Source organism: Rissa tridactyla, chromosome 1 (assembly GCF_028500815.1).
Source record: "Rissa tridactyla isolate bRisTri1 chromosome 1, bRisTri1.patW.cur.20221130, whole genome shotgun sequence".
Lineage (NCBI taxonomy): Eukaryota > Metazoa > Chordata > Aves > Charadriiformes > Laridae > Rissa > Rissa tridactyla.
This window is the reverse complement of record NC_071466.1, coordinates 9,757,020-9,824,278: the sequence shown is the minus strand read 5'-3', so window position 1 is coordinate 9,824,278 and position 67,259 is coordinate 9,757,020. Positions and strand designations below refer to the sequence as shown.

At 57.1% G+C, this 67,259-nt stretch overlaps 6 protein-coding genes and 3 pseudogenes across 6 annotated transcripts; all 9 read left to right on the top strand.

Annotated features, from left to right (window-relative positions):
• Positions 1-2,845: 2,845 nt before the first annotated feature.
• On the top strand, positions 2,846-6,422 carry LOC128900606 (F-box only protein 39-like; annotated as a pseudogene).
• A 3,569-nt stretch (positions 6,423-9,991) lies between these two features.
• Positions 9,992-13,672, top strand: LOC128900563 (neuronal acetylcholine receptor subunit alpha-10-like). The gene is made up of 4 exons (XM_054181843.1): positions 9,992-10,022; positions 10,180-10,385; positions 10,419-10,643; positions 13,664-13,672. The coding sequence occupies exons 1-4, from the start codon at positions 9,992-9,994 to the stop codon at positions 13,670-13,672; spliced, it is 471 nt and encodes a 156-aa protein (XP_054037818.1).
• A 3,551-nt stretch (positions 13,673-17,223) lies between these two features.
• LOC128904042 (F-box only protein 39-like) lies at positions 17,224-20,836 on the top strand (annotated as a pseudogene).
• A 3,666-nt stretch (positions 20,837-24,502) lies between these two features.
• LOC128900522 (neuronal acetylcholine receptor subunit alpha-10-like) lies at positions 24,503-28,182 on the top strand. Its single transcript, XM_054181758.1, has 4 exons — positions 24,503-24,533; positions 24,691-24,896; positions 24,930-25,154; positions 28,174-28,182. Exons 1-4 carry the CDS (start codon positions 24,503-24,505, stop codon positions 28,180-28,182), a joined length of 471 nt encoding a protein of 156 aa, XP_054037733.1.
• A 3,519-nt stretch (positions 28,183-31,701) lies between these two features.
• Positions 31,702-35,278, top strand: LOC128900414 (F-box only protein 39-like; annotated as a pseudogene).
• Positions 35,279-38,847: 3,569 nt separating this feature from the next.
• Positions 38,848-42,526, top strand: LOC128900364 (neuronal acetylcholine receptor subunit alpha-10-like). Its single transcript, XM_054181434.1, has 4 exons — positions 38,848-38,878; positions 39,036-39,241; positions 39,275-39,499; positions 42,518-42,526. The coding sequence occupies exons 1-4, from the start codon at positions 38,848-38,850 to the stop codon at positions 42,524-42,526; spliced, it is 471 nt and encodes a 156-aa protein (XP_054037409.1).
• Positions 42,527-46,077: 3,551 nt separating this feature from the next.
• On the top strand, positions 46,078-49,690 carry LOC128904041 (F-box only protein 39-like; the record flags this gene model as incomplete). Its single annotated transcript, XM_054187850.1, is given in 5 exon segments — positions 46,078-46,281; positions 46,284-46,372; positions 47,487-47,664; positions 48,421-48,477; positions 49,619-49,690. Coding segments are annotated over 5 exon segments (600 nt in total), but the record flags the coding sequence as incomplete, so codon positions are not given.
• A 3,678-nt stretch (positions 49,691-53,368) lies between these two features.
• On the top strand, positions 53,369-57,036 carry LOC128900323 (neuronal acetylcholine receptor subunit alpha-10-like; the record flags this gene model as incomplete). The annotated part of the gene is made up of 3 exons (XM_054181344.1): positions 53,369-53,387; positions 53,545-54,008; positions 57,028-57,036. Coding segments are annotated over 3 exons (492 nt in total), but the record flags the coding sequence as incomplete, so codon positions are not given.
• Positions 57,037-60,587: 3,551 nt separating this feature from the next.
• On the top strand, positions 60,588-64,197 carry LOC128904040 (F-box only protein 39-like; the record flags this gene model as incomplete). The annotated part of the gene is given in 5 exon segments (XM_054187849.1): positions 60,588-60,791; positions 60,794-60,882; positions 61,997-62,174; positions 62,928-62,984; positions 64,126-64,197. Coding segments are annotated over 5 exon segments (600 nt in total), but the record flags the coding sequence as incomplete, so codon positions are not given.
• Positions 64,198-67,259: the final 3,062 nt, after the last annotated feature.

Here is a 67,259-nt window from a genome sequence, read left to right as displayed (position 1 = left end):
CCACAATTTCTTGTCCTTTAGACAACTACTCTCTCGCCCGATGACGCCTCCTCACCGGGGAAGGGGAATTGGGGAAAAAGAAGGAAACATGAGGGTTGCAATAGAAATAGATTTACTAGGATAAAACTAAAGAATTTACACTAATAATGCTAAAGAAGCAGTGTCAATCCCGATAACGATATAAAATACCCAAGGACTACACCCAGCCCCTTCCATCAGCAGGAAGCCGTGCACTCCCAGCAGGGGACAGCCAATGGGGGACACCGTGAGCGCTGCGGCTTTGGGAGGAAGGGAAGGGCTCAGGGTTCCGGCACCGCAGCAAGGAGTTCTCTGCACCGCCGCCATCAAGGGAGAGTTGAACTACACAGCAAACTTTATAATTTGTACTGAATGTGATGTTCGTGCTATGAAATAGTCCTGTTGTCAGCCTGGGGCAAGTGCCCTCCTTGTCTTGCTCTTCCTCATCCCCTGCTGCATGTCACCAAGGGGGGCTCTGACTGCCTGTGATGTCACAAAGGGGGGCTCTGACTGCCCCATTATGTCACAAAGGGGGGACGTGCCCCCCTGCCGCACTATAAAAGGGGGACGCGGTCCCCGCTGGAGCCGTCAGTGGATGCTGGGCACCGCAGTCTGGCATTGTCTGGGCAGACTGCAGCCTCGGCCTCTGACACCCCAGCAGTCTTGCGGGTCCCGTCACTGGGGACCCAGGAGGACACTGGGGAGCTACATCGCGGTTCTGTGCTGGTGACTCGGAGCACCGCAGCCACACCGGCGTTGGTGCCATGGGGCGCTCTGACGCCGTGTCTCCCCTGGGCCCTCTCCTCCTGATTGTGATGGGGCTCAGCGTATTCTCAGCTGTGCTGCAGAGCAAGCGGCTTCAGGTAGGTGACTGTTGCACCACACTGTGCTGCGGCGTGGGGTGGTGACGGATGGCATAGGGTGGTGTGGGGTGCCGTGGGGGGCTGTGGTGTGGGACTGGGAGGCGCTCCCGTCTCACCCAGCTCCTGGGGACCTTGCAGAAGTGGTGGAAGAAGAAGAGTAAGAAGAAGCGTCAGACAAGCAAGACAGGAGCCCGGCCAGAGAAGCAGAGCGGTGAGTGGCCCCAGCATGGAGCACCCTGCAAACAGCCGACACCCCACGGCAGCCCTGAGCCGGGGCTGTGCCGGGGGCTGCCGGCCGCTCAATCTGTCTCCTCCCGCTGCAGCTTCTCGGGCAGTGTATGGAGAAGTGGAGAAATCCCATTCGAAGCAGGAGAAGCGGTGAGTGTGGGGGAGACCCCAGATGCTGCCCCAGACCCTCACCCCGTGCCCTGCCCCTGCCTGCGCTGGGCAGCCCTGACCGCCAGCCAAGGAGGGGTGCTGCCTGCGGGTTCTTCTGGGGTCTGGGGTGCAGCGGGGTCTCTTTCTCCTCCTCTGCAGGGCGAGTGCGGAGGCCTTGAACAGGAAGCATCGCTCCCCACGGGCCCCGCTGGTCACCATGGACTCTGTGACTGACAGAGGCTCCTCTTCCCTCAACTCCCTCTACTCCTTCCCGGAGCCCCGGCCTAGTGCGATGGCGGAGCTGGCAGCACTCGACCGCTCAGGACCCCGCCATCCCCCCAGGGCTGTCAACGGGAGGGTGGAGGAGCCAGGGCCAGCCCTCTGCCAGGAGCCCCCACAGGAACTGCCTACAAGGACCAAGCAAGAGCCGGTCCCCAGGGAAAGCAGGGACAGGGCGCAGAGCCCTGTGGACACGCAGCCTTCACCCTGCAGCCCCCCAGCCATGGCCTCGGACCAAGGGGAGCTGGTCATGGAGCTCCTCCGCTGTTTCGAGTCCACCCAGGAGATGGCCAGGCAGTGCTGTGAGATGCTGAAGGTGCTGCAGGCCCGTTGGCAAGGGGCAGCGGGGGCCTGTGATCGGAACCTCCCCGGGGAGCCCTTCCATCCCCTGGGCAGGATGGAGGCGCAGCAGCAGCTGGGGGCCACAGTGAAGCCCCATCACCTGGGAGCGGAGCGGCCGTGGGTGGATGTAAACACGGATAAGGCTGAGGATGGGATCATGGAGAAGGAGGAGGACACAGGACCAGAGAGAAGTGTGAAGGAGAAGGAAAGGAGCAGCCCTGTGGAGCTCGGCAGGGGGAGCCTGGCAGAAGTGAAGAGAAACAGCAAGACGGGGCCGGGCAAGAACAACTCCATGGGGCCAAGCACCAGCAGCCCCCCAGGCTCAGGCAGGAGCACCCCCACGGATGCGGAAGGGAGGAGGGACAGGGCGCAGAGCCCCATGACTGTGCTTCCGCCGCCCAGCAGCCCCCCAGCCAAGGCCACGGACGACAAGTTGCTCTACTTGGAGCTCTTGGACACTGTCAAGACCTTGGAGGAGGAGAGGCAGCAGCACGGCGAGGTCATGGACAGGGAGTGTGACCAGGCGTCCCCAGGGCTGTGCCCGCTAGGACGGTGCCTGTGTCAGTGCTGCACCTGGCTCTGGTACCGCCTGAAGGACTGCTGGAGACGCTGCTGCCGGACGCGCCGTGTCTGCTTCAGCAATTTCCCCCAATGGGTGGGAAGGGTGGGGCCGGGAACCCCCTGGGGTGCCCCTCTTGTCAACCAATAAAAAAGTCAATATTTTCTCTATCCCTGTGACTGTCAGCAGATCAGTTTTGTCCCTTGACAGGAGCAGAGAATCAGTTTTGTGTAAGGACAACAGTATATGCTACAGTAATCCCAACTCTCCCATGGAGATCACAGAATCATAGAATCTTCATGGTTGGAAACGACATTTGAGATCATGGAGTCCAACCATTGTGCAGCAGGACAGCTATGACGTAGTCGCCATCACGGAAACTTGGTGGGCTGACTCGCACTCCCTGCGGGAGCACAGCGCTCATTCCCTGTGCACCTTGAATATCCAATGTCATATCCACGACCCTCATGGGCAAGTGGTCAGAGGAACGTCGTGGGCCAACTTGGCCAAGGGAGCCCCAAAACTGCGCGTGAACCTCTTCTTTGAAAGAGTCACGAAGCACGATCACCTAGCCAGGATCCTGCTAGCGGAGATGCCAGTCAGCAGCATAAGAGTCTGCGGAGCTACAGTTTCAGAGACCCAGGCTGGAGAATGAGACGCACCCTCACCAACCTCCTCCCAGCCTCCTGGCGTGTTCTGCAGGTACGGGAACCCAGAGGGACATCTCACCGCGGTATCACAAAGCTAAGCAAAGTGATCCTCCAGGCCTTCTGCATAGCAGCGCTCAGCAGGAGGAATTCCTGACCACTTCAGTGTTATGTCCCGAGGGTCATTTTCATAAGCGAGCCACTGCGGTGTTCCACTCTAGCCTGGTTGAGGTCGTTGTCCCTGTCCAGTTGCGATGCCCGTTATGCCAGTCTTCACTGTCAGGCCGACGTCAGGTTGCCCTCATAAAAAGCTAAAACACCCAAAATACTGGTGCTGGAATGTCAGCTGTGAGCACAAAGAGTTTTTCAGGCAGGAAAACCTCAGTTTTGTGAAACCGCTTTAGGCTTCTTCTAGTTAGACATGTTCACGTTTAGTAACTGGTAACTTGCTTATCCTTTCCGATGTTTCTGAACCCCACCCTTTTGCAGGGAAATCTGCGTATGAGGAGAAGAGTCTGTACACCCTGTTTGCTTGCGGAGCTGTAGCCTGCGTCAGCCTGCACTCGTGGTTCTGCTCCCTTTTGGCAACACACAAACGTCTACAGCAGATGTAAATTAACTGGTGCCCATGTCACAGGCCTTTGGTGTCACGCAGGATGTGCCACCAAAGGTGTGCGACAGCCTTGACCCGCGTCAAGGAGCATCAGGTCTTTGCACGCCTGAGGGAAGCACACGGCCTGATGGTTGCTGACAGCGCTCTTTAGGTTCTGTTGCGCTGCAGAGCTTCCAAGGAACAGCCGGGATCTGCAAAGCTTTCTAGAAATTGTCTTTGGATCTACTCTCGTACCTGGGATAATTTCCAATATGTCAAATAAGATCATGGCATGAGCTGAGGGTGCAGCATCTTCTAACGGTAACAGAAGTTGTCTATCCCTTAGGGTGGGGTGCAATGCACAAGGGCCCCCCCATCTCCACGGGAGAGTTGGGATTACCGTAGCATCTACCGTTGTCGTTACCCAAAACTGATTCTCTGCTCCTGTCAAGGGACAAAATTGATCTGCTGCCAGTCCCTTCTGTTGGTAGTATTGGGAAACTTGTTTATTGAATTCTAGTTACTGCGCTCACCAGTTCTGTTGAGTAGCCCTAACAACATTTGTTCTTTTTGGAAGGAATTAACACTTCAGTGGAACAATGACCATGAGCTGCTGGACAAGGAGCTGCTACAGCTCACCTTGTCATGCCACAGGCTGTTCTTTCTGGAAGTGTGGGCCTTTCTAAGTGTCACCCCTGTGGAGAGGCTGTTCCAAAACCGGGCAGAAAGGAAATGCAGTTTGGCTACTCTAAAGGTAAGACTTTGTGCTTCAAAACTCCCATTCCCTTCCTCTCTCCAATAGCCAGAGAAAGGTGAGGTCCCCAGGCCCAGAGAAAGGGCGCTTACGGAAATGCTAACATAACTACCTTCCCTAGGTTACGTTTTAGCATTGCAACGAGCCTGAGAACCACTCACAGAAACGGGGCTTTCCGACCTCCTCAGCCAGGTACAGAATGCTGCAGAGGCTGAACAACAAGCCCCAGCAGTTCCACGAGTCCTTCCTAGGCTGGGGTTCCCTCTGTCTCCTCTAGTTCAAGCTGGGGATTCTGAGTCACCTGCCAGCCCCGGCGCTTACGTCTACGCTTAAGTCGAGGCCGGGGGGTTGAATCCCACTAAACTGCAAAAAGATGGAAGCACATCTCCCTCTTTAGGGATGCTGTGTTGAACTGGGCCAGACCACGACTGTGGCTGGTGTACACCATGCTGTCATGCTGCTTTGCATGCCAGATGCTGAATTCAGTGGATCCTCCCCGATGTGTGCAGCTCCCAGGGGTGCCTCGCTTCTGGGGGTAAAAGGAACCTGGCTCTCCCCAGAGATTCTTCAGCAGGAGATGGTGTTTTCCGTCAGTTTGGAGTGAAAACAGTAACACCTCAAGATTTTACTCCAAGCCAAGGCATTTGGCTTCTCTGGGTTCCTCATTAGTCACAGAGGCTTCTTGTTGTCATGAAATTTAACGGGCTGAGCGTGCTCTGTGTATCTGAGAGACACGGCCGTCATTCCTTCGTACAGGTCGGGATTTACACAGCCCGACAAGAGCCTAGTGAAGAGGCCCACACAATCACAGAATGGTAGGGTTGGAAGGGACCTCTGGAGACCCTCCAGTCCAACCCCCTGCCAGAGCAGGGTCACCCAGAGCAGGTGGCACAGGAACGCGTTCAGGTGGGTTTGGAATGTCTCCAGAGACGGAGACTCCACCACCTCTCTGGGCAGCCTGTGCCAGGGCTCTGCCACCCTCACAGGAAAGAAGTTCCTCCTCGTGTTTAGGTGGAACTTCCTATGCTCAAGTTTGTGCCCGTTGCCTCTTGTCCTGTTGCTGGGCACCACTGAAAAGAGCCTGGCCCCATCCTCCTGACACCCACCCTTTCCGTATTTCTAAGCGTTGATAAGATCCCCCCTCAGCCGTCTTTTTTCCAGACCAAAGAGACACAAGTCCCTCAGCCTTTCTTCATCAGAGAGGTGTTGCAGTCCCCTCATCACCCTGGTAGCCCTTTGCTGTCCCCTCTCCAGCAGTTCCCTGTCCTTCTGGAACTGGGGAGCCCAGAACTGGACCCAGTACTCCAGACACAGCCTCCCCAGGGCCGAGCAGAGGGGGAGGGTGACCTCCCTCCACCTGCTGGCCACACTCTTCTTGATGCCCCCCCAAGATGCCATTGGCCTCCTTGGCCACAAGGGCACATTGCTGGCTCAAGGTCATCCTGTTGCTCTCCAGCAGGTCAGCCCCCAACCTGGACTGGTGCAGGGGGTTATTCCTCCCCAGGTGCTGCACCCTACGCTTGCCCTTATTGAATTTCATAAGGTTCCTCTCTGCCCAACTCTCCAACCTGTCCGGGTCTCTCTGTATGGCGGCACAGCCTTCTGGTGTGTCAGCCACCCGCCCCCCCAGCTTTGTGTCATCAGCAAACTTGCTGAGGGTGCACTCTATCCCTTCGTCCAGGTCATTGATGAATATATTGAAGAGGACTGGACCCAGTACTGACCCCTGGGGAACACCACTCGTCACTGACCTCCAACTAGACTCTTTGCCCCTAATCACGACCCTCTGAGCTCTGTCTTTTAACTAGTTATCTGTCCACCATATCTACGTCCATTCATTTAACCCACACCTCCTAAGCTTCCCTATAAGGATGCTGTGGGAGACCGTGTCGAACGCCTTGCTCAGCTCTTGCACGCTAGTTAGAGGAGGTTCAAATACCTGATTGACTCAGAGATTAATCATTTTGCTGTCGTCTACCCAAAGGCATAAACCAGAGGAAGGGAGAAGAACACCCGGTGCCATCTGCACGCAATGAATGCATCCTTTGGAGGGCTCTAGGAAGGGATTTGAATCTCGACAGCAGTGCCTCTGAACGAGAGAGACCTTTACAGCAAGACAGAGGCAAGGGACAAGGTTGCGCTCCACGCGTTAAAATGTTGGACTTGGGAACGGGCCCGCTACATCTCCAGCATCATTTCTTTTTACCCTTACTTTTTTTTCCTCGCCAGAACCAAAGGAAGCAGCGAGCCCTTTTCCACCCTTACGGGCATCTCTAGGAAAAATAAGGCCCCCTCTTTCTTCAGCACCTCTCATTGTAGAGCTTCAAACACCTTACCAATGAAGCCCAGCGCGCTGTTTCCAATTTACAAAGAGAGAAACCGAGACGTGGGGTGATGTCCTGGTTTAACTTGAGCCACCAACAAAGAAACAGGCGGCCGCTCACTCGCTTCCCCCCTGCCACGGGAGAGGGGTAGAATGGGAAGAGAAAGGCAAAACTCGTGGGTTGAGATCAAGGCAGTTTAACAGAACAGCGAAGGAAAGCGGAAAACCACAACAATAACGCTGTTAGAGGAATGTACAAAACACCATGAATGTACCGCTGCTCACTGACCGGATCCGGGAAGTACCTCTGTCCCGTGACAGCTCCTTGGGAAAACTGACCCTATTGCTGGCAGAACCGGGTGTTTTCCACCCTTTGTTCTATACCTTCAACATCATGCCCAGATCTTACACTTTCCAATGAATTACCACCGCTTTTCCCTGTCTTTGATATATACACACATCTATAGACATACAGCTATCATAGAACGGTCGAGGTTGGAAGGGACCTTTCAGATCATCAAGTCCAACCATCAACCCAACACTGACAAAAACCACCGCTAACCCACGTCCCTCAGCACCACGTCTGCCCGGCTTGTAAATCCCTCCAGGGATGGTGATTCCACCACTGCCCTGGGCAGCCTCTTCCAATGACAGCCCTGTTGGTGAAAACGTTTTTCCTAATATCCATCCTAAACCTCCCCTGGTGCAACTTGAGGCCGTTTCCTCTTGTCCTGTCGCCTGTTCCTTGAGAGAAGAGACCGACCCTTAGTCTCTGGGCCATCCCTCAACAATGTCCGTTGAGGTTGAGTTCATTTAACCCATGGCTTTGGGCTCCCTCTGTCAGAGCAGTCTCTCAGGGCAGGGGAGATGGTGTGTGGTGCTGGACTCCTGCATGCTGTATCCAGAGCTCGCCGCTGGTGTAGCTGGTGCGGACCCTGCCCAGGTTCCGCAGGTTGAAGATGTCAATCTTGAGGAAGTTGCTGGGCGCCAGTTGCTGAGGTCAGGTGTGATCCCATCACCACTGCGCTTTACTCACGTTCATCAAAGTCCATCTGCCATTGTTTTGGGTGATTCTTACTGCAGTCCCATTGGTATGGCTTCTAGCAATTCTAATAATGATGACACAGAGTGGCAGGGCTATTTAGCAATTGACATCACACAAATGGATTCATTGGCTTGTCTCACCCACAGTCAGATCCCCATGACCATGTGAGCCGCCTTCTGGATGCGGGGAAGGCTGTGGACATTGTCTCTCTGGACTTTGGTAAGGCCTTTGATACCGTCCCCCAGAGCGTTCTCCTGGAGAAGCTGGCGAATCGCGGCATAGACAAGTGTACTCTTTGCTGGGTAAAAAACCAGCTGGATGGCCGTGCCCAGAGAGTTGTGATTAGTGGGGTGAAATCTTCTTGGCGGCCGGTCACCAGTGGTGTCCCTCAGGGCTCAGTTTTGGGGCCAGTTTTGTTTAAAATCTTTATCAATGATCTGGATGAGGGGATTGAGTGCACCCTCAGTAAGACTGCAGACGACACCAAGCTAGGTGGGAGTGTTGATCTGCTTGAGGGAAGGAAGGCTCTCCAGAGGGCCCTGGACAGGCTGGAGGGATGGGCCAAGGCCAATTGCATGAGGTTTAATAAGGCCAAGGGCCGGGTCCTGCATTTTGGTCACAACAACCCCAAGCAACGCCAGGGGCTTGGGGAAGAGTGGCTGGAAAGCTGCCCCGCAGAAAAGGACGTGGGGGTGCTGGTGGCCGGCCAGCTTAACATGAGCCAGCAGCGTGCCCAGGTGGCCAAGAAGGCCAACAGCATTCTGGCTTGTATGAGGAATAGGGTGGCCAGCAGGAGTAGGGAAGTGATCGTGCCTCGTACTCGGCACTGGTGAGGCCTCACCTCGAGTGCTGTGTTCAGTTCTGGGCCCCTCTGTACAAGAGGGACCTTGAAGTGCTGCAGCGTGTCCAGAGGAGAGCTACCAAGCTGGTGAGGGGTCTGGAGACCAAGTCATATGAGGAGAGGCTGAGGGAGCTGGGCATGTTTAGCTTGGAGAAGAGGAGGCTGAGGGGAGACCTCATTGCCCTCCACAAGTCCCTGAAAGGAGGTTGGAGAGAGGTGGGTGTTGGCCTCTTCTCCCAGGTGAATAATGACAGGACCAGAGGAAATGGTCTGAAGCTGCGGCAGGGGAGGTTTAGATTAGATAGTAGGAAGAATTACTTCACTGAAAGAGTGGTCAGGCACTGGAACGGCCTGCCCAGGGAGGTGGTTGAGTCACCATCCCTAGAGGTGTTTAAGAAACGCCTAGATTTGGCACTTCAGGGCATGCTTTAGTGACAGAGATTGTAGGGGGTTTTTGTGTGTGTGTATGGTTGGACTCGATGATCTCAAAGGTCCCTTCCAACCATGAAGATTCTATGATTCTATGAGGTGCATATCAGAGCTCCCCATCCTTCTGCATCACCTGCCACGTGCCCCCAGGGCCTTAGAGAACCATAGAAGGTGTTGGGTTGGAAGGGACCTTTAAATGCCATCTAGTCCCACCCCCCTGCAGTAAGCAGGGACATCTTCAACTAGATCAGGTTGCTCCGAGCCTCATGAAGCCCGGCCTTGAATGTCTCCAGGGATGGGGCCTCCACCACCTCTCTGGGCAACCTGGGCCAGTGTCTCACCACCCTCGTTGTAAAGAACTTCTTCCTAATGCCTAATCTAAACCTGCCCTGCTCTAGTTCTCTCTTCCTTAAGTGAAAGCAATCCCACAGATGGGTTTGCCTTTGCCCGAGGCAGGACTAACCCAGACTGTCTTCCCTGACACACTCTTCATGTGCACTACGGGGACTTTATCCCCTTCTAGGGTACGTGGAAGTTCTGATTGGGCAGGACCAGCTCAATTATTAGATTCCCAGGTGTTAACTAGCCAGGTGGCCTTTGCTAACTGTGTATCCCATTGTTTTAAGGTCCCACCCCCCCATTGCTCTCAGGGTAGTTTTTTACAGCCCGTTGTATTGTTCGATCTTCCCAGAGGCGGGCGAATGGCAGGGGCCGTGATATACCCACTCAGTGCCACGCTCTTTGGCCCAGGGACCTGAGAGTGTTTTGGAAATGAGTCCCATTGTCCGACTCGGTTCTCTCTGGGGTGCCGTGTCACCACAGGACTTGCTTGTCAAGGCCCAGGACAGCGTTCCTTGGAGCGGCACGGGGCACAGGGTATGTTTCCAGTCATCCAGTGGTTGCTTCCACCACTGTGAGCACATGGTCCCCTCGGAGAGCATCCCGCTCATTGGTGAGCCTTGATGGCACTCAGGACCATCCCACGGGACCAGGGCATCTGCACCGGGGTGGTGGGCACCCCCCCATGACAGGGGGGGGTTTCGATGGGGGGAGGTGCGCACGGGTCTCTCCCCACCCCGCTGCGGCATCACCACCCATTACCCACGCAGGGAAGTACTACATCGCCACCATGACCATGATCACGGCCTCCACCGCGCTGACCATCTTCATCATGAACATCCACCACTGCAGACCGGGGACCTGGCCCGTGCCCCCCTGGGCCAGGTGGCTCATCCTCCACCACATGGCCCGGCTCTGCTGCGTCTACGAGGTAGGCGAGAGCTGCAAGAGCCCCCGGTGGGTGCCGCGCAGGCGGGTGGGGAGGGAGGACACTGGGGGGCCAGGGGAGAGCCCCATGGAGGGGGAGGTGGGTGCCGAGGCAGGGGGCTGTCCCTGGGACTGCTGCTTGTGCCACCACGATGACATGCTGAGGAATGTGGGCTACATCGCCGGCTGCTTCCGGCGCCACCGAGCCTCCCAGCACCGGACCGCTGAGTGGAAGAAGATGGCCAAGGTGATGGACCGCTTCTTCATGTGGGTCTTCTTCCTCATGGTCTTCCTCATGAGTGTGCTGGTCCTGGGCAATGCTGCCTGATGGCCCAGTGGACTCACTGTCCCCAGGGAAAGTGGTGGCCACGGGTGCTCCATGAGGGTGGCTCGTCCTGAGCACCCCTTGGCACTTCATGGACCTGCAGGGTGGAAGCTCCACCAGCACCAGGGAAGAGGAGCCTGACAGCGGGACCCTGACTCGGCCGGGGCTGCCCCAGCTGCAGGGTTGAGGGGTCACGGCCCCCCGAGCAGTTGTCTGGGTTGTGACGTATAGAAATATAGATGTGGAATCATAGAATCACAGAATGGTTTGGGTGGGAAGGGACCTTAAAGATCATCTCATTCCACCCCCCCGCCCTGGGCAGGGACACCTCCCACCAGCCCAGCTTGCTCCAAGCCCCGGCCAACCTGGCCTTGAACCCCTCCAGGGATGGGGCAGCCACAGCTTCTCTGGGCAACCTGGGCCAGGGGCTCACCGCCCTCACAGCCAAGAATTTCTGCCTGAGATCTCAGCTCAATCTCCCCTCTTGCAGTGGAAACCCTTCCCCCTCGTCCCATGGCTCCCCTCCCTCATCCAGAGTCCCTCCACAGCTTTCCTGGAGCTCCTTGAGGGACTGGAAGGGGCTCCAAGGTCTCAGTGGAGCTCTTCTTCAGGCTGAACCCCCCCAACTCTCTCAGCCCGTCCTCACAGCACAGGGCCTCCAGCCCTCCCAGCATCTCCAGGGCATCCTCTGGACCATATAGATATATGCATAGACACCTTCTGCTCCTCCTGTGTCCCCACCAGTGCCTGCCACCCTGCCTGGCCAGGGCTCGAGTCTGCTGCAGCCCCCCGAGACGCCACTCCAGTGTCCAGCAGCCCTGGTGAGGGTTCCAGGGGAGCAGGGCAGCCCCCACCCTGTCCCCTCCGGGTGCTGGCTGGGGCCAGGATGGTGCCCGGGAGGGACGGAGGGGTCTGGCCCTCGACACCTTCGGTGACAGAGCATGGACCTTTGTATCCCACCCAAACCCTGCGTGCGGTAAATAGCGGAGCATTTCCTGCCTATCCATCCTGGCTTACGGAATATCTCACCCCCCTGCATTTACTGATCCGTCCTCAATAAAATAACGACTCCATCAGCTCTGGCTGAGTGACCTCTGGCTCTTCTCCTGCGACAGCGACGGCGGCTGGTCCGCGCTCACCCTGCCCGACAGCCTGTGCCGGGGGGGGCTGGGCCCCTCGTCCCCATCCCTGCCCCACATCCCACAGAGTGGCTGGCGGAGTGTCCTTGTTCCGGCGGGGATAGGGTTAATTTTTCCTGGTATTCCATGCCATGTGAGCCATGCCCACCCTGAGCTGCCGGGGGAGGGGGCAGGAAGTCGCGCTTGGAGCGGGCTGGGGCGTCCCGGGTCCGGTCGGGGAGCGGCGGGGAGCGGCGGTCCCGTAATCGTGTGTGTATATGCCTCTATCCATGTTCTTGTTGTTGTTTGCTTGTTCCCTTTGCTGTTCTGTTAAACTGCCTTTGTCTCAACCCAAGAGTCTTGCCTTTTTTTTCTTCTGATTCTTCCTGTATCGGGAAGGCCCGACCGAGCGGCACGTGGTTCTTTGTTGCCGTCTGAGGCTAAACCACGACACGGAGGCATCGGGGCTCATGCCATCTTGTCACCGGTGGAGGGGACCGATCAGCTGGTGGGGAGGGGGAGAGTGGCCAAACCCGGGGGGACACCCGTGGGTGATGGGGGAACCTGGGGATGAGAGCCGGAGGCGCTGGGGCAGCCGGAACAGGGTGCGGGGGACACGGAGTGCCCTCGGGCTGGCTGGGATGGCGCACAGACGCTGGCAGCAGGGATGGCCGTAGCGAGGGGAGCGCGGGGGGGCAGCAGCACTGCCCCCGGCTGAGTGCAGGGACCCGGCTGGGGGGACATGGCGAGGGGAAGGAGCCGCTGTCCCCACGGGGAGCCCCGGGGCGAGGAGGGAGCCCGTCCAGGGCAGCCCCAGCGGCCGAGGAGGAAGGCAAAGGGGCCAGGCAGCATGGAAAGCGCAGGGCAGCGGGGACGGGGGTCCCACCGAGACCCCAGCCCTGCGCCGACTCCGCTCAGGGGGGTCCCAGCAGGGCCCCCAGGCACAGCCAGGTCCCGGCAGCGGCAGGGGGGTCCCCAGCCCCATCTCAGCCCCCGTCCGGCGGGGACGGGCTCAGCCACAGCTGGGGAGAGAGGGCGGGGGCTGCGGGGGCCACCAGGCAGTGCCGGGGGGGGGGGCGGCTCCCAGGTCTCTCCCGGGTAGCGGAGGGTAGAAGGGATGCCGGGTGCGTGAGGTGCGAGCAGGCGGCTGATCCGCTCGGCCTGGCGGCAGAGGTCAAAGAGGGAGCAGAAAGGCTGCGGAGCGTCAGGGAGAGGGCAGAGCAGCAGAGAGTTGGGGTTGTTCAGCCTGGAGAAGAGAAGGCTGCGGGGAGACCTTGTAGCGGCCTTGCAGTCCCTAAAGGGGGCCTCCAGGAGGGATTGGGAGGGACTGTGGCTGAGGGAGTGTAACAATAGGGCACGGGATAACGGGGAACCCAGTAGAGCTGAGAGGGAAGAGTCTTGGAGGTTTCTGGGGTGTGTGGGAATAAATTCCTGACACAGCTGGTGGGGGAACGCACTAGGGAAGGAGCCCTGCTGGACCTGCTGTGTGTGAACAGAGAAGGACTTGTGGGGGATGTGATGTTGGAGGCCGTCTTGGGCACAGTGACCATGAAATGGCAGAGTTTCTGATTCTTAGGGAAGCAAGGAAGGGCGTCAGCAGAACTGCCACCATGGACTTCCGGAGGGCGGACTTTGGTCTTTTCGGGAGCCTGCTGGAGAGAGTCTTCCTCTAGGTTTGCTCAACACCCAGAAGAGAAGTGAAAAACTGTCTTCTCAATGGAAGATGACAGCGAAGCTGAGCAGAATCGCTGGGCTCACCTACCTGATGTCTGTCTGAGACGTGTCTTCCATCGGTCAGACGACAGGGACAGATCTAACGCTGCCTTGGTCTGTAAAAAATGGAACTGGGCCCTGCACTCGGGATCCCTCCCTCCTCCATGAAAGATGAACTAGAATTTGGACTACCGGAGGAAACCCCGTCTTACCAAAAGAATACTAAATGGCTTTGGCTAGGCGGTTTTGTGATAAAACACATGGAGGGATGACAATTTTTAATCAGATTGAGAAAAGGTGGACAGCCCCCGGAAGACATGTGGCAGTAAAGGGGATTGTGAGTTCTTGGCCCACATGTTGGAAGTTTTCCGGTGCAAAGCCCAAGCAGGAGGCTGGAGGGCAACCATGGTCATACTTCCCATTCCAAAGGCTGCAGATGGGTTATGCTGACGTGCCTACTGTGAGAGGCGTTAAGAGAAGAGAAGGCTGCGGGGAGACCTTGGAGCCCCTTCCAGTCCCTCAAGGGGCTCCAGGAAAGCTGTGGAGGGACTCTGGATGAGGGAGGGGAGCCATGGGACGAGGGGGAAGGGTTTTCCACTGCAAGAGGGGAGATTGAGCTAAGATCTCGGGCAGAAATTCTTGGCTGTGAGGGCGGTGAGCCCCTGGCCCAGGTTGCCCAGAGAAGCTGTGGCTGCCCCATCCCTGAAGGGGTTCAAGGCCAGGTTGGCTGGGGCTTGGAGCAAGCTGGGCTGGTGGGAGGTGTCCCTGCCCAGGGCAGGGGGTGGCACTGGGTGGCCTTTAAGGTGCCTTCGCACCCAAACCATGCCCTGAAGGGGTGGGGCCCTTCTCCTTCTCCCTCCCTTCTTGTTATGGTTTGAGAAACCCACCACAATTTCTTGTCCTTTAGACAACTACTCTCTCGCCCGATGACCCCTCCTCACCGGGGAAGAGGAATTGGGGAAAAAGAAGGAAACATGAGGGTTGCAATAGAAATAGATTTACTAGGATAAAACTAAAGAATTTACACTAATAATGCTAAAGAAGCAGTGTCAATCCCGATAACGATATAAAATACCCAAGGACTACACCCAGCCCCTTCCATCAGCAGGAAGCCGTGCACTCCCAGCAGGGGACAGCCAATGGGGGACACCGTGAGCGCTGCGGCTTTGGGAGGAAGGGAAGGGCTCAGGGTTCCGGCACCGCAGCAAGGAGTTCTCTGCACCGCCGCCATCAAGGGAGAGTTGAACTACACAGCAAACTTTATAATTTGTACTGAATGTGATGTTCGTGCTATGAAATAGTCCTGTTGTCAGCCTGGGGCAAGTGCCCTCCTTGTCTTGCTCTTCCTCATCCCCTGCTGCATGTCACCAAGGGGGGCTCTGACTGCCTGTGATGTCACAAAGGGGGGCTCTGACTGCCCCACGATGTCACAAAGGGGGGACGTGTCCCCCTGCCGCACTATAAAAGGGGGACGCGGTCCCCACTGGAGCCGTCAGTGGATGCTGGGCACCGCAGTCTGGCATTGTCTGGGCAGACTGCAGCCTCGGCCTCTGACACCCCAGCAGTCTTGCGGGTCCCGTCACTGGGGACCCAGGAGGACACTGGGGAGCCGCATTGCGGTTCTGTGCTGGTGACTCAGAGCACCGCAGCCACACCGGCGTTGGTGCCATGGGGCGCTCTGACGCCGTGTCTCCCCTGGGCCCTCTCCTCCTGATTGTGATGGGGCTCAGCGTATTCTCAGCTGTGCTGCAGAGCAAGCGGCTTCAGGTAGGTGACTGTTGCACCACACTGTGCTGCGGCGTGGGGTGGTGACGGATGGCATAGGGTGGTGTGGGGTGCCGTGGGGGGCTGTGGTGTGGGACTGGGAGGCGCTCCCGTCTCACCCAGCTCCTGGGGACCTTGCAGAAGTGGTGGAAGAAGAAGAGTAAGAAGAAGCGTCAGACAAGCAAGACAGGAGCCCGGCCAGAGAAGCAGAGCGGTGAGTGGCCCCAGCATGGAGCACCCTGCAAACAGCCGACACCCCACGGCAGCCCTGAGCCGGGGCTGTGCCGGGGGCTGCCGGCCGCTCAATCTGTCTCCTCCCGCTGCAGCTTCTCGGGCAGTGTATGGAGAAGTGGAGAAATCCCATTCGAAGCAGGAGAAGCGGTGAGTGTGGGGGAGACCCCAGATGCTGCCCCAGACCCTCACCCCGTGCCCTGCCCCTGCCTGCGCTGGGCAGCCCTGACCGCCAGCCAAGGAGGGGTGCTGCCTGCGGGTTCTTCTGGGGTCTGGGGTGCAGCGGGGTCTCTTTCTCCTCCTCTGCAGGGCGAGTGCGGAGGCCTTGAACAGGAAGCATCGCTCCCCACGGGCCCCGCTGGTCACCATGGACTCTGTGACTGACAGAGGCTCCTCTTCCCTCAACTCCCTCTACTCCTTCCCGGAGCCCTGGCCTGGTGCGATGGCGGAGCTGGCAGCACTCGACCGCTCAGGACCCCGCCATCCCCCCAGGACTGTCAACGGGAGGGTGGAGGAGCCAGGGCCAGCCCTCTGCCAGGAGCCCCCACAGGAACTGCCTACAAGGACCAAGCAAGAGCCGGTCCCCAGGGAAAGCAGGGACAGGGCGCAGAGCCCTGTGGACACGCAGCCTTCACCCTGCAGCCCCCCAGCCATGGCCTCGGACCAAGGGGAGCTGGTCATGGAGCTCCTCCGCTGTTTCGAGTCCACCCAGGAGATGGCCAGGCAGTGCTGTGAGATGCTGAAGGTGCTGCAGGCCCGTTGGCAAGGGGCAGCGGGGGCCTGTGATCGGAACCTCCCCGGGGAGCCCTTCCATCCCCTGGGCAGGATGGAGGCGCAGCAGCAGCTGGGGGCCACAGTGAAGCCCCATCACCTGGGAGCGGAGCGGCCGTGGGTGGATGTAAACACGGATAAGGCTGAGGATGGGATCATGGAGAAGGAGGAGGACACAGGACCAGAGAGAAGTGTGAAGGAGAAGGAAAGGAGCAGCTCTGTGGAGCTCGGCAGGGGGAGCCTGGCGGAAGTGAAGAGAAACAGCAAGACGGGGCCGGGCAAGAACAACTCCATGGGGCCAAGCACCAGCAGCCCCCCAGGCTCAGGCAGGAGCACCCCCACGGATGCGGAAGGGAGGAGGGACAGGGCGCAGAGCCCCATGACTGTGCTTCCACCGCCCAGCAGCCCCCCAGCCAAGGCCACGGACGACAAGTTGCTCTACTTGGAGCTCTTGGACACTGTCAAGACCTTGGAGGAGGAGAGGCAGCAGCACGGCGAGGTCATGGACAGGGAGTGTGACCAGGCGTCCCCAGGGCTGTGCCCGCTAGGACAGTGCCTGTGTCAGTGCTGCACCTGGCTCTGGTACCGCCTGAAGGACTGCTGGAGACGCTGCTGCCGGACGCGCCGTGTCTGCTTCAGCAATTTCCCCCAATGGGTGGGAAGGGTGGGGCCGGGAACCCCCTGGGGTGCCCCTCTTGTCAACCAATAAAAAAGTCAATATTTTCTCTATCCCTGTGACTGTCAGCAGATCAGTTTTGTCCCTTGACAGGAGCAGAGAATCAGTTTTGTGTAAGGACAACAGTATATGCTACAGTAATCCCAACTCTCCCATGGAGATCATAGAATCATAGAATCTTCATGGTTGGAAACGACATTTGAGATCATGGAGTCCAACCATTGTGCAGCAGGACAGCTATGACGTAGTCGCCATCACGGAAACTTGGTGGGCTGACTCGCACTCCCTGCGGGAGCACAGCGCTCATTCCCTGTGCACCTTGAATATCCAATGTCATATCCACGACCCTCATGGGCAAGTGGTCAGAGGAACGTCGTGGGCCAACTTGGCCAAGGGAGCCCCAAAACTGCGCGTGAACCTCTTCTTTGAAAGAGTCACGAAGCACGATCACCTAGCCAGGATCCTGCTAGCGGAGATGCCAGTCAGCAGCATAAGAGTCTGCGGAGCTACAGTTTCAGAGACCCAGGCTGGAGAATGAGACGCACCCTCACCAACCTCCTCCCAGCCTCCTGGCGTGTTCTGCAGGTACGGGAACCCAGAGGGACATCTCACCGCGGTATCACAAAGCTAAGCAAAGTGATCCTCCAGGCCTTCTGCATAGCAGCGCTCAGCAGGAGGAATTCCTGACCACTTCAGTGTTATGTCCCGAGGGTCATTTTCATAAGCGAGCCACTGCGGTGTTCCACTCTAGCCTGGTTGAGGTCGTTGTCCCTGTCCAGTTGCGATGCCCGTTATGCCAGTCTTCACTGTCAGGCCGACGTCAGGTTGCCCTCATAAAAAGCTAAAACACCCAAAATACTGGTGCTGGAATGTCAGGTGTGAGCACAAAGAGTTTTTCAGGCAGGAAAACCTCAGTTTTGTGAAACCGCTTTAGGCTTCTTCTAGTTAGACATGTTCATGTTTAGTAACTGGTAACTTGCTTATCCTTTCCGATGTTTCTGAACCCCACCCTTTTGCAGGGAAATCTGCGTATGAGGAGAAGAGTCTGTACACCCTGTTTGCTTGCGGAGCTGTAGCCTGCATCAGCCTGCACTCGTGGTTCTGCTCCCTTTTGGCAACACACAAACGTCTACAGCAGATGTAAATTAACTGGTGCCCATGTCACAGGCCTTTGGTGTCACGCAGGATGTGCCACCAAAGGTGTGCGACAGCCTTGACCCGCGTCAAGGAGCATCAGGTCTTTGCACGCCTGAGGGAAGCACACGGCCTGATGGTTGCTGACAGCGCTCTTTAGGTTCTGTTGCGCTGCAGAGCTTCCAAGGAACAGCCGGGATCTGCAAAGCTTTCTAGAAATTGTCTTTGGATCTACTCTCGTACCTGGGATAATTTCCAATATGTCAAATAAGATCATGGCATGAGCTGAGGGTGCAGCATCTTCTAACGGTAACAGAAGTTGTCTATCCCTTAGGGTGGGGTGCAATGCACAAGGGCCCCCCCATCTCCACGGGAGAGTTGGGATTACCGTAGCATCTACCGTTGTCGTTACCCAAAACTGATTCTCTGCTCCTGTCAAGGGACAAAATTGATCTGCTGCCAGTCCCTTCTGTTGGTAGTATTGGGAAACTTGTTTATTGAATTCTAGTTACTGCGCTCACCAGTTCTGTTGAGTAGCCCTAACAACATTTGTTCTTTTTGGACGGAATTAACACTTCAGTGGAACAATGACCATGAGCTGCTGGACAAGGAGCTGCTACAGCTCACCTTGTCATGCCACAGGCTGTTCTTTCTGGAAGTGTGGGCCTTTCTAAGTGTCACCCCTGTGGAGAGGCTGTTCCAAAACCAGGCAGAAAGGAAATGCAGTTTGGCTACTCTAAAGGTAAGACTTTGTGCTTCAAAACTCCCATTCCCTTCCTCTCTCCAATAGCCAGAGAAAGGTGAGGTCCCCAGGCCCAGAGAAAGGGCGCTTACGGAAATGCTAACATAACTACCTTCCCTAGATTACGTTTTAGCATTGTAACGAGCCTGAGAACCACTCGCAGAAACGGGGCTTTCCGACCTCCTCAGCCAGGTACAGAATGCTGCAGAGGCTGAACAACAAGCCCCAGCAGTTCCACGAGTCCTTCCTAGGCTGGGGGTCCCTCTGTCTCCTCTAGTTCAAGCTGGGGATTCTGAGTCACCTGCCAGCCCCGGCGCTTACGTCTACGCTTAAGTCGAGGCCGGGGGGTTGAATCCCACTAAACTGCAAAAAGATGGAAGCACATCTCCCTCTTTAGGGATGCTGTGTTGAACTGGGCCAGACCACGACTGTGGCTGGTGTACACCATGCTGTCATGCTGCTTTGCATGCCAGATGCTGAATTCAGTGGATCCTCCCCGATGTGTGCAGCTCCCAGGGGTGCCTCGCTTCTGGGGGTAAAAGGAACCTGGCTCTCCCGAGAGATTCTTCAGCAGGAGATGGTGTTTTCCGTCAGTTTGGAGTGAAAACAGTAACACCTCAAGATTTTACTCCAAGCCAAGGCATTTGGCTTCTCTGGGTTCCTCATTAGTCACAGAGGCTTCTTGTTGTCATGAAATTTAACGGGCTGAGCGTGCTCTGTGTATCTGAGAGACACGGCCGTCATTCCTTCGTACAGGTCGGGATTTACACAGCCCGACAAGAGCCTAGTGAAGAGGCCCACACAATCACAGAATGGTAGGGTTGGAAGGGACCTCTGGAGACCCTCCAGTCCAACCCCCTGCCAGAGCAGGGTCACCCAGAGCAGGTGGCACAGGAACGCGTTCAGGTGGGTTTGGAATGTCTCCAGAGACGGAGACTCCACCACCTCTCTGGGCAGCCTGTGCCAGGGCTCTGCCACCCTCACAGGAAAGAAGTTCCTCCTCGTGTTTAGGTGGAAATTCCTATGCTCAAGTTTGTGCCCGTTGCCTCTTGTCCTGTTGCTGGGCACCACTGAAAAGAGCCTGGCCCCATCCTCCTGACACCCACCCTTTCCGTATTTCTAAGCGTTGATAAGATCCCCCCTCAGCCGTCTTTTTTCCAGACCAAAGAGACACAAGTCCCTCAGCCTTTCTTCATCAGAGAGGTGTTGCAGTCCCCTCATCACCCTGGTAGCCCTTTGCTGTCCCCTCTCCAGCAGTTCCCTGTCCTTCTGGAACTGGGGAGCCCAGAACTGGACCCAGTACTCCAGACACAGCCTCCCCAGGGCCGAGCAGAGGGGGAGGGTGACCTCCCTCCACCTGCTGGCCACACTCTTCTTGATGCCCCCCCAAGATGCCATTGGCCTCCTTGGCCACAAGGGCACATTGCTGGCTCATGGTCATCCTGTTGCCCACCAGGACTCCCAGGTCTCTTTCCACAGAGTTGCTCTCCAGCAGGTCAGCCCCCAACCTGGACTGGTGCAGGGGGTTATTCCTCCCCAGGTGCCGCACCCTACGCTTGCCCTTATTGAATTTCATAAGGTTCCTCTCTGCCCAACTCTCCAGCCTGTCCGGGTCTCTCTGTATGGCGGCACAGCCTTCTGGTGTGTCAGCCACCCGCCCCCCCAGCTTTGTGTCATCAGCAAACTTGCTGAGGGTGCACTCTATCCCTTCGTCCAGGTCATTGATGAATATATTGAAGAGGACTGGACCCAGTACTGACCCCTGGGGAACACCACTCGTCACTGACCTCCAACTAGACTCTTTGCCCCTAATCACGACCCTCTGAGCTCTGTCTTTTAACCAGTTATCTGTCCACCTTATCTATGTCCATTCATTTAACCCACACCTCCTAAGCTTCCCTATGAGGATGCTGTGGGAGACCGTGTCGAACGCCTTGCTCAGCTCTTGCACGCTAGTTAGAGGAGGTTCAAATACCTGATTGACTCAGAGATTAATTATTTTGCTGTCGTCTACCCAATGGTATAAACCAGAGGAAGGGAGAAGAACACCCGGTGCCATCTGCACGCAATGAATGCATCCTTTGGAGGGCTCTAGGAAGGGATTTGAATCTCGACAGCAGTGCCTCTGAACGAGAGAGACCTTTACAGCAAGACAGAGGCAAGGGACAAGGTTGCGCTCCACACGTTAAAATGTTGGACTTGGGAACGGGCCCGCTACATCTCCAGCATCATTTCTTCTTGCCCTTGCTTTGTTTTTCCTCGCCAGAACCAAAGGAAGCAGCGAGCCCTTTTCCACCCTTACGGGCATCTCTAGGAAAAATAAGGCCCCCACTTTCTTCAGCACCTCTCATTGTAGAGCTTCAAACACCTTACCAATGAAGCCCATCGTGCTGTTTCCATTTTACAAAGAGGGAAACCGAGACGTGGGGTGATGTCCTGGTTTAACTTCAGCCAGCAACAAAGAAACAGGCGGCTGCTCGCTCGCTTCCCCCCCGCCATGGGAGAGGGGTAGAATGGGAAGAAAAAGGCAAAACTCGTGGGTTGAGATCAAGGCAGTTTAACAGAACAGTGAAGGAAAGCGGAAAACCACAACAATAATGCTGTTAGAGGAATGTACAAAACACCATTAATGTACCGCTGCTCACCGACCAGACCCAGGAAGCCCCCAGCCCAGTCCCCAGCGGGGATTTCCTGCTCCCTTTTCCAGCCAGCTCCCGGCTATAGACTGGGCATGGCTCACATGGTGATGGTATGGAATACCTGTGTGCCGTGCCAGCTCCTTGGGAAAATTGACCCTATTCCTGCCAGAACCGGGTGTTATCCACCCTTTGTTCTATACCTTCAACGTCATGCCCAGATCTTACACTTTCCAATGAATTACCACCGCTTTTCCCTGTCTTTGATATATACACACATCTATAGACATACAGCTATCATAGAACGGTCGAGGTTGGAAGGGACCTTTCAGATCATCAAGTCCAACCATCAACCCAACACTGACAAAAACCACCGCTAACCCACGTCCCTCAGCACCACGTCTGCCCGGCTTGTAAATCCCTCCCGGGATGGTGACTCCACCACTGCCCTGGGCAGCCTCTTCCTATGACAGCCCTGTTGGTGAAAACGTTTTTCCTAATATCCATCCTAAACCTCCCCTGGTGCAACTTGAGGCCGTTTCCTCTTGTCCTGTCGCCTGTTCCTTGAGAGAAGAGACCGACCCTTAGTCTCTGGGCCATCCCTCAACAATGTCCGTTGAGGTTGAGTTCATTTAACCCATGGCTTTGGGCTCCCTCTGTCAGAGCAGTCTCTCAGGGCAGGGGAGATGGTGTGTGGTGCTGGACTCCTGCATGCTGTATCCAGAGCTCGCCGCTGGTGTAGCTGGTGCAGACCCTGCCCAGGTTCCGCAGGTTGAAGAGGTCAATCTTGAGGAAGTTGCTGGGCGCCAGTTGCTGAGGTCAGGTGTGATCCCATCACCGCTGCGCTTTACTCACGTTCATCAAAGTCCATCTGCCATTGTTTTGGGTGATTCTTACTGCAGTCCCATTGGTATGGCATCTAGCAATTCTAATAATGATGACACAGAGTGGCAGGGCTATTTAGCAATTGACATCACACAAATGGATTCATTGGCTTGTCTCACCCACAGTCAGATCCCAATGACCATGTGAGCCGCCTCCTGGATGCGGGGAAGGCTGTGGACGTTGTCTCTCTGGACTTTGGTAAGGCCTTTGACACCATCCCCCAGAGAGTTCTCCTGGAGAAGCTGGCGAATCGTGGCATAGACAAGTGTACTCTTTGCTGGGTAAAAAACCGGCTGGATGGCCGTGCCCAGAGAGTTGTGATTAGTGGGGTGAAATCTTCTTGGCGGCTGGTCACCAGTGGTGTCCCTCAGGGCTCAGTTTTGGGTCCAGTTTTGTTTAATATCTTTATCAATGATCTGGATGAGGGGACTGAGTGCACCTGCAGTAAGTTCGCAGACGACACCAAGCTAGGTGGGAGTGTTGATCTGCTTGAGGGAAGGAAGGCTCTCCAGAGGGCCCTGGACAGGCTGGAGGGATGGGCCAAGGCCAATTGGATGAGGTTTAATAAGGCCAAGGGCCGGCTCCTGCATTTCGGTCACAACAACCCCAAGAAACGCCAGGGGCTTGGGGAAGAGTGGCTGGAAAGCTGCCCCGCAGAAAAGGACCTGGGGGTGCTGGCGGCCGGCCAGCTTAACATGAGCCAGCAGCGTGCCCAGGTGGCCAAGAAGGCCAACAGCATTCTGGCTTGTATGAGGAATAGCGTGGCCAGCAGGAGTAGGGAAGGGATCGTTCCTCTGTACTCGGCACTGGTGAGGCCTCGCCTGGAGTACTGTGTTCAGTTCTGGGCCCCTCTGTACAAGAGGGACCTTGAAGTGCTGCAGCGTGTCCAGAGGAGAGCTACCAGGCTGGTGAGGGGTCTGGAGACCAAGTCATATGAGGAGAGGCTGAGGGAGCTGGGCATGTTTAGCTTGGAGAAGAGGAGGCTGAGGGGAGACCTCATTGCCCTCCACAAGTCCCTGAAAGGAGGTTGGAGAGAGGTGGGTGTTGGCCTCTTCTCCCAGGTGAATAATGACAGGACCAGAGGAAATGGTCTGAAGCTGCGGCAGGGGAGGTTTAGATTAGATAGTAGGAAGAATTCCTTCACTGAAAGAGTGGTCAGGCACTGGAACGGCCTGCCCAGGGAGGTGGTTGAGTCACCATCCCTAGAGGTGTTTAAGAAACGCCTAGATTTGGCACTTCAGGGCATGCTTTAGTGACAGAGATTGTAGGGGGTTTTTGTGTGTGTGTATGGTTGGACTCGATGATCTCAAAGGTCCCTTCCAACCATGAAGATTCTATGATTCTATGAGGTGCATATCAGAGCTCCCCATCCTTCTGCATCACCTGCCACGTGCCCCCAGGGCCTTAGAGAACCATAGAAGGTGTTGGGTTGGAAGGGACCTTTAAATGCCATCTAGTCCCACCCCCCTGCAGTAAGCAGGGACATGTTCAACTAGATCAGGTTGCTCCGAGCCTCATGAAGCCCGGCCTTGAATGTCTCCAGGGATGGGGCCTCCACCACCTCTGTGGGCAACCTGGGCCAGTGTCTCACCACCCTCGTTGTAAAGAACTTCTTCCTAATGCCTAATCTAAACCTGCCCTGCTCTAGTTCTCTCTTCCTTAAGTGAAAGCAATCCCACAGATGGGTTTGCCTTTGCCCGAGGCAGGACTAACCCAGACTGTCTTCCCTGACACACTCTTCATGTGCACTACGGGGACTTTATCCCCTTCTAGGGTACGTGGAAGTTCTGATTGGGCAGGACCAGCTCAATTATTAGATTCCCAGGTGTTAACTAGCCAGGTGGCCTTTGCTAACTGTGTATCCCATTGTTTTAAGGTCCCACCCCCCCATTGCTCTCAGGGTAGTTTTTTACAGCCCGTTGTATTGTTCGATCTTCCCAGAGGCGGGCGAATGGCAGGGGCCGTGATATACCCACTCAGTGCCACACTCTTTGGCCCAGGGACCTGAGAGTGTTTTGGAAATGAGTCCCATTGTCCGACTCGGTTCTCTCTGGGGTGCCGTGTCACCACAGGACTTGCTTGTCAAGGCCCAGGACAGCATTCCTTGGAGAGGCACGGGGCACAGGGTATGTTTCCAGTCATCCAGTGGTTGCTTCCACCACTGTGAGCACATGGTCCCCTCGGAGAGCATCCCGCTCATTGGTGAGCCTTGATGGCACTCAGGACCATCCCACGGGACCAGGGCATCTGCACCGGGGTGGTGGGCACCCCCCCATGACAGGGGGGGGTTTCGATGGGGGGAGGTGCGCACGGGTCTCTCCCCACCCCGCTGCGGCATCACCACCCATTACCCACGCAGGGAAGTACTACATCGCCACCATGACCATGATCACGGCCTCCACCGCGCTGACCATCTTCATCATGAACATCCACCACTGCAGACCGGGGACCTGGCCCGTGCCCCCCTGGGCCAGGTGGCTCATCCTCCACCACATGGCCCGGCTCTGCTGCGTCTACGAGGTAGGCGAGAGCTGCAAGAGCCCCCGGTGGGTGCCACGCAGGCGGGTGGGGAGGGAGGACACTGGGGGGCCAGGGGAGAGCCCCATGGAGGGGGAGGTGGGTGCCGAGGCAGGGGGCTGTCCCTGGGACTGCTGCTTGTGCCACCACGATGACATGCTGAGGAATGTGGGCTACATCGCCGGCTGCTTCCGGCGCCACCGAGCCTCCCAGCACCGGACCGCTGAGTGGAAGAAGATGGCCAAGGTGATGGACCGCTTCTTCATGTGGGTCTTCTTCCTCATGGTCTTCCTCATGAGTGTGCTGGTCCTGGGCAATGCTGCCTGATGGCCCAGTGGACTCACTGTCCCCAGGGAAAGTGGTGGCCACGGGTGCTCCATGAGGGTGGCTCGTCCTGAGCACCCCTTGGCACTTCATGGACCTGCAGGGTGGAAGCTCCACCAGCACCAGGGAAGAGGAGCCTGACAGCGGGACCCTGACTCGGCCGGGGCTGCCCCAGCTGCAGGGTTGAGGGGTCACGGCCCCCCGAGCAGTTGTCTGGGTTGTGACGTATAGAAATATAGATGTGGAATCATAGAATCACAGAATGGTTTGGGTGGGAAGGGACCTTAAAGATCATCTCATTCCACCCCCCCGCCCTGGGCAGGGACACCTCCCACCAGCCCAGCTTGCTCCAAGCCCCGGCCAACCTGGCCTTGAACCCCTCCAGGGATGGGGCAGCCACAGCTTCTCTGGGCAACCTGGGCCAGGGGCTCACCGCCCTCACAGCCAAGAATTTCTGCCTGAGATCTCAGCTCAATCTCCCCTCTTGCAGTGGAAACCCTTCCCCCTCGTCCCATGGCTCCCCTCCCTCATCCAGAGTCCCTCCACAGCTTTCCTGGAGCTCCTTGAGGGACTGGAAGGGGCTCCAAGGTCTCAGTGGAGCTCTTCTTCAGGCTGAACCCCCCCAACTCTCTCAGCCCGTCCTCACAGCACAGGGCCTCCAGCCCTCCCAGCATCTCCAGGGCATCCTCTGGACCATATAGATATATGCATAGACACCTTCTGCTCCTCCTGTGTCCCCACCAGTGCCTGCCACCCTGCCTGGCCAGGGCTCGAGTCTGCTGCAGCCCCCCGAGACGCCACTCCAGTGTCCAGCAGCCTTGGTGAGGGTTCCAGGGGAGCAGGGCAGCCCCCACCCTGTCCCCTCCGGGTGCTGGCTGGGGCCAGGATGGTGCCCGGGAGGGACGGAGGGGTCTGGCCCTCGACACCTTCGGTGACAGAGCATGGACCTTTGTATCCCACCCAAACCCTGCGTGCGGTAAATAGCGGAGCATTTCCTGCCGATCCATCCTGGCTTACGGAATATCTCACCCCCCTGCATTTACTGATCCGTCCTCAATAAAATAACGACTCCATCAGCTCTGGCTGAGTGACCTCTGGCTCTTCTCCTGCGACAGCGACGGCGGCTGGTCCGCGCTCACCCTGCCCGACAGCCTGTGCCGGGGGGGGCTGGGCCCCTCATCCCCATCCCTGCCCCACATCCCACAGAGTGGCTGGCGGAGTGTCCTTGTTCCGGCGGGGATAGGGTTAATTTTTCCTGGTATTCCATGCCATGTGAGCCATGCCCACCCTGAGCTGCCGGGGGAGGGGGCAGGAAGTCGCGCTTGGAGCGGGCTGGGGCGTCCCGGGTCCGGTCGGGGAGCGGCGGGGAGCGGCGGTCCCGTAATCGTGTGTGTATATGCCTCTATCCATGTTCTTGTTGTTGTTTGCTTGTTCCCTTTGCTGTTCTGTTAAACTGCCTTTGTCTCAACCCAAGAGTCCTGCCTTTTTTTTCTTCTGATTCTTCCTGTATCGGGAAGGCCCGACCGAGCGGCACGTGGTTCTTTGTTGCCGTCTGAGGCTAAACCACGACACGGAGGCATCGGGGCTCATGCCATCTTGTCACCGGTGGAGGGGACCGATCAGCTGGTGGGGAGGGGGAGAGTGGCCAAACCCGGGGGGACACCCGTGGGTGATGGGGGAACCTGGGGATGAGAGCCGGAGGCGCTGGGGCAGCCGGAACAGGGTGCGGGGGACACGGAGTGCCCTCGGGCTGGCTGGGATGGCGCACAGACGCTGGCAGCAGGGATGGCCGTAGCGAGGGGAGCGCGGGGGGGCAGCAGCACCGCCCCCGGCTGAGTGCAGGGACCCGGCTGGGGGGACATGGCGAGGGGAAGGAGCCGCTGTCCCCGCGGGGAGCCCTGGGGCGAGGAGGGAGCCCGGCCAGGGCAGCCCCAGCGGCCGAGGAGGAAGGCAAAGGGGCCAGGCAGCATGGAAAGCGCAGGGCAGCGGGGACGGGGGTCCCACCGAGACCCCAGCCCTGCGCCGACTCCGCTCAGGGGGGTCCCAGCAGGGCCCCCAGGCACAGCCAGGTCCCGGCAGCGGCAGGGGGGTCCCCAGCCCCATCTCAGCCCCCGTCCGGCGGGGACGGGCTCAGCCACAGCTGGGGAGAGAGGGCGGGGGCTGCGGGGGCCACCAGGCAGTGCCGGGGCGGGGGCGGCTCCCAGGTCTCTCCCGGGTAGCGGAGGGTAGAAGGGATGCCGGGTGCGTGAGGTGCGAGCAGGCGGCTGATCCGCTCGGCCTGGCGGCAGAGGTCAAAGAGGGAGCAGAAAGGCTGCGGAGCGTCAGGGAGAGGGCAGAGCAGCAGAGAGTTGGGGTTGTTCAGCCTGGAGAAGAGAAGGCTGCGGGGAGACCTTGTAGCGGCCTTGCAGTCCCTAAAGGGGGCCTCCAGGAGGGATTGGGAGGGACTGTGGCTGAGGGAGTGTAACAATAGGGCACGGGATAACGGGGAACCCAGTAGAGCTGAGAGGGAAGAGTCTTGGAGGTTTCTGGGGTGTGTGGGAATAAATTCCTGACACAGCTGGTGGGGGAACGCACTAGGGAAGGAGCCCTGCTGGACCTGCTGTGTGTGAACAGAGAAGGACTTGTGGGGGATGTGATGTTGGAGGCCGTCTTGGGCACAGTGACCATGAAATGGCAGAGTTTCTGATTCTTAGGGAAGCAAGGAAGGGCGTCAGCAGAACTGCCACCATGGACTTCCGGAGGGCGGACTTTGGTCTTTTCGGGAGCCTGCTGGAGAGAGTCTTCCTCTAGGTTTGCTCAACACCCAGAAGAGAAGTGAAAAACTGTCTTCTCAATGGAAGATGACAGCGAAGCTGAGCAGAATCGCTGGGCTCACCTACCTGATGTCTGTCTGAGACGTGTCTTCCATCGGTCAGACGACAGGGACAGATCTAACGCTGCCTTGGTCTGTAAAAAATGGAACTGGGCCCTGCACTCGGGATCCCTCCCTCCTCCATGAAAGATGAACTAGAATTTGGACTACCGGAGGAAACCCCGTCTTACCAAAAGAATACTAAATGGCTTTGGCTAGGCGGTTTTGTGATAAAACACATGGAGGGATGACAATTTTTAATCAGATTGAGAAAAGGTGGACAGCCCCCGGAAGACATGTGGCAGTAAAGGGGATTGTGAGTTCTTGGCCCACATGTTGGAAGTTTTCCGGTGCAAAACCCAAGCAGGAGGCTGGAGGGCAACCATGGTCATACTTCCCATTCCAAAGGCTGCAGATGGGTTATGCTGACGTGCCTACTGTGAGAGGCGTTAAGAGAAGAGAAGGCTGCGGGGAGACCTTGGAGCCCCTTCCAGTCCCTCAAGGGGCTCCAGGAAAGCTGTGGAGGGACTCTGGATGAGGGAGGGGAGCCATGGGACGAGGGGGAAGGGTTTTCCACTGCAAGAGGGGAGATTGAGCTAAGATCTCGGGCAGAAATTCTTGGCTGTGAGGGCGGTGAGCCCCTGGCCCAGGTTGCCCAGAGAAGCTGTGGCTGCCCCATCCCTGAAGGGGTTCAAGGCCAGGTTGGCTGGGGCTTGGAGCAAGCTGGGCTGGTGGGAGGTGTCCCTGCCCAGGGCAGGGGGTGGCACTGGGTGGCCTTTAAGGTGCCTTCGCACCCAAACCATGCCCTGAAGGGGTGGGGCCCTTCTCCTTCTCCCTCCCTTCTTGTTATGGTTTGAGAAACCCACCACAATTTCTTGTCCTTTAGACAACTACTCTCTCGCCCGATGACCCCTCCTCACCGGGGAAGAGGAATTGGGGAAAAAGAAGGAAACATGAGGGTTGCAATAGAAATAGATTTACTAGGATAAAACTAAAGAATTTACACTAATAATGCTAAAGAAGCAGTGTCAATCCCGATAACGATGTAAAATACCCAAGGACTACACCCAGCCCCTTCCATCAGCAGGAAGCCGTGCACTCCCAGCAGGGGACAGCCAATGGGGGACACCGTGAGCGCTGCGGCTTTGGGAGGAAGGGAAGGGCTCAGGGTTCCGGCACCGCAGCAAGGAGTTCTCTGCACCGCCGCCATCAAGGGAGAGTTGAACTACACAGCAAACTTTATAATTTGTACTGAATGTGATGTTCGTGCTATGAAATAGTCCTGTTGTCAGCCTGGGGCAAGTGCCCTCCTTGTCTTGCTCTTCCTCATCCCCTGCTGCATGTCACCAAGGGGGGCTCTGACTGCCTGTGATGTCACAAAGGGGGGACGTGTCCCCCGGCCACACTATAAAAGGGGGACGCGGTCCCCACTGGAGCCGTCAGCGGATGCTGGGCACCGCAGTCTGGCATTGTCTGGGCAGACTGCAGCCTCGGCCTCTGACACCCCAGCAGTCTTGCGGGTCCCGTCACTGGGGACCCAGGAGGACACTGGGGAGCTACATCGCGGTTCTGTGCTGGTGACTCGGACCACCGCAGCCACACCGGCGTTGGTGCCATGGGGCGCTCTGACGCCGTGTCTCCCCTGGGCCCTCTCCTCCTGATTGTGATGGGGCTCAGCGTATTCTCAGCTGTGCTGCAGAGCAAGCGGCTTCAGGTAGGTGACTGTTGCACCACACTGTGCTGCGGCGTAGGGTGGTGACGGATGGCATAGGGTGGTGTGGGGTGCCGTGGGGGGCTGTGGTGTGGGACTGGGAGGCGCTCCCGTCTCACCCAGCTCCTGGGGACCTTGCAGAAGTGGTGGAAGAAGAAGAGTAAGAAGAAGCGTCAGACAAGCAAGACAGGAGCCCGGCCAGAGAAGCAGAGCGGTGAGTGGCCCCAGCATGGAGCACCCTGCAAACAGCCGACACCCCACGGCAGCCCTGAGCCGGGGCTGTGCCGGGGGCTGCCGGCCGCTCAATCTGTCTCCTCCCGCTGCAGCTTCTCGGGCAGTGTATGGAGAAGTGGAGAAATCCCATTCGAAGCAGGAGAAGCGGTGAGTGTGGGGGAGACCCCAGATGCTGCCCCAGACCCTCACCCCGTGCCCTGCCCCTGCCTGCGCTGGGCAGCCCTGACCGCCAGCCAAGGAGGGGTGCTGCCCGCGGGTCCCGCTGGGGTCTGGGGTGCAGCGGGGTCTCTTTCTCCTCCTCTGCAGGGCGAGTGCGGAGGCCTTGAACAGGAAGCATCGCTCCCCACGGGCCCCGCTGGTCACCATGGACTCTGTGACTGACAGAGGCTCCTCTTCCCTCAACTCCCTCTACTCCTTCCCGGAGCCCCGGCCTAGTGCGATGGCGGAGCTGGCAGCACTCGACCGCTCAGGACCCCGCCATCCCCCCAGGACTGTCAACGGGAGGGTGGAGGAGCCAGGGCCAGCCCTCTGCCAGGAGCCCCCACAGGAACTGCCTACAAGGACCAAGCAAGAGCCGGTCCCCAGGGAAAGCAGGGACAGGGCGCAGAGCCCTGTGGACACGCAGCCTTCACCCTGCAGCCCCCCAGCCATGGCCTCGGACCAAGGGGAGCTGGTCATGGAGCTCCTCCGCTGTTTCGAGTCCACCCAGGAGATGGCCAGGCAGTGCTGTGAGATGCTGAAGGTGCTGCAGGCCCGTTGGCAAGGGGCAGCGGGGGCCTGTGATCGGAACCTCCCCGGGGAGCCCTTCCATCCCCTGGGCAGGATGGAGGCGCAGCAGCAGCTGGGGGCCACAGTGAAGCCCCATCACCTGGGAGCGGAGCGGCCGTGGGTGGATGTAAACACGGATAAGGCTGAGGATGGGATCATGGAGAAGGAGGAGGACACAGGACCAGAGAGAAGTGTGAAGGAGAAGGAAAGGAGCAGCCCTGTGGAGCTCGGCAGGGGGAGCCTGGCAGAAGTGAAGAGAAACAGCAAGACGGGGCCGGGCAAGAACAACTCCATGGGGCCAAGCACCAGCAGCCCCCCAGGCTCAGGCAGGAGCACCCCCACGGATGCGGAAGGGAGGAGGGACAGGGCGCAGAGCCCCATGACTGTGCTTCCGCCGCCCAGCAGCCCCCCAGCCAAGGCCACGGACGACAAGTTGCTCTACTTGGAGCTCTTGGACACTGTCAAGACCTTGGAGGAGGAGAGGCAGCAGCACGGCGAGGTCATGGACAGGGAGTGTGACCAGGCGTCCCCAGGGCTGTGCCCGCTAGGACGGTGCCTGTGTCAGTGCTGCACCTGGCTCTGGTACCGCCTGAAGGACTGCTGGAGACGCTGCTGCCGGACGCGCCGTGTCTGCTTCAGCAATTTCCCCCAATGGGTGGGAAGGGTGGGGCCGGGAACCCCCTGGGGTGCCCCTCTTGTCAACCAATAAAAAAGTCAATATTTTCTCTATCCCTGTGACTGTCAGCAGATCAGTTTTGTCCCTTGACAGGAGCAGAGAATCAGTTTTGTGTAAGGACAACAGTATATGCTACAGTAATCCCAACTCTCCCATGGAGATCATAGAATCATAGAATCTTCATGGTTGGAAACGACATTTGAGATCATGGAGTCCAACCATTGTGCAGCAGGACAGCTATGACGTAGTCGCCATCACGGAAACTTGGTGGGCTGACTCGCACTCCCTGCGGGAGCACAGCGCTCATTCCCTGTGCACCTTGAATATCCAATGTCATATCCACGACCCTCATGGGCAAGTGGTCAGAGGAACGTCGTGGGCCAACTTGGCCAAGGGAGCCCCAAAACTGCGCGTGAACCTCTTCTTTGAAAGAGTCACGAAGCACGATCACCTAGCCAGGATCCTGCTAGCGGAGATGCCAGTCAGCAGCATAAGAGTCTGCGGAGCTACAGTTTCAGAGACCCAGGCTGGAGAATGAGACGCACCCTCACCAACCTCCTCCCAGCCTCCTGGCGTGTTCTGCAGGTACGGGAACCCAGAGGGACATCTCACCGCGGTATCACAAAGCTAAGCAAAGTGATCCTCCAGGCCTTCTGCATAGCAGCGCTCAGCAGGAGGAATTCCTGACCACTTCAGTGTTATGTCCCGAGGGTCATTTTCATAAGCGAGCCACTGCGGTGTTCCACTCTAGCCTGGTTGAGGTCGTTGTCCCTGTCCAGTTGCGATGCCCGTTATGCCAGTCTTCACTGTCAGGCCGACGTCAGGTTGCCCTCATAAAAAGCTAAAACACCCAAAATACTGGTGCTGGAATGTCAGCTGTGAGCACAAAGAGTTTTTCAGGCAGGAAAACCTCAGTTTTGTGAAACCGCTTTAGGCTTCTTCTAGTTAGTCATGTTCACGTTTAGTAACTGGTAACTTGCTTATCCTTTCCGATGTTTCTGAACCCCACCCTTTTGCAGGGAAATCTGCGTATGAGGAGAAGAGTCTGTACACCCTGTTTGCTTGCGGAGCTGTAGCCTGCGTCAGCCTGCACTCGTGGTTCTGCTCCCTTTTGGCAACACACAAACGTCTACAGCAGATGTAAATTAACTGGTGCCCATGTCACAGGCCTTTGGTGTCACGCAGGATGTGCCACCAAAGGTGTGCGACAGCCTTGACCCGCGTCAAGGAGCATCAGGTCTTTGCACGCCTGAGGGAAGCACACGGCCTGATGGTTGCTGACAGCGCTCTTTAGGTTCTGTTGCGCTGCAGAGCTTCCAAGGAACAGCCGGGATCTGCAAAGCTTTCTAGAAATTGTCTTTGGATCTACTCTCGTACCTGGGATAATTTCCAATATGTCAAATAAGATCATGGCATGAGCTGAGGGTGCAGCATCTTCTAACGGTAACAGAAGTTGTCTATCCCTTAGGGTGGGGTGCAATGCACAAGGGCCCCCCCATCTCCACGGGAGAGTTGGGATTACCGTAGCATCTACCGTTGTCGTTACCCAAAACTGATTCTCTGCTCCTGTCAAGGGACAAAATTGATCTGCTGCCAGTCCCTTCTGTTGGTAGTATTGGGAAACTTGTTTATTGAATTCTAGTTACTGCGCTCACCAGTTCTGTTGAGTAGCCCTAACAACATTTGTTCTTTTTGGACGGAATTAACACTTCAGTGGAACAATGACCATGAGCTGCTGGACAAGGAGCTGCTACAGCTCACCTTGTCATGCCACAGGCTGTTCTTTCTGGAAGTGTGGGCCTTTCTAAGTGTCACCCCTGTGGAGAGGCTGTTCCAAAACCGGGCAGAAAGGAAATGCAGTTTGGCTACTCTAAAGGTAAGACTTTGTGCTTCAAAACTCCCATTCCCTTCCTCTCTCCAATAGCCAGAGAAAGGTGAGGTCCCCAGGCCCAGAGAAAGGGCGCTTACGGAAATGCTAACATAACTACCTTCCCTAGATTACGTTTTAGCATTGCAACGAGCCTGAGAACCACTCACAGAAACGGGGCTTTCCGACCTCCTCAGCCAGGTACAGAATGCTGCAGAGGCTGAACAACAAGCCCCAGCAGTTCCACGAGTCCTTCCTAGGCTGGGGTTCCCTCTGTCTCCTCTAGTTCAAGCTGGGGATTCTGAGTCACCTGCCAGCCCTGGCGCTTACGTCTACGCTTAAGTCGAGGCCGGGGGGTTGAATCCCACTAAACTGCAAAAAGATGGAAGCACATCTCACTCTTTAGGGATGCTGTGTTGAACTGGGCCAGACCACGACTGTGGCTGGTGTACACCATGCTGTCATGCTGCTTTGCATGCCAGATGCTGAATTCAGTGGATCCTCCCCGATGTGTGCAGCTCCCAGGGGTGCCTCGCTTCTGGGGGTAAAAGGAACCTGGCTCTCCCCAGAGATTCTTCAGCAGGAGATGGTGTTTTCCGTCAGTTTGGAGTGAAAACAGTAACACCTCAAGATTTTACTCCAAGCCAAGGCATTTGGCTTCTCTGGGTTCCTCATTAGTCACAGAGGCTTCTTGTTGTCATGAAATTTAACGGGCTGAGCGTGCTCTGTGTATCTGAGAGACACGGCCGTCATTCCTTCGTACAGGTCGGGATTTACACAGCCCGACAAGAGCCTAGTGAAGAGGCCCACACAATCACAGAATGGTAGGGTTGGAAGGGACCTCTGGAGACCCTCCAGTCCAACCCCCTGCCAGAGCAGGGTCACCCAGAGCAGGTGGCACAGGAATGCGTTCAGGTGGGTTTGGAATGTCTCCAGAGACGGAGACTCCACCACCTCTCTGGGCAGCCTGTGCCAGGGCTCTGCCACCCTCACAGGAAAGAAGTTCCTCCTCGTGTTTAGGTGGAACTTCCTATGCTCAAGTTTGTGCCCGTTGCCTCTTGTCCTGTTGCTGGGCACCACTGAAAAGAGCCTGGCCCCATCCTCCTGACACCCACCCTTTCCGTATTTCTAAGCGTTGATAAGATCCCCCCTCAGCCGTCTTTTTTCCAGACCAAAGAGACACAAGTCCCTCAGCCTTTCTTCATCAGAGAGGTGTTGCAGTCCCCTCATCACCCTGGTAGCCCTTTGCTGTCCCCTCTCCAGCAATTCCCTGTCCTTCTGGAACTGGGGAGCCCAGAACTGGACCCAGTACTCCAGACACAGCCTCCCCAGGGCCGAGCAGAGGGGGAGGGTGACCTCCCTCCACCTGCTGGCCACACTCTTCTTGATGCCCCCCCAAGATGCCATTGGCCTCCTTGGCCACAAGGGCACATTGCTGGCTCATGGTCATCCTGTTGCTCTCCAGCAGGTCAGCCCCCAACCTGGACTGGTGCAGGGGGTTATTCCTCCCCAGGTGCTGCACCCTACGCTTGCCCTTATTGAATTTCATAAGGTTCCTCTCTGCCCAACTCTCCAACCTGTCCGGGTCTCTCTGTATGGCGGCACAGCCTTCTGGTGTGTCAGCCACCCACCCCCCCAGCTTTGTGTCATCAGCAAACTTGCCGAGGGTGCACTCTATCCCTTCGTCCAGGTCATTGATGAATATATTGAAGAGGACTGGACCCAGTACTGACCCCTGGGGAACACCACTCGTCACTGACCTCCAGCTAGACTCTTTGCCCCTAATCACGACCCTCTGAGCTCTGTCTTTTAACTAGTTATCTGTCCACCATATCTACGTCCATTCATTTAACCCACACCTCCTAAGCTTCCCTATAAGGATGCTGTGGGAGACCGTGTCGAACGCCTTGCTCAGCTCTTGCACGCTAGTTAGAGGAGGTTCAAATACCTGATTGACTCAGAGATTAATCATTTTGCTGTCGTCTACCCAAAGGCATAAACCAGAGGAAGGGAGAAGAACACCCGGTGCCATCTGCACGCAATGAATGCATCCTTTGGAGGGCTCTAGGAAGGGATTTGAATCTCGACAGCAGTGCCTCTGAACGAGAGAGACCTTTACAGCAAGACAGAGGCAAGGGACAAGGTTGCGCTCCACGCGTTAAAATGTTGGACTTGGGAACGGGCCTCCTACATCTCCAGCATCATTTCTTTTTACCCTTACTTTTTATTCCTCGCCAGAACCAAAGGAAGCAGCGAGCCCTTTTCCACCCTTACGGGCATCTCTAGGAAAAATAAGGCCCCCTCTTTCTTCAGCACCTCTCATTGTAGAGCTTCAAACACCTTACCAATGAAGCCCATCGTGCTGTTTCCAATTTACAAAGAGGGAAACCGAGACGTGGGGTGATGTCCTGGTTTAACTTGAGCCACCAACAAAGAAACAGGCGGCCGCTCACTCGCTTCCCCCCTGCCACGGGAGAGGGGTAGAATGGGAAGAGAAAGGCAAAACTCGTGGGTTGAGATCAAGGCAGTTTAACAGAACAGCAAAGGAAAGCGGAAAACCACAACAATAACGCTGTTAGAGGAATGTACAAAACACCATGAATGTACCGCTGCTCACTGACCGGATCCGGGAAGTACCTCTGTCCCGTGACAGCTCCTTGGGAAAACTGACCCTATTGCTGGCAGAACCGGGTGTTTTCCACCCTTTGTTCTATACCTTCAACATCATGCCCAGATCTTACACTTTCCAATGAATTACCACCGCTTTTCCCTGTCTTTGATATATACACACATCTATAGACATACAGCTATCATAGAACGGTCGAGGTTGGAAGGGACCTTTCAGATCATCAAGTCCAACCATCAACCCAACACTGACAAAAACCACCGCTAACCCACGTCCCTCAGCACCACGTCTGCCCGGCTTGTAAATCCCTCCAGGGATGGTGATTCCACCACTGCCCTGGGCAGCCTCTTCCAATGACAGCCCTGTTGGTGAAAACGTTTTTCCTAATATCCATCCTAAACCTCCCCTGGTGCAACTTGAGGCCGTTTCCTCTTGTCCTGTCGCCTGTTCCTTGAGAGAAGAGACCGACCCTTAGTCTCTGGGCCATCCCTCAACAATGTCCGTTGAGATTGAGTTCATTTAACCCATGGCTTTGGGCTCCCTCTGTCAGAGCAGTCTCTCAGGGCAGGGGAGATGGTGTGTGGTGCTGGACTCCTGCATGCTGTATCCAGAGCTCGCCGCTGGTGTAGCTGGTGCGGACCCTGCCCAGGTTCCGCAGGTTGAAGATGTCAATCTTGAGGAAGTTGCTGGGCGCCAGTTGCTGAGGTCAGGTGTGATCCCATCACCACTGCGCTTTACTCACGTTCATCAAAGTCCATCTGCCATTGTTTTGGGTGATTCTTACTGCAGTCCCATTGGTATGGCTTCTAGCAATTCTAATAATGATGACACAGAGTGGCAGGGCTATTTAGCAATTGACATCACACAAATGGATTCATTGGCTTGTCTCACCCACAGTCAGATCCCCATGACCATGTGAGCCGCCTCCTGGATGCGGGGAAGGCTGTGGACATTGTCTCTCTGGACTTTGGTAAGGCCTTTGATACCGTCCCCCAGAGCGTTCTCCTGGAGAAGCTGGCGAATCGTGGCATAGACAAGTGTACTCTTTGCTGGGTAAAAAACCAGCTGGATGGCCGTGCCCAGAGAGTTGTGATTAGTGGGGTGAAATCTTCTTGGCGGCCGGTCACCAGTGGTGTCCCTCAGGGCTCAGTTTTGGGGCCAGTTTTGTTTAAAATCTTTATCAATGATCTGGATGAGGGGATTGAGTGCACCCTCAGTAAGACTGCAGACGACACCAAGCTAGGTGGGAGTGTTGATCTGCTTGAGGGAAGGAAGGCTCTCCAGAGGGCCCTGGACAGGCTGGAGGGATGGGCCAAGGCCAATTGCATGAGGTTTAATAAGGCCAAGGGCCAGGTCCTGCATTTTGGTCACAACAACCCCAAGCAACGCCAGGGGCTTGGGGAAGAGTGGCTGGAAAGCTGCCCCGCAGAAAAGGACCTGGGGGTGCTGGTGGCCGGCCAGCTTAACATGAGCCAGCAGCGTGCCCAGGTGGCCAAGAAGGCCAACAGCATTCTGGCTTGTATGAGGAATAGGGTGGCCAGCAGGAGTAGGGAAGTGATCGTGCCTCGTACTCGGCACTGGTGAGGCCTCACCTCGAGTGCTGTGTTCAGTTCTGGGCCCCTCTGTACAAGAGGGACCTTGAAGTGCTGCAGCGTGTCCAGAGGAGAGCTACCAAGCTGGTGAGGGGTCTGGAGACCAAGTCATATGAGGAGAGGCTGAGGGAGCTGGGCATGTTTAGCTTGGAGAAGAGGAGGCTGAGGGGAGACCTCATTGCCCTCCACAACTCCCTGAAAGGAGGTTGGAGAGAGGTGGGTGTTGGCCTCTTCTCCCAGGTGAATAATGACAGGACCAGAGGAAAGGGTCTGAAGCTGCGGCAGGGGAGGTTTAGATTAGATAGTAGGAAGAATTCCTTTACTGAAAGAGTGGTCAGGCACTGGAACGGCCTGCCCAGGGAGGTGGTTGAGTCACCATCCCTAGAGGTGTTTAAGAAACGCCTAGATTTGGCACTTCAGGGCATGCTCTAGTGACAGAGATTGTAGGGGGTTTTTGTGTGTGTGTATGGTTGGACTCGATGATCTCAAAGGTCCCTTCCAACCATGAAGATTCTATGATTCTATGAGGTGCATATCAGAGCTCCCCATCCTTCTGCATCACCTGCCACGTGCCCCCAGGGCCTTAGAGAACCATAGGTGGTGTTGGGTTGGAAGGGACCTTTAAATGCCATCTAGTCCCACCCCCCTGCAGTAAGCAGGGACATCTTCAACTAGATCAGGTTGCTCCGAGCCTCATGAAGCCCGGCCTTGAATGTCTCCAGGGATGGGGCCTCCACCACCTCTCTGGGCAACCTGGGCCAGTGTCTCACCACCCTCGTTGTAAAGAACTTCTTCCTAATGCCTAATCTAAACCTGCCCTGCTCTAGTTCTCTCTTCCTTAAGTGAAAGCAATCCCACAGATGGGTTTGCCTTTGCCCGAGGCAGGACTAACCCAGACTGTCTTCCCTGACACACTCTTCATGTGCACTACGGGGACTTTATCCCCTTCTAGGGTACGTGGAAGTTCTGATTGGGCAGGACCAGCTCAATTATTAGATTCCCAGGTGTTAACTAGCCAGGTGGCCTTTGCTAACTGTGTATCCCATTGTTTTAAGGTCCCACCCCCCCATTGCTCTCAGGGTAGTTTTTTACAGCCCGTTGTATTGTTCGATCTTCCCAGAGGCGGGCGAATGGCAGGGGCCGTGATATACCCACTCAGTGCCACACTCTTTGGCCCAGGGACCTGAGAGTGTTTTGGAAATGAGTCCCATTGTCCGACTCGGTTCTCTCTGGGGTGCCGTGTCACCACAGGACTTGCTTGTCAAGGCCCAGGACAGCGTTCCTTGGAGCGGCACGGGGCACAGGGTATGTTTCCAGTCATCCAGTGGTTGCTTCCACCACTGTGAGCACATGGTCCCCTCGGAGAGCATCCCGCTCATTGGTGAGCCTTGATGGCACTCAGGACCATCCCATGGGACCAGGGCATCTGCACCGGGGTGGTGGGCACCCCCCCATGACAGGGGGGGGTTTCGATGGGGGGAGGTGCGCACGGGTCTCTCCCCACCCCGCTGCGGCATCACCACCCATTACCCACGCAGGGAAGTACTACATCGCCACCATGACCATGATCACGGCCTCCACCGCGCTGACCACCTTCATCATGAACATCCACCACTGCAGACCGGGGACCTGGCCCGTGCCCCCCTGGGCCAGGTGGCTCATCCTCCACCACATGGCCCGGCTCTGCTGCGTCTACGAGGTAGGCGAGAGCTGCAAGAGCCCCCGGTGGGTGCCGCGCAGGCGGGTGGGGAGGGAGGACACTGGGGGGCCAGGGGAGAGCCCCATGGAGGGGGAGGTGGGTGCCGAGGCAGGGGGCTGTCCCTGGGACTGCTGCTTGTGCCACCACGATGACATGCTGAGGAATGTGGGCTACATCGCCGGCTGCTTCCGGCGCCACCGAGCCTCCCAGCACCGGACCGCTGAGTGGAAGAAGATGGCCAAGGTGATGGACCGCTTCTTCATGTGGGTCTTCTTCCTCATGGTCTTCCTCATGAGTGTGCTGGTCCTGGGCAATGCTGCCTGATGGCCCAGTGGACTCACTGCCCCCAGGGAAAGTGGTGGCCACGGGTGCTCCATGAGGGTGGCTCGTCCTGAGCACCCCTTGGCACTTCATGGACCTGCAGGGTGGAAGCTCCACCAGCACCAGGGAAGAGGAGCCTGACAGCGGGACCCTGACTCGGCCGGGGCTGCCCCAGCTGCAGGGTTGAGGGGTCACGGCCCCCCGAGCAGTTGTCTGGGTTGTGACGTATAGAAATATAGATGTGGAATCATAGAATCACAGAATGGTTTGGGTGGGAAGGGACCTTAAAGATCATCTCATTCCACCCCCCCGCCCTGGGCAGGGACACCTCCCACCAGCCCAGCTTGCTCCAAGCCCCGGCCAACCTGGCCTTGAACCCCTCCAGGGATGGGGCAGCCACAGCTTCTCTGGGCAACCTGGGCCAGGGGCTCACCGCCCTCACAGCCAAGAATTTCTGCCTGAGATCTCAGCTCAATCTCCCCTCTTGCAGTGGAAACCCTTCCCCCTCGTCCCATGGCTCCCCTCCCTCATCCAGAGTCCCTCCACAGCTTTCCTGGAGCTCCTTGAGGGACTGGAAGGGGCTCCAAGGTCTCAGTGGAGCTCTTCTTCAGGCTGAACCCCCCCAACTCTCTCAGCCCGTCCTCACAGCACAGGGCCTCCAGCCCTCCCAGCATCTCCAGGGCATCCTCTGGACCATATAGATATATGCATAGACACCTTCTGCTCCTCCTGTGTCCCCACCAGTGCCTGCCACCCTGCCTGGCCAGGGCTCGAGTCTGCTGCAGCCCCCCGAGACGCCACTCCAGTGTCCAGCAGCCCTGGTGAGGGTTCCAGGGGAGCAGGGCAGCCCCCACCCTGTCCCCTCCGGGTGCTGGCTGGGGCCAGGATGGTGCCCGGGAGGGACGGAGGGGTCTGGCCCTCGACACCTTCGGTGACAGAGCATGGACCTTTGTATCCCACCCAAACCCTGCGTGCGGTAAATAGCGGAGCATTTCCTGCCGATCCATCCTGGCTTACGGAATATCTCACCCCCCTGCATTTACTGATCCGTCCTCAATAAAATAACGACTCCATCAGCTCTGGCTGAGTGACCTCTGGCTCTTCTCCTGCGACAGCGACGGCGGCTGGTCCGCGCTCACCCTGCCCGACAGCCTGTGCCGGGGGGGGCTGGGCCCCTCATCCCCATCCCTGCCCCACATCCCACAGAGTGGCTGGCGGAGTGTCCTTGTTCCGGCGGGGATAGGGTTAATTTTTCCTGGTATTCCATGCCATGTGAGCCATGCCCACCCTGAGCTGCCGGGGGAGGGGGCAGGAAGTCGCGCTTGGAGCGGGCTGGGGCGTCCCGGGTCCGGTCGGGGAGCGGCGGGGAGCGGCGGTCCCGTAATCGTGTGTGTATATGCCTCTATCCATGTTCTTGTTGTTGTTTGCTTGTTCCCTTTGCTGTTCTGTTAAACTGCCTTTGTCTCAACCCAAGAGTCTTGCCTTTTTTTTCTTCTGATTCTTCCTGTATCGGGAAGGCCCGACCGAGCGGCACGTGGTTCTTTGTTGCCGTCTGAGGCTAAACCACGACACGGAGGCATCGGGGCTCATGCCATCTTGTCACCGGTGGAGGGGACCGATCAGCTGGTGGGGAGGGGGAGAGTGGCCAAACCCGGGGGGACACCCGTGGGTGATGGGGGAACCTGGGGATGAGAGCCGGAGGCGCTGGGGCAGCCGGAACAGGGTGCGGGGGACACGGAGTGCCCTCGGGCTGGCTGGGATGGCGCACAGACGCTGGCAGCAGGGATGGCCGTAGCGAGGGGAGCGCGGGGGGGCAGCAGCACTGCCCCCGGCTGAGTGCAGGGACCCGGCTGGGGGGACATGGCGAGGGGAAGGAGCCGCTGTCCCCGCGGGGAGCCCCGGGGCGAGGAGGGAGCCCGGCCAGGGCAGCCCCAGCGGCCGAGGAGGAAGGCAAAGGGGCCAGGCAGCATGGAAAGCGCAGGGCAGCGGGGACGGGGGTCCCACCGAGACCCCAGCCCTGCGCCGACTCCGCTCAGGGGGGTCCCAGCAGGGCCCCCAGGCACAGCCAGGTCCCGGCAGCGGCAGGGGGGTCCCCAGCCCCATCTCAGCCCCCGTCCGGCGGGGACGGGCTCAGCCACAGCTGGGGAGAGAGGGCGGGGGCTGCGGGGGCCACCAGGCAGTGCCGGGGGGGGGCAGCTCCCAGGTCTCTCCCGGGTAGCGGAGGGTAGAAGGGATGCCGGGTGCGTGAGGTGCGAGCAGGCGGCTGATCCGCTCGGCCTGGCGGCAGAGGTCAAAGAGGGAGCAGAAAGGCTGCGGAGCGTCAGGGAGAGGGCAGAGCAGCAGAGAGTTGGGGTTGTTCAGCCTGGAGAAGAGAAGGCTGCGGGGAGACCTTGTAGCGGCCTTGCAGTCCCTAAAGGGGGCCTCCAGGAGGGATTGGGAGGGACTGTGGCTGAGGGAGTGTAACAATAGGGCACGGGATAACGGGGAACCCAGTAGAGCTGAGAGGGAAGAGTCTTGGAGGTTTCTGGGGTGTGTGGGAATAAATTCCTGACACAGCTGGTGGGGGAACGCACTAGGGAAGGAGCCCTGCTGGACCTGCTGTGTGTGAACAGAGAAGGACTTGTGGGGGATGTGATGTTGGAGGCCGTCTTGGGCACAGTGACCATGAAATGGCAGAGTTTCTGATTCTTAGGGAAGCAAGGAAGGGCGTCAGCAGAACTGCCACCATGGACTTCCGGAGGGCGGACTTTGGTCTTTTCGGGAGCCTGCTGGAGAGAGTCTTCCTCTAGGTTTGCTCAACACCCAGAAGAGAAGTGAAAAACTGTCTTCTCAATGGAAGATGACAGCGAAGCTGAGCAGAATCGCTGGGCTCACCTACCTGATGTCTGTCTGAGACGTGTCTTCCATCGGTCAGACGACAGGGACAGATCTAACGCTGCCTTGGTCTGTAAAAAATGGAACTGGGCCCTGCACTCGGGATCCCTCCCTCCTCCATGAAAGATGAACTAGAATTTGGACTACCGGAGGAAACCCCGTCTTACCAAAAGAATACTAAATGGCTTTGGCTAGGCGGTTTTGTGATAAAACACATGGAGGGATGACAATTTTTAATCAGATTGAGAAAAGGTGGACAGCCCCCGGAAGACATGTGGCAGTAAAGGGGATTGTGAGTTCTTGGCCCACATGTTGGAAGTTTTCCGGTGCAAAACCCAAGCAGGAGGCTGGAGGGCAACCATGGTCATACTTCCCATTCCAAAGGCTGCAGATGGGTTATGCTGACGTGCCTACTGTGAGAGGCGTTAAGAGAAGAGAAGGCTGCGGGGAGACCTTGGAGCCCCTTCCAGTCCCTCAAGGGGCTCCAGGAAAGCTGTGGAGGGACTCTGGATGAGGGAGGGGAGCCATGGGACGAGGGGGAAGGGGTTTCCACTGCAAGAGGGGAGATTGAGCTAAGATCTCGGGCAGAAATTCTTGGCTGTGAGGGCGGTGAGCCCCTGGCCCAGGTTGCCCAGAGAAGCTGTGGCTGCCCCATCCCTGAAGGGGTTCAAGGCCAGGTTGGCTGGGGCTTGGAGCAAGCTGGGCTGGTGGGAGGTGTCCCTGCCCAGGGCAGGGGGTGGCACTGGGTGGCCTTTAAGGTGCCTTCGCACCCAAACCATGCCCTGAAGGGGTGGGGCCCTTCTCCTTCTCCCTCCCTTCTTGTTATGGTTTGAGAAACCCACCACAATTTCTTGTCCTTTAGACAACTACTCTCTCGCCCGATGACCCCTCCTCACCGGGGAAGAGGAATTGGGGAAAAAGAAGGAAACATGAGGGTTGCAATAGAAATAGATTTACTAGGATAAAACTAAAGAATTTACACTAATAATGCTAAAGAAGCAGTGTCAATCCCGATAACGATATAAAATACCCAAGGACTACACCCAGCCCCTTCCATCAGCAGGAAGCCGTGCACTCCCAGCAGGGGACAGCCAATGGGGGACACCGTGAGCGCTGCGGCTTTGGGAGGAAGGGAAGGGCTCAGGGTTCCGGCACCGCAGCAAGGAGTTCTCTGCACCGCCGCCATCAAGGGAGAGTTGAACTACACAGCAAACTTTATAATTTGTACTGAATGTGATGTTCGTGCTATGAAATAGTCCTGTTGTCAGCCTGGGGCAAGTGCCCTCCTTGTCTTGCTCTTCCTCATCCCCTGCTGCATGTCACCAAGGGGGGCTCTGACTGCCTGTGATGTCACAAAGGGGGGCTCTGACTGCCCCATGATGTCACAAAGGGGGGACGTGCCCCCCTGCCGCACTATAAAAGGGGGACGCGGTCCCCGCTGGAGCCGTCAGTGGATGCTGGGCACCGCAGTCTGGCATTGTCTGGGCAGACTGCAGCCTCGGCCTCTGACACCCCAGCAGTCTTGCGGGTCCCGTCACTGGGGACCCAGGAGGACACTGGGGAGCCGCATTGCGGTTCTGTGCTGGTGACTCGGAGCACCGCAGCCACACCGGCGTTGGTGCCATGGGGCGCTCTGACGCCGTGTCTCCCCTGGGCCCTCTCCTCCTGATTGTGATGGGGCTCAGCGTATTCTCAGCTGTGCTGCAGAGCAAGCGGCTTCAGGTAGGTGACTGTTGCACCACACTGTGCTGCGGCGTGGGGTGGTGACGGATGGCATAGGGTGGTGTGGGGTGCCGTGGGGGGCTGTGGTGTGGGACTGGGAGGCGCTCCCGTCTCACACAGCTCCTGGGGACCTTGCAGAAGTGGTGGAAGAAGAAGAGTAAGAAGAAGCGTCAGACAAGCAAGACAGGAGCCCGGCCAGAGAAGCAGAGCGGTGAGTGGCCCCAGCATGGAGCACCCTGCAAACAGCCGACACCCCACGGCAGCCCTGAGCCGGGGCTGTGCCGGGGGCTGCCGGCCACTCAATCTGTCTCCTCCCGCTGCAGCTTCTCGGGCAGTGTATGGAGAAGTGGAGAAATCCCATTCGAAGCAGGAGAAGCGGTGAGTGTGGGGGAGACCCCAGATGCTGCCCCAGACCCTCACCCCGTGCCCTGCCCCTGCCTGCGCTGGGCAGCCCTGACCGCCAGCCAAGGAGGGGTGCTGCCTGCGGGTTCTTCTGGGGTCTGGGGTGCAGCGGGGTCTCTTTCTCCTCCTCTGCAGGGCGAGTGCGGAGGCCTTGAACAGGAAGCATCGCTCCCCACGGGCCCCGCTGGTCACCATGGACTCTGTGACTGACAGAGGCTCCTCTTCCCTCAACTCCCTCTACTCCTTCCCGGAGCCCCGGCCTAGTGCGATGGCGGAGCTGGCAGCACTCGACCGCTCAGGACCCCGCCATCCCCCCAGGACTGTCAACGGGAGGGTGGAGGAGCCAGGGCCAGCCCTCTGCCAGGAGCCCCCACAGGAACTGCCTACAAGGACCAAGCAAGAGCCGGTCCCCAGGGAAAGCAGGGACAGGGCGCAGAGCCCTGTGGACACGCAGCCTTCACCCTGCAGCCCCCCAGCCATGGCCTCGGACCAAGGGGAGCTGGTCATGGAGCTCCTCCGCTGTTTCGAGTCCACCCAGGAGATGGCCAGGCAGTGCTGTGAGATGCTGAAGGTGCTGCAGGCCCGTTGGCAAGGGGCAGCGGGGGCCTGTGATCGGAACCTCCCCGGGGAGCCCTTCCATCCCCTGGGCAGGATGGAGGCGCAGCAGCAGCTGGGGGCCACAGTGAAGCCCCATCACCTGGGAGCGGAGCGGCCGTGGGTGGATGTAAACACGGATAAGGCTGAGGATGGGATCATGGAGAAGGAGGAGGACACAGGACCAGAGAGAAGTGTGAAGGAGAAGGAAAGGAGCAGCCCTGTGGAGCTCGGCAGGGGGAGCCTGGCGGAAGTGAAGAGAAACAGCAAGACGGGGCCGGGCAAGAACAACTCCATGGGGCCAAGCACCAGCAGCCCCCCAGGCTCAGGCAGGAGCACCCCCACGGATGCGGAAGGGAGGAGGGACAGGGCGCAGAGCCCCATGACTGTGCTTCCGCCGCCCAGCAGCCCCCCAGCCAAGGCCACGGACGACAAGTTGCTCTACTTGGAGCTCTTGGACACTGTCAAGACCTTGGAGGAGGAGAGGCAGCAGCACGGCGAGGTCATGGACAGGGAGTGTGACCAGGCGTCCCCAGGGCTGTGCCCGCTAGGACGGTGCCTGTGTCAGTGCTGCACCTGGCTCTGGTACCGCCTGAAGGACTGCTGGAGACGCTGCTGCCGGACGCGCCGTGTCTGCTTCAGCAATTTCCCCCAATGGGTGGGAAGGGTGGGGCCGGGAACCCCCTGGGGTGCCCCTCTTGTCAACCAATAAAAAAGTCACTATTTTCTCTATCCCTGTGACTGTCAGCAGATCAGTTTTGTCCCTTGACAGGAGCAGAGAATCAGTTTTGTGTAAGGACAACAGTATATGCTACAGTAATCCCAACTCTCCCATGGAGATCATAGAATCATAGAATCTTCATGGTTGGAAACGACATTTGAGATCATGGAGTCCAACCATTGTGCAGCAGGACAGCTATGACGTAGTCGCCATCACGGAAACTTGGTGGGCTGACTCGCACTCCCTGCGGGAGCACAGCGCTCATTCCCTGTGCACCTTGAATATCCAATGTCATATCCACGACCCTCATGGGCAAGTGGTCAGAGGAACGTCGTGGGCCAACTTGGCCAAGGGAGCCCCAAAACTGCGCCTGAACTTCTTCTTTGAAAGAGTCACGAAGCACGATCACCTAGCCAGGATCCTGCTAGCGGAGATGCCAGTCAGCAGCATAAGAGTCTGCGGAGCTACAGTTTCAGAGACCCAGGCTGGAGAATGAGACGCACCCTCACCAACCTCCTCCCAGCCTCCTGGCGTGTTCTGCAGGTACGGGAACCCAGAGGGACATCTCACCGCGGTATCACAAAGCTAAGCAAAGTGATCCTCCAGGCCTTCTGCATAGCAGCGCTCAGCAGGAGGAATTCCTGACCACTTCAGTGTTATGTCCCGAGGGTCATTTTCATAAGCGAGCCACTGCGGTGTTCCACTCTAGCCTGGTTGAGGTCGTTGTCCCTGTCCAGTTGCGATGCCCGTTATGCCAGTCTTCACTGTCGGGCCGACGTCAGGTTGCCCTCATAAAAAGCTAAAACACCCAAAATACTGGTGCTGGAATGTCAGCTGTGAGCACAAAGAGTTTTTCAGGCAGGAAAACCTCAGTTTTGTGAAACCGCTTTAGGCTTCTTCTAGTTAGACATGTTCACGTTTAGTAACTGGTAACTTGCTTATCCTTTCCGATGTTTCTGAACCCCACCCTTTTGCAGGGAAATCTGCGTATGAGGAGAAGAGTCTGTACACCCTGTTTGCTTGCGGAGCTGTAGCCTGCGTCAGCCTGCACTCGTGGTTCTGCTCCCTTTTGGCAACACACAAACGTCTACAGCAGATGTAAATTAACTGGTGCCCATGTCACAGGCCTTTGGTGTCACGCAGGATGTGCCACCAAAGGTGTGCGACAGCCTTGACCCGCGTCAAGGAGCATCAGGTCTTTGCACGCCTGAGGGAAGCACACGGCCTGATGGTTGCTGACAGCGCTCTTTAGGTTCTGTTGCGCTGCAGAGCTTCCAAGGAACAGCCGGGATCTGCAAAGCTTTCTAGAAATTGTCTTTGGATCTACTCTCGTACCTGGGATAATTTCCAATATGTCAAATAAGATCATGGCATGAGCTGAGGGTGCAGCATCTTCTAACGGTAACAGAAGTTGTCTATCCCTTAGGGTGGGGTGCAATGCACAAGGGCCCCCCCATCTCCACGGGAGAGTTGGGATTACCGTAGCATCTACCGTTGTCGTTACCCAAAACTGATTCTCTGCTCCTGTCAAGGGACAAAATTGATCTGCTGCCAGTCCCTTCTGTTGGTAGTATTGGGAAACTTGTTTATTGAATTCTAGTTACTGCGCTCACCAGTTCTGTTGAGTAGCCCTAACAACATTTGTTCTTTTTGGACGGAATTAACACTTCAGTGGAACAATGACCATGAGCTGCTGGACAAGGAGCTGCTACAGCTCACCTTGTCATGCCACAGGCTGTTCTTTCTGGAAGTGTGGGCCTTTCTAAGTGTCACCCCTGTGGAGAGGCTGTTCCAAAACCGGGCAGAAAGGAAATGCAGTTTGGCTACTCTAAAGGTAAGACTTTGTGCTTCAAAACTCCCATTCCCTTCCTCTCTCCAATAGCCAGAGAAAGGTGAGGTCCCCAGGCCCAGAGAAAGGGCGCTTACGGAAATGCTAACATAACTACCTTCCCTAGGTTACGTTTTAGCATTGCAACAAGCCTGAGAACCACTCACAGAAACGGGGCTTTCCGACCTCCTCAGCCAGGTACAGAATGCTGCAGAGGCTGAACAACAAGCCCCAGCAGTTCCACGAGTCCTTCCTAGGCTGGGGGTCCCTCTGTCTCCTCTAGTTCAAGCTGGGGATTCTGAGTCACCTGCCAGCCCCGGCGCTTACGTCTACGCTTAAGTCGAGGCCGGGGGGTTGAATCCCACTAAACTGCAAAAAGATGGAAGCACATCTCCCTCTTTAGGGATGCTGTGTTGAACTGGGCCAGACCACGACTGTGGCTGGTGTACACCATGCTGTCATGCTGCTTTGCATGCCAGATGCTGAATTCAGTGGATCCTCCCCGATGTGTGCAGCTCCCAGGGGTGCCTCGCTTCTGGGGGTAAAAGGAACCTGGCTCTCCCCAGAGATTCTTCAGCAGGAGATGGTGTTTTCCGTCAGTTTGGAGTGAAAACAGTAACACCTCAAGATTTTACTCCAAGCCAAGGCATTTGGCTTCTCTGGGTTCCTCATTAGTCACAGAGGCTTCTTGTTGTCATGAAATTTAACGGGCTGAGCGTGCTCTGTGTATCTGAGAGACACGGCCGTCATTCCTTCGTACAGGTCGGGATTTACACAGCCCGACAAGAGCCTAGTGAAGAGGCCCACACAATCACAGAATGGTAGGGTTGGAAGGGACCTCTGGAGACCCTCCAGTCCAACCCCCTGCCAGAGCAGGGTCACCCAGAGCAGGTGGCACAGGAACGCGTTCAGGTGGGTTTGGAATGTCTCCAGAGACGGAGACTCCACCACCTCTCTGGGCAGCCTGTGCCAGGGCTCTGCCACCCTCACAGGAAAGAAGTTCCTCCTCGTGTTTAGGTGGAACTTCCTATGCTCAAGTTTGTGCCCGTTGCCTCTTGTCCTGTTGCTGGGCACCACTGAAAAGAGCCTGGCCCCATCCTCCTGACACCCACCCTTTCCGTATTTCTAAGCGTTGATAAGATCCCCCCTCAGCCGTCTTTTTTCCAGACCAAAGAGACACAAGTCCCTCAGCCTTTCTTCATCAGAGAGGTGTTGCAGTCCCCTCATCACCCTGGTAGCCCTTTGCTGTCCCCTCTCCAGCAGTTCCCTGTCCTTCTGGAACTGGGGAGCCCAGAACTGGACCCAGTACTCCAGACACAGCCTCCCCAGGGCCGAGCAGAGGGGGAGGGTGACCTCCCTCCACCTGCTGGCCACACTCTTCTTGATGCCCCCCCAAGATGCCATTGGCCTCCTTGGCCACAAGGGCACATTGCTGGCTCATGGTAATCCTGTTGCCCACCAGGACTCCCAGGTCTCTTTCCACAGAGTTGCTCTCCAGCAGGTCAGCCCCCAACCTGGACTGGTGCAGGGGGTTATTCCTCCCCAGGTGCCGCACCCTACGCTTGCCCTTATTGAATTTCATAAGGTTCCTCTCTGCCCAACTCTCCAGCCTGTCCGGGTCTCTCTGTATGGCGGCACAGCCTTCTGGTGTGTCAGCCACCCGCCCCCCCAGCTTTGTGTCATCAGCAAACTTGCCGAGGGTGCACTCTATCCCTTCGTCCAGGTCATTGATGAATATATTGAAGAGGACTGGACCCAGTACTGACCGCTGGGGAACACCACTCGTCACTGACCTCCAGCTAGACTCTTTGCCCCTAGTCATGACCCTCTGAGCTCTGTCTTTTAACCAGTTATCTGTCCACCATATCTATGTCCATTCATTTAACCCACACCTCCTAAGTTTCCCTATGAGGATGCTGTGGGAGACCGTGTCGAACGCCTTGCTCAGCTCTTGCACGCTATTTACAGGAGGTTCAAATACCTGATTGACTCAGAGATTTATTATTTTGCTGTCGTCTACCCAATGGTATAAACCAGAGGAAGGGAGAAGAACACCCGGTGCCATCTGCACGCAATGAATGCATCCTTTGGAGGGCTCTAGGAAGGGATTTGAATCTCGACAGCAGTGCCTCTGAACGAGAGAGACCTTTACAGCAAGACAGAGGCAAGGGACAAGGTTGCGCTCCACGCGTTAAAATGTTGGACTTGGGAACGGGCCCGCTACATCTCCAGCATCATTTCTTCTTGCCCTTGCTTTGTTTTTCCTCGCCAGAACCAAAGGAAGCAGCGAGCCCTTTTCCACCCTTACGGGCATCTCTAGGAAAAATAAGGCCCCCACTTTCTTCAGCACCTCTCATTGTAGAGCTTCAAACACCTTACCAATGAAGCCCATCGTGCTGTTTCCATTTTACAAAGAGGGAAACCGAGACGTGGGGTGATGTCCTGGTTTAACTTCAGCCAGCAACAAAGAAACAGGCGGCTGCTCGCTCGCTTCCCCCCCGCCATGGGAGAGGGGTAGAATGGGAAGAAAAAGGCAAAACTCGTGGGTTGAGATCAAGGCAGTTTAACAGAACAGTGAAGGAAAGCGGAAAACCACAACAATAATGCTGTTAGAGGAATGTACAAAACACCATTAATGTACCGCTGCTCACCGACCAGACCCAGGAAGCCCCCAGCCCAGTCCCCAGCGGGGATTTCCTGCTCCCTTTTCCAGCCAGCTCCCGGCTATAGACTGGGCATGGCTCACATGGTGATGGTATGGAATACCTGTGTGCCGTGCCAGCTCCTTGGGAAAATTGACCCTATTCCTGCCAGAACCGGGTGTTATCCACCCTTTGTTCTATACCTTCAACGTCATGCCCAGATCTTACACTTTCCAATGAATTACCACCGCTTTTCCCTGTCTTTGATATATACACACATCTATAGACATACAGCTATCATAGAACGGTCGAGGTTGGAAGGGACCTTTCAGATCATCAAGTCCAACCATCAACCCAACACTGACAAAAACCACCGCTAACCCACGTCCCTCAGCACCACGTCTGCCCGGCTTGTAAATCCCTCCAGGGATGGTGACTCCACCACTGCCCTGGGTAGCCTCTTCCTATGACAGCCCTGTTGGTGAAAACGTTTTTCCTAATATCCATCCTAAACCTCCCCTGGTACAACTTGAGGCCGTTTCCTCTTGTCCTGTCGCCTGTTCCTTGAGAGAAGAGACCGACCCTTAGTCTCTGGGCCATCCCTCAACAATGTCCGTTGAGGTTGAGTTCATTTAACCCATGGCTTTGGGCTCCCTCTGTCAGAGCAGTCTCTCAGGGCAGGGGAGATGGTGTGTGGTGCTGGACTCCTGCATGCTGTATCCAGAGCTCGCCGCTGGTGTAGCTGGTGCAGACCCTGCCCAGGTTCCGCAGGTTGAAGATGTCAATCTTGAGGAAGTTGCTGGGCGCCAGTTGCTGAGGTCAGGTGTGATCCCATCACCGCTGCGCTTTACTCACGTTCATCAAAGTCCATCTGCCATTGTTTTGGGTGATTCTTACTGCAGTCCCATTGGTATGGCATCTAGCAATTCTAATAATGATGACACAGAGTGGCAGGGCTATTTAGCAATTGACATCACACAAATGGATTCATTGGCTTGTCTCACCCACAGTCAGATCCCAATGACCATGTGAGCCGCCTCCTGGATGCGGGGAAGGCTGTGGACGTTGTCTCTCTGGACTTTGGTAAGGCCTTTGACACCATCCCCCAGAGAGTTCTCCTGGAGAAGCTGGCGAATCGTGGCATAGACAAGTGTACTCTTTGCTGGGTAAAAAACCGGCTGGATGGCCGTGCCCAGAGAGTTGTGATTAGTGGGGTGAAATCTTCTTGGCGGCTGGTCACCAGTGGTGTCCCTCAGGGCTCAGTTTTGGGTCCAGTTTTGTTTAATATCTTTATCAATGATCTGGATGAGGGGACTGAGTGCACCTGCAGTAAGTTCGCAGACGACACCAAGCTAGGTGGGAGTGTTGATCTGCTTGAGGGAAGGAAGGCTCTCCAGAGGGCCCTGGACAGGCTGGAGGGATGGGCCAAGGCCAATTGGATGAGGTTTAATAAGGCCAAGGGCCGGCTCCTGCATTTCGGTCACAACAACCCCAAGCAACGCCAGGGGCTTGGGGAAGAGTGGCTGGAAAGCTGCCCCGCAGAAAAGGACCTGGGGGTGCTGGCGGCCGGCCAGCTTAACATGAGCCAGCAGCGTGCCCAGGTGGCCAAGAAGGCCAACAGCATTCTGGCTTGTATGAGGAATAGCGTGGCCAGCAGGAGTAGGGAAGGGATCGTTCCTCTGTACTCGGCACTGGTGAGGCCTCGCCTGGAGTACTGTGTTCAGTTCTGGGCCCCTCTGTACAAGAGGGACCTTGAAGTGCTGCAGCGTGTCCAGAGGAGAGCTACCAGGCTGGTGAGGGGTCTGGAGACCAAGTCATATGAGGAGAGGCTGAGGGAGCTGGGCATGTTTAGCTTGGAGAAGAGGAGGCTGAGGGGAGACCTCATTGCCCTCCACAACTCCCTGAAAGGAGGTTGGAGAGAGGTGGGTGTTGGCCTCTTCTCCCAGGTGAATAATGACAGGACCAGAGGAAATGGTCTGAAGCTGCGGCAGGGGAGGTTTAGATTAGATAGTAGGAAGAATTACTTCACTGAAAGAGTGGTCAGGCACTGGAACGGCCTGCCCAGGGAGGTGGTTGAGTCACCATCCCTAGAGGTGTTTAAGAAACGCCTAGATTTGGCACTTCAGGGCATGCTCTAGTGACAGAGATTGTAGGGGGTTTTTGTGTGTGTGTATGGTTGGACTCGATGATCTCAAAGGTCCCTTCCAACCATGAAGATTCTATGATTCTATGAGGTGCATATCAGAGCTCCCCATCCTTCTGCATCACCTGCCACGTGCCCCCAGGGCCTTAGAGAACCATAGAAGGTGTTGGGTTGGAAGGGACCTTTAAATGCCATCTAGTCCCACCCCCCTGCAGTAAGCAGGGACATGTTCAACTAGATCAGGTTGCTCCGAGCCTCATGAAGCCCGGCCTTGAATGTCTCCAGGGATGGGGCCTCCACCACCTCTCTGGGCAACCTGGGCCAGTGTCTCACCACCCTCGTTGTAAAGAACTTCTTCCTAATGCCTAATCTAAACCTGCCCTGCTCTAGTTCTCTCTTCCTTAAGTGAAAGCAATCCCACAGATGGGTTTGCCTTTGCCCGAGGCAGGACTAACCCAGACTGTCTTCCCTGACACACTCTTCATGTGCACTACGGGGACTTTATCCCCTTCTAGGGTACGTGGAAGTTCTGATTGGGCAGGACCAGCTCAATTATTAGATTCCCAGGTGTTAACTAGCCAGGTGGCCTTTGCTAACTGTGTATCCCATTGTTTTAAGGTCCCACCCCCCCATTGCTCTCAGGGTAGTTTTTTACAGCCCGTTGTATTGTTCGATCTTCCCAGAGGCGGGCGAATGGCAGGGGCCGTGATATACCCACTCAGTGCCACACTCTTTGGCCCAGGGACCTGAGAGTGTTTTGGAAATGAGTCCCATTGTCCGACTCGGTTCTCTCTGGGGTGCCGTGTCACCACAGGACTTGCTTGTCAAGGCCCAGGACAGCGTTCCTTGGAGCGGCACGGGGCACAGGGTATGTTTCCAGTCATCCAGTGGTTGCTTCCACCACTGTGAGCACATGGTCCCCTCGGAGAGCGTCCCGCTCATTGGTGAGCCTTGATGGCACTCAGGACCATCCCATGGGACCAGGGCATCTGCACCGGGGTGGTGGGCACCCCCCCATGACAGGGGGGGGTTTCGATGGGGGGAGGTGCGCACGGGTCTCTCCCCACCCCGCTGCGGCATCACCACCCATTACCCACGCAGGGAAGTACTACATCTCCACCATGACCATGATCACGGCCTCCACCGCGCTGACCACCTTCATCATGAACATCCACCACTGCAGACCGGGGACCTGGCCCGTGCCCCCCTGGGCCAGGTGGCTCATCCTCCACCACATGGCCCGGCTCTGCTGCGTCTACGAGGTAGGCGAGAGCTGCAAGAGCCCCCGGTGGGTGCCGCGCAGGCGGTTGGGCAGGGAGGACACTGGGGGGCCAGGGGAGAGCCCCATGGAGGGGGAGGTGGGTGCCGAGGCAGGGGGCTGTCCCTGGGACTGCTGCTTGTGCCACCACGATGACATGCTGAGGAATGTGGGCTACATCGCCGGCTGCTTCCGGCGCCACCGAGCCTCCCAGCACCGGACCGCTGAGTGGAAGAAGATGGCCAAGGTGATGGACCGCTTCTTCATGTGGGTCTTCTTCCTCATGGTCTTCCTCATGAGTGTGCTGGTCCTGGGCAATGCTGCCTGATGGCCCAGTGGACTCACTGCCCCCAGGGAAAGTGGTGGCCACGGGTGCTCCATGAGGGTGGCTCGTCCTGAGCACCCCTTGGCACTTCATGGACCTGCAGGCTGGAAGCTCCACCAGCACCAGGGAAGAGGAGCCTGACAGCGGGACCCTGACTCGGCCGGGGCTGCCCCAGCTGCAGGGTTGAGGGGTCACGGCCCCCCGAGCAGTTGTCTGGGTTGTGACGTATAGAAATATAGATGTGGAATCATAGAATCACAGAATGGTTTGGGTGGGAAGGGACCTTAAAGATCATCTCATTCCACCCCCCCGCCCTGGGCAGGGACACCTCCCACCAGCCCAGCTTGCTCCAAGCCCCGGCCAACCTGGCCTTGAACCCCTCCAGGGATGGGGCAGCCACAGCTTCTCTGGGCAACCTGGGCCAGGGGCTCACCGCCCTCACAGCCAAGAATTTCTGCCTGAGATCTCAGCTCAATCTCCCCTCTTGCAGTGGAAAACCCTTCCCCCTCGTCCCATGGCTCCCCTCCCTCATCCAGAGTCCCTCCACAGCTTTCCTGGAGCTCCTTGAGGGACTGGAAGGGGCTCCAAGGTCTCAGTGGAGCTCTTCTTCAGGCTGAACCCCCCCAACTCTCTCAGCCCGTCCTCACAGCACAGGGCCTCCAGCCCTCCCAGCATCTCCAGGGCCTCCTCTGGACCATATAGATATATGCATAGACACCTTCTGCTCCTCCTGTGTCCCCACCAGTGCCTGCCACCCTGCCTGGCCAGGGCTCGAGTCTGCTGCAGCCCCCCGAGACGCCACTCCAGTGTCCAGCAGCCCTGGTGAGGGTTCCAGGGGAGCAGGGCAGCCCCCACCCTGTCCCCTCCGGGTGCTGGCTGGGGCCAGGATGGTGCCCGGGAGGGACGGAGGGGTCTGGCCCTCGACACCTTCGGTGACAGAGCATGGACCTTTGTATCCCACCCAAACCCTGCGTGCGGTAAATAGCGGAGCATTTCCTGCCGATCCATCCTGGCTTACGGAATATCTCACCCCCCTGCATTTACTGATCCGTCCTCAATAAAATAACGACTCCATCAGCTCTGGCTGAGTGACCTCTGGCTCTTCTCCTGCGACAGCGACGGCAGCTGGTCCGCGCTCACCCTGCCCGACAGCCTGTGCCGGGGGGGGCTGGGCCCCTCGTCCCCATCCCTGCCCCACATCCCACAGAGTGGCTGGCGGAGTGTCCTTGTTCCGGCGGGGATAGGGTTAATTTTTCCTGGTATTCCATGCCATGTGAGCCATGCCCACCCTGAGCTGCCGGGGGAGGGGGCAGGAAGTCGTGCTTGGAGTGGGCTGGGGCGTCCCGGGTCCGGTCGGGGAGCGGCGGGGAGCGGCGGTCCCGTAATCGTGTGTGTATATGCATCTATCCGTGTTCTTGTTGTTGTTTGCTTGTTCCCTTTGCTGTTCTGTTAAACTGCCTTTGTCTCAACCCAAGAGTCTTGCCTTTTTTTTCTTCTGATTCTTCCTGTATCGGGAAGGCCCGACCGAGCGGCACGTGGTTCTTTGTTGCCGTCTGAGGCTAAACCACGACACGGAGGCATCGGGGCTCATGCCATCTTGTCACCGGTGGAGGGGACCAATCAGCTGGTGGGGAGGGGGAGAGTGGCCAAACCCGGGGGGACACCCGTGGGTGATGGGGGAACCTGGGGATGAGAGCCGGAGGCGCTGGGGCAGCCGGAACAGGGTGCGGGGGACACGGAGTGCCCTCGGGCTGGCTGGGATGGCGCACAGATGCTGGCAGCAGGGATGGCCGTAGCGAGGGGAGCGCGGGGGGGCAGCAGCACCGCCCCCGGCTGAGTGCAGGGACCCGGCTGGGGGGACATGGCGAGGGGAAGGAGCCGCTGTCCCCGCGGGGAGCCCCGGGGCGAGGAGGGAGCCCGTCCAGGGCAGCCCCAGCGGCCGAGGAGGAAGGCAAAGGGGCCAGGCAGCATGGAAAGCGCAGGGCAGCGGGGACGGGGGTCCCACCGAGACCCCAGCCCTGCGCCGACTCCGCTCAGGGGGGTCCCAGCAGGGCCCCCAGGCACAGCCAGGTCCCGGCAGCGGCAGGGGGGTCCCCAGCCCCATCTCAGCCCCCGTCCGGCGGGGACGGGCTCAGCCACAGCTGGGGAGAGAGGGCGGGGGCTGCGGGGGCCACCAGGCAGTGCCGGGGGGGGGCAGCTCCCAGGTCTCTCCCGGGTAGCGGAGGGTAGAAGGGATGCCGGGTGCGTGAGGTGCGAGCAGGCGGCTGATCCGCTCGGCCTGGCGGCAGAGGTCAAAGAGGGAGCAGAAAGGCTGCGGAGCGTCAGGGAGAGGGCAGAGCAGCAGAGAGTTGGGGTTGTTCAGCCTGGAGAAGAGAAGGCTGCGGGGAGACCTTGTAGCGGCCTTGCAGTCCCTAAAGGGGGCCTCCAGGAGGGATTGGGAGGGACTGTGGCTGAGGGAGTGTAACAATAGGGCACGGGATAACGGGGAACCCAGTAGAGCTGAGAGGGAAGAGTCTTGGAGGTTTCTGGGGTGTGTGGGAATAAATTCCTGACACAGCTGGTGGGGGAACGCACTAGGGAAGGAGCCCTGCTGGACCTGCTGTGTGTGAACAGAGAAGGACTTGTGGGGGATGTGATGTTGGAGGCCGTCTTGGGCACAGTGACCATGAAATGGCAGAGTTTCTGATTCTTAGGGAAGCAAGGAAGGGCGTCAGCAGAACTGCCACCATGGACTTCCGGAGGGCGGACTTTGGTCTTTTCGGGAGCCTGCTGGAGAGAGTCTTCCTCTAGGTTTGCTCAACACCCAGAAGAGAAGTGAAAAACTGTCTTCTCAATGGAAGATGACAGCGAAGCTGAGCAGAATCGCTGGGCTCACCTACCTGATGTCTGTCTGAGACGTGTCTTCCATCGGTCAGACGACAGGGACAGATCTAACGCTGCCTTGGTCTGTAAAAAATGGAACTGGGCCCTGCACTCGGGATCCCTCCCTCCTCCATGAAAGATGAACTAGAATTTGGACTACCGGAGGAAACCCCGTCTTACCAAAAGAATACTAAATGGCTTTGGCTAGGCGGTTTTGTGATAAAACACATGGAGGGATGACAATTTTTAATCAGATTGAGAAAAGGTGGACAGCCCCCGGAAGACATGTGGCAGTAAAGGGGATTGTGAGTTCTTGGCCCACATGTTGGAAGTTTTCCGGTGCAAAACCCAAGCAGGAGGCTGGAGGGCAACCATGGTCATACTTCCCATTCCAAAGGCTGCAGATGGGTTATGCTGACGTGCCTACTGTGAGAGGCGTTAAGAGAAGAGAAGGCTGCGGGGAGACCTTGGAGCCCCTTCCAGTCCCTCAAGGGGCTCCAGGAAAGCTGTGGAGGGACTCTGGATGAGGGAGGGGAGCCATGGGACGAGGGGGAAGGGGTTTCCACTGCAAGAGGGGAGATTGAGCTAAGATCTCGGGCAGAAATTCTTGGCTGTGAGGGCGGTGAGCCCCTGGCCCAGGTTGCCCAGAGAAGCTGTGGCTGCCCCATCCCTGAAGGGGTTCAAGGCCAGGTTGGCTGGGGCTTGGAGCAAGCTGGGCTGGTGGGAGGTGTCCCTGCCCAGGGCAGGGGGTGGCACTGGGTGGCCTTTAAGGTGCCTTCGCACCCAAACCATGCCCTGAAGGGGTGGGGCCCTTCTCCTTCTCCCTCCCTTCTTGTTATGGTTTGAGAAACCCACCACAATTTCTTGTCCTTTAGACAACTACTCTCTCGCCCGATGACCCCTCCTCACCGGGGAAGAGGAATTGGGGAAAAAGAAGGAAACATGAGGGTTGCAATAGAAATAGATTTACTAGGATAAAACTAAAGAATTTACACTAATAATGCTAAAGAAGCAGTGTCAATCCCGATAACGATATAAAATACCCAAGGACTACACCCAGCCCCTTCCATCAGCAGGAAGCCGCGCACTCCCAGCAGGGGACAGCCAATGGGGGACACCGTGAGCGCTGCGGCTTTGGGAGGAAGGGAAGGGCTCAGGGTTCCGGCACCGCAGCAAGGAGTTCTCTGCACCGCCGCCATCAAGGGAGAGTTGAACTACACAGCAAACTTTATAATTTGTACTGAATGTGATGTTCGTGCTATGAAATAGTCCTGTTGTCAGCCTGGGGCAAGTGCCCTCCTTGTCTTGCTCTTCCTCATCCCCTGCTGCATGTCACCAAGGGGGGCTCTGACTGCCTGTGATGTCACAAAGGGGGGCTCTGACTGCCCCATGATGTCACAAAGGGGGGACGTGCCCCCCTGCCGCACTATAAAAGGGGGACGCGGTCCCCGCTGGAGCCGTCAGTGGATGCTGGGCACCGCAGTCTGGCATTGTCTGGGCAGACTGCAGCCTCGGCCTCTGACACCCCAGCAGTCTTGCGGGTCCCGTCACTGGGGACCCAGGAGGACACTGGGGAGCCGCATTGCGGTTCTGTGCTGGTGACTCGGAGCACCGCAGCCACACCGGCGTTGGTGCCATGGGGCGCTCTGACGCCGTGTCTCCCCTGGGCCCTCTCCTCCTGATTGTGATGGGGCTCAGCGTATTCTCAGCTGTGCTGCAGAGCAAGCGGCTTCAGGTAGGTGACTGTTGCACCACACTGTGCTGCGGCGTGGGGTGGTGACGGATGGCATAGGGTGGTGTGGGGTGCCGTGGGGGGCTGTGGTGTGGGACTGGGAGGCGCTCCCGTCTCACCCAGCTCCTGGGGACCTTGCAGAAGTGGTGGAAGAAGAAGAGTAAGAAGAAGCGTCAGACAAGCAAGACAGGAGCCCGGCCAGAGAAGCAGAGCGGTGAGTGGCCCCAGCATGGAGCACCCTGCAAACAGCCGACACCCCACGGCAGCCCTGAGCCGGGGCTGTGCCGGGGGCTGCCGGCCGCTCAATCTGTCTCCTCCCGCTGCAGCTTCTCGGGCAGTGTATGGAGAAGTGGAGAAATCCCATTCGAAGCAGGAGAAGCGGTGAGTGTGGGGGAGACCCCAGATGCTGCCCCAGACCCTCACCCCGTGCCCTGCCCCTGCCTGCGCTGGGCAGCCCTGACCGCCAGCCAAGGAGGGGTGCTGCCTGCGGGTTCTTCTGGGGTCTGGGGTGCAGCGGGGTCTCTTTCTCCTCCTCTGCAGGGCGAGTGCGGAGGCCTTGAACAGGAAGCATCGCTCCCCACGGGCCCCGCTGGTCACCATGGACTCTGTGACTGACAGAGGCTCCTCTTCCCTCAACTCCCTCTACTCCTTCCCGGAGCCCCGGCCTAGTGCGATGGCGGAGCTGGCAGCACTCGACCGCTCAGGACCCCGCCATCCCCCCAGGACTGTCAACGGGAGGGTGGAGGAGCCAGGGCCAGCCCTCTGCCAGGAGCCCCCACAGGAACTGCCTACAAGGACCAAGCAAGAGCCGGTCCCCAGGGAAAGCAGGGACAGGGCGCAGAGCCCTGTGGACACGCAGCCTTCACCCTGCAGCCCCCCAGCCATGGCCTCGGACCAAGGGGAGCTGGTCATGGAGCTCCTCCGCTGTTTCGAGTCCACCCAGGAGATGGCCAGGCAGTGCTGTGAGATGCTGAAGGTGCTGCAGGCCCGTTGGCAAGGGGCAGCGGGGGCCTGTGATCGGAACCTCCCCGGGGAGCCCTTCCATCCCCTGGGCAGGATGGAGGCGCAGCAGCAGCTGGGGGCCACAGTGAAGCCCCATCACCTGGGAGCGGAGCGGCCGTGGGTGGATGTAAACACGGATAAGGCTGAGGATGGGATCATGGAGAAGGAGGAGGACACAGGACCAGAGAGAAGTGTGAAGGAGAAGGAAAGGAGCAGCCCTGTGGAGCTCGGCAGGGGGAGCCTGGCGGAAGTGAAGAGAAACAGCAAGACGGGGCCGGGCAAGAACAACTCCATGGGGCCAAGCACCAGCAGCCCCCCAGGCTCAGGCAGGAGCACCCCCACGGATGCGGAAGGGAGGAGGGACAGGGCGCAGAGCCCCATGACTGTGCTTCCGCCGCCCAGCAGCCCCCCAGCCAAGGCCACGGACGACAAGTTGCTCTACTTGGAGCTCTTGGACACTGTCAAGACCTTGGAGGAGGAGAGGCAGCAGCACGGCGAGGTCATGGACAGGGAGTGTGACCAGGCGTCCCCAGGGCTGTGCCCGCTAGGACGGTGCCTGTGTCAGTGCTGCACCTGGCTCTGGTACCGCCTGAAGGACTGCTGGAGACGCTGCTGCCGGACGCGCCGTGTCTGCTTCAGCAATTTCCCCCAATGGGTGGGAAGGGTGGGGCCGGGAACCCCCTGGGGTGCCCCTCTTGTCAACCAATAAAAAAGTCAATATTTTCTCTATCCCTGTGACTGTCAGCAGATCAGTTTTGTCCCTTGACAGGAGCAGAGAATCAGTTTTGTGTAAGGACAACAGTATATGCTACAGTAATCCCAACTCTCCCATGGAGATCATAGAATCATAGAATCTTCATGGTTGGAAACGACATTTGAGATCATGGAGTCCAACCATTGTGCAGCAGGACAGCTATGACGTAGTCGCCATCACGGAAACTTGGTGGGCTGACTCGCACTCCCTGCGGGAGCACAGCGCTCATTCCCTGTGCACCTTGAATATCCAATGTCATATCCACGACCCTCATGGGCAAGTGGTCAGAGGAACGTCGTGGGCCAACTTGGCCAAGGGAGCCCCAAAACTGCGCCTGAACTTCTTCTTTGAAAGAGTCACGAAGCACGATCACCTAGCCAGGATCCTGCTAGCGGAGATGCCAGTCAGCAGCATAAGAGTCTGCGGAGCTACAGTTTCAGAGACCCAGGCTGGAGAATGAGACGCACCCTCACCAACCTCCTCCCAGCCTCCTGGCGTGTTCTGCAGGTACGGGAACCCAGAGGGACATCTCACCGCGGTATCACAAAGCTAAGCAAAGTGATCCTCCAGGCCTTCTGCATAGCAGCGCTCAGCAGGAGGAATTCCTGACCACTTCAGTGTTATGTCCCGAGGGTCATTTTCATAAGCGAGCCACTGCGGTGTTCCACTCTAGCCTGGTTGAGGTCGTTGTCCCTGTCCAGTTGCGATGCCCGTTATGCCAGTCTTCACTGTCGGGCCGACGTCAGGTTGCCCTCATAAAAAGCTAAAACACCCAAAATACTGGTGCTGGAATGTCAGCTGTGAGCACAAAGAGTTTTTCAGGCAGGAAAACCTCAGTTTTGTGAAACCGCTTTAGGCTTCTTCTAGTTAGACATGTTCACGTTTAGTAACTGGTAACTTGCTTATCCTTTCCGATGTTTCTGAACCCCACCCTTTTGCAGGGAAATCTGCGTATGAGGAGAAGAGTCTGTACACCCTGTTTGCTTGCGGAGCTGTAGCCTGCGTCAGCCTGCACTCGTGGTTCTGCTCCCTTTTGGCAACACACAAACGTCTACAGCAGATGTAAATTAACTGGTGCCCATGTCACAGGCCTTTGGTGTCACGCAGGATGTGCCACCAAAGGTGTGCGACAGCCTTGACCCGCGTCAAGGAGCATCAGGTCTTTGCACGCCTGAGGGAAGCACACGGCCTGATGGTTGCTGACAGCGCTCTTTAGGTTCTGTTGCGCTGCAGAGCTTCCAAGGAACAGCCGGGATCTGCAAAGCTTTCTAGAAATTGTCTTTGGATCTACTCTCGTACCTGGGATAATTTCCAATATGTCAAATAAGATCATGGCATGAGCTGAGGGTGCAGCATCTTCTAACGGTAACAGAAGTTGTCTATCCCTTAGGGTGGGGTGCAATGCACAAGGGCCCCCCCATCTCCACGGGAGAGTTGGGATTACCGTAGCATCTACCGTTGTCGTTACCCAAAACTGATTCTCTGCTCCTGTCAAGGGACAAAATTGATCTGCTGCCAGTCCCTTCTGTTGGTAGTATTGGGAAACTTGTTTATTGAATTCTAGTTACTGCGCTCACCAGTTCTGTTGAGTAGCCCTAACAACATTTGTTCTTTTTGGACGGAATTAACACTTCAGTGGAACAATGACCATGAGCTGCTGGACAAGGAGCTGCTACAGCTCACCTTGTCATGCCACAGGCTGTTCTTTCTGGAAGTGTGGGCCTTTCTAAGTGTCACCCCTGTGGAGAGGCTGTTCCAAAACCGGGCAGAAAGGAAATGCAGTTTGGCTACTCTAAAGGTAAGACTTTGTGCTTCAAAACTCCCATTCCCTTCCTCTCTCCAATAGCCAGAGAAAGGTGAGGTCCCCAGGCCCAGAGAAAGGGCGCTTACGGAAATGCTAACATAACTACCTTCCCTAGGTTACGTTTTAGCATTGCAACAAGCCTGAGAACCACTCACAGAAACGGGGCTTTCCGACCTCCTCAGCCAGGTACAGAATGCTGCAGAGGCTGAACAACAAGCCCCAGCAGTTCCACGAGTCCTTCCTAGGCTGGGGGTCCCTCTGTCTCCTCTAGTTCAAGCTGGGGATTCTGAGTCACCTGCCAGCCCCGGCGCTTACGTCTACGCTTAAGTCGAGGCCGGGGGGTTGAATCCCACTAAACTGCAAAAAGATGGAAGCACATCTCCCTCTTTAGGGATGCTGTGTTGAACTGGGCCAGACCACGACTGTGGCTGGTGTACACCATGCTGTCATGCTGCTTTGCATGCCAGATGCTGAATTCAGTGGATCCTCCCCGATGTGTGCAGCTCCCAGGGGTGCCTCGCTTCTGGGGGTAAAAGGAACCTGGCTCTCCCCAGAGATTCTTCAGCAGGAGATGGTGTTTTCCGTCAGTTTGGAGTGAAAACAGTAACACCTCAAGATTTTACTCCAAGCCAAGGCATTTGGCTTCTCTGGGTTCCTCATTAGTCACAGAGGCTTCTTGTCATGAAATTTAACGGGCTGAGCGTGCTCTGTGTATCTGAGAGACACGGCCGTCATTCCTTCGTACAGGTCGGGATTTACACAGCCCGACAAGAGCCTAGTGAAGAGGCCCACACAATCACAGAATGGTAGGGTTGGAAGGGACCTCTGGAGACCCTCCAGTCCAACCCCCTGCCAGAGCAGGGTCACCCAGAGCAGGTGGCACAGGAACGCGTTCAGGTGGGTTTGGAATGTCTCCAGAGACGGAGACTCCACCACCTCTCTGGGCAGCCTGTGCCAGGGCTCTGCCACCCTCACAGGAAAGAAGTTCCTCCTCGTGTTTAGGTGGAACTTCCTATGCTCAAGTTTGTGCCCGTTGCCTCTTGTCCTGTTGCTGGGCACCACTGAAAAGAGCCTGGCCCCATCCTCCTGACACCCACCCTTTCCGTATTTCTAAGCGTTGATAAGATCCCCCCTCAGCCGTCTTTTTTCCAGACCAAAGAGACACAAGTCCCTCAGCCTTTCTTCATCAGAGAGGTGTTGCAGTCCCCTCATCACCCTGGTAGCCCTTTGCTGTCCCCTCTCCAGCAGTTCCCTGTCCTTCTGGAACTGGGGAGCCCAGAACTGGACCCAGTACTCCAGACACAGCCTCCCCAGGGCCGAGCAGAGGGGGAGGGTGACCTCCCTCCACCTGCTGGCCACACTCTTCTTGATGCCCCCCCAAGATGCCATTGGCCTCCTTGGCCACAAGGGCACATTGCTGGCTCATGGTAATCCTGTTGCCCACCAGGACTCCCAGGTCTCTTTCCACAGAGTTGCTCTCCAGCAGGTCAGCCCCCAACCTGGACTGGTGCAGGGGGTTATTCCTCCCCAGGTGCCGCACCCTACGCTTGCCCTTATTGAATTTCATAAGGTTCCTCTCTGCCCAACTCTCCAGCCTGTCCGGGTCTCTCTGTATGGCGGCACAGCCTTCTGGTGTGTCAGCCACCCGCCCCCCCAGCTTTGTGTCATCAGCAAACTTGCCGAGGGTGCACTCTATCCCTTCGTCCAGGTCATTGATGAATATATTGAAGAGGACTGGACCCAGTACTGACCGCTGGGGAACACCACTCGTCACTGACCTCCAGCTAGACTCTTTGCCCCTAGTCATGACCCTCTGAGCTCTGTCTTTTAACCAGTTATCTGTCCACCATATCTATGTCCATTCATTTAACCCACACCTCCTAAGTTTCCCTATGAGGATGCTGTGGGAGACCGTGTCGAACGCCTTGCTCAGCTCTTGCACGCTATTTACAGGAGGTTCAAATACCTGATTGACTCAGAGATTTATTATTTTGCTGTCGTCTACCCAATGGTATAAACCAGAGGAAGGGAGAAGAACACCCGGTGCCATCTGCACGCAATGAATGCATCCTTTGGAGGGCTCTAGGAAGGGATTTGAATCTCGACAGCAGTGCCTCTGAACGAGAGAGACCTTTACAGCAAGACAGAGGCAAGGGACAAGGTTGCGCTCCACACGTTAAAATGTTGGACTTGGGAACGGGCCCGCTACATCTCCAGCATCATTTCTTCTTGCCCTTGCTTTGTTTTTCCTCGCCAGAACCAAAGGAAGCAGCGAGCCCTTTTCCACCCTTACGGGCATCTCTAGGAAAAATAAGGCCCCCACTTTCTTCAGCACCTCTCATTGTAGAGCTTCAAACACCTTACCAATGAAGCCCATCGTGCTGTTTCCATTTTACAAAGAGGGAAACCGAGACGTGGGGTGATGTCCTGGTTTAACTTCAGCCAGCAACAAAGAAACAGGCGGCTGCTCGCTCGCTTCCCCCCCGCCATGGGAGAGGGGTAGAATGGGAAGAAAAAGGCAAAACTCGTGGGTTGAGATCAAGGCAGTTTAACAGAACAGTGAAGGAAAGCGGAAAACCACAACAATAATGCTGTTAGAGGAATGTACAAAACACCATTAATGTACCGCTGCTCACCGACCAGACCCAGGAAGCCCCCAGCCCAGTCCCCAGCGGGGATTTCCTGCTCCCTTTTCCAGCCAGCTCCCGGCTATAGACTGGGCATGGCTCACATGGTGATGGTATGGAATACCTGTGTGCCGTGCCAGCTCCTTGGGAAAATTGACCCTATTCCTGCCAGAACCGGGTGTTATCCACCCTTTGTTCTATACCTTCAACGTCATGCCCAGATCTTACACTTTCCAATGAATTACCACCGCTTTTCCCTGTCTTTGATATATACACACATCTATAGACATACAGCTATCATAGAACGGTCGAGGTTGGAAGGGACCTTTCAGATCATCAAGTCCAACCATCAACCCAACACTGACAAAAACCACCGCTAACCCACGTCCCTCAGCACCACGTCTGCCCGGCTTGTAAATCCCTCCAGGGATGGTGACTCCACCACTGCCCTGGGTAGCCTCTTCCTATGACAGCCCTGTTGGTGAAAACGTTTTTCCTAATATCCATCCTAAACCTCCCCTGGTACAACTTGAGGCCGTTTCCTCTTGTCCTGTCGCCTGTTCCTTGAGAGAAGAGACCGACCCTTAGTCTCTGGGCCATCCCTCAACAATGTCCGTTGAGGTTGAGTTCATTTAACCCATGGCTTTGGGCTCCCTCTGTCAGAGCAGTCTCTCAGGGCAGGGGAGATGGTGTGTGGTGCTGGACTCCTGCATGCTGTATCCAGAGCTCGCCGCTGGTGTAGCTGGTGCAGACCCTGCCCAGGTTCCGCAGGTTGAAGATGTCAATCTTGAGGAAGTTGCTGGGCGCCAGTTGCTGAGGTCAGGTGTGATCCCATCACCACTGCGCTTTACTCACGTTCATCAAAGTCCATCTGCCATTGTTTTGGGTGATTCTTACTGCAGTCCCATTGGTATGGCATCTAGCAATTCTAATAATGATGACACAGAGTGGCAGGGCTATTTAGCAATTGACATCACACAAATGGATTCATTGGCTTGTCTCACCCACAGTCAGATCCCAATGACCATGTGAGCCGCCTCCTGGATGCGGGGAAGGCTGTGGACGTTGTCTCTCTGGACTTTGGTAAGGCCTTTGACACCATCCCCCAGAGAGTTCTCCTGGAGAAGCTGGCGAATCGTGGCATAGACAAGTGTACTCTTTGCTGGGTAAAAAACCGGCTGGATGGCCGTGCCCAGAGAGTTGTGATTAGTGGGGTGAAATCTTCTTGGCGGCTGGTCACCAGTGGTGTCCCTCAGGGCTCAGTTTTGGGTCCAGTTTTGTTTAATATCTTTATCAATGATCTGGATGAGGGGACTGAGTGCACCTGCAGTAAGTTCGCAGACGACACCAAGCTAGGTGGGAGTGTTGATCTGCTTGAGGGAAGGAAGGCTCTCCAGAGGGCCCTGGACAGGCTGGAGGGATGGGCCAAGGCCAATTGGATGAGGTTTAATAAGGCCAAGGGCCGGGTCCTGCATTTCGGTCACAACAACCCCAAGAAACGCCAGGGGCTTGGGGAAGAGTGGCTGGAAAGCTGCCCCGCAGAAAAGGACCTGGGGGTGCTGGCGGCCGGCCAGCTTAACATGAGCCAGCAGCGTGCCCAGGTGGCCAAGAAGGCCAACAGCATTCTGGCTTGTATGAGGAATAGCGTGGCCAGCAGGAGTAGGGAAGGGATCGTTCCTCTGTACTCGGCACTGGTGAGGCCTCGCCTGGAGTACTGTGTTCAGTTCTGGGCCCCTCTGTACAAGAGGGACCTTGAAGTGCTGCAGCGTGTCCAGAGGAGAGCTACCAGGCTGGTGAGGGGTCTGGAGACCAAGTCATATGAGGAGAGGCTGAGGGAGCTGGGCATGTTTAGCTTGGAGAAGAGGAGGCTGAGGGGAGACCTCATTGCCCTCCACAAGTCCCTGAAAGGAGGTTGGAGAGAGGTGGGTGTTGGCCTCTTCTCCCAGGTGAATAATGACAGGACCAGAGGAAATGGTCTGAAGCTGCAGCAGGGGAGGTTTAGATTAGATAGTAGGAAGAATTACTTCACTGAAAGAGTGGTCAGGCACTGGAACGGCCTGCCCAGGGAGGTGGTTGAGTCACCATCCCTAGAGGTGTTTAAGAAACGCCTAGATTTGGCACTTCAGGGCATGCTTTAGTGACAGAGATTGTAGGGGGTTTTTGTGTGTGTGTATGGTTGGACTCGATGATCTCAAAGGTCCCTTCCAACCATGAAGATTCTATGATTCTATGAGGTGCATATCAGAGCTCCCCATCCTTCTGCATCACCTGCCACGTGCCCCCAGGGCCTTAGAGAACCATAGAAGGTGTTGGGTTGGAAGGGACCTTTAAATGCCATCTAGTCCCACCCCCCTGCAGTAAGCAGGGACATCTTCAACTAGATCAGGTTGCTCCGAGCCTCATGAAGCCCGGCCTTGAATGTCTCCAGGGATGGGGCCTCCACCACCTCTCT

Bases quoted from the DNA above. Each gene is read 5' to 3' on its own strand.
- LOC128900563 (XM_054181843.1), top strand. From the start codon at position 9,992: ATGGTCCCCTCGGAGAGCATCCCGCTCATTG. The intron at 10,023-10,179 runs GTGAGCCTTGAT...TTACCCACGCAG, and splicing joins GGAGAGCATCCCGCTCATTG to GGAAGTACTACATCGCCACC. The intron at 10,386-10,418 runs GTGGGGAGGGAG...GGGCCAGGGGAG, and splicing joins GGTGGGTGCCGCGCAGGCGG to AGCCCCATGGAGGGGGAGGT.
- LOC128900364 (XM_054181434.1), top strand. From the start codon at position 38,848: ATGGTCCCCTCGGAGAGCATCCCGCTCATTG. The intron at 38,879-39,035 runs GTGAGCCTTGAT...TTACCCACGCAG, and splicing joins GGAGAGCATCCCGCTCATTG to GGAAGTACTACATCGCCACC. The intron at 39,242-39,274 runs GTGGGGAGGGAG...GGGCCAGGGGAG, and splicing joins GGTGGGTGCCGCGCAGGCGG to AGCCCCATGGAGGGGGAGGT.
- LOC128900522 (XM_054181758.1), top strand. From the start codon at position 24,503: ATGGTCCCCTCGGAGAGCATCCCGCTCATTG. The intron at 24,534-24,690 runs GTGAGCCTTGAT...TTACCCACGCAG, and splicing joins GGAGAGCATCCCGCTCATTG to GGAAGTACTACATCGCCACC. The intron at 24,897-24,929 runs GTGGGGAGGGAG...GGGCCAGGGGAG, and splicing joins GGTGGGTGCCACGCAGGCGG to AGCCCCATGGAGGGGGAGGT.